A 72,089-nucleotide genomic window follows, 5' to 3' on the forward strand; every position below is an offset into this window, starting at 1 on the left:
TGACCTAACAATCGTTTGTGGTGCTTTCGCTGTAAAGCCTTTTTGAAATCAGACACTGTGGCTGGATTAATGAGAATTTGATCTTTAAAATGGTGTAAAATACTTGTATGCTTGAGGAATTTTAATTATGAGATTTTGTTGTTTTGAATTTGGCGCCCTGCACTTTCACTGGCTGTTGGCGGGGTGGACGCTACCGTCCCACATTTCCCAGAGAGGTTAAACTGATTAATCATGTAACTGTAATTAACTAGGAAGTAGGGGCACCAAGGAAAATATTCAGATTACAAAGTTATAATTTTCCAAATATAACTTTTAGATATTTTATATCTGATCAATCAGTCTTGATTAATGAATCATTATTTACCTCATGTTAGTCTCATTCCAAACGTCGTAAATGGTTGGTTATCTACACGAACCCAGTCTTCACTATGAGTCATCCATACATCAATTGTCTTAAAATATTTATTTACTAACTAAGTAATTCACAGAAATGCATAAACAAACAGTAGATCGTTACAAGGAAATAACGGAGGTTCCCTAGTGGGATAAACCGGTATCGCAGCTTGGTGGACAAAAAGGGAAGTTGGGGTCAACTGAGACGAGACACTGCAAAGTTAAATATTATAACAATTGAAATGCTAATCCTTTGCACATGAACGCTCACTCATTCGGGAACAATTGCAATCAATATATAGATTTACGCTCAGTGTGTCGTCTTGATCTCTGTTAAAAAGTTTGTTTCTGTTCTATCTCTCTCTGTCGTGGTTAGAATGGATAGTTCAGAGTGACATTCATTCATGTCGTTATAGAATAGATGTTTCGGCGGTTGTCGGTCTTCGTGTTTAATGATACTGAATTCCTAGCTGCAGACCAATAATTAATATCAAAGACGTGTTCTTATTCTGTCGGTATCGATAGTCTAAGAGTTTAATGACGTGGGATGGTTAAAAGATTCAGCAGTCTGGTCTCAAACCTTGGCCCTCTCGTTATCGAGGTAAACTGGTCTGCAACCTTCGTCCTCTCGTAGTTGAGAGAAATAGAGTCTGTTGAGAATTCTCAAGGTGGAGGTTTTATTCGGAAGAGCAGAAAAAGGCTGTCTCATGATGCCAGGTCCCAACTGTGTTCATGGGGGCGTGCCAGTGACTTAAGTGAAACTTTACACAGAAATACAATTCTTTCACATTACATAGCATCCCACAAATAGTTTAATCTTTCCTCATTCATCCTGTACAGCAATTAGATGCAAGCCTCATAACTGAGGCTATTATATAAACAGCGTTATGGTAATGTGGCCGTATTGTCTCCCATGAGTTTCACAAAATTGTACCAAACGGACCAATTCATAGTTGGATTCTTCACCGATCTTTTATACCTTCTCCAGAACATAAATGTTGTTCGGACCTCAAGTTCTGTGAGGTGGAAGAAATTCCTTTGTTCTCTCTATGAAAACTCACTCTGTCTTTATACTGTGGCCATGAGGAGATAATCTCCTCCAGGAATTTACAACTCTCTCTGACCACAGCAGCCTGGGTGTAGGAGACAGGGGGTAGGGGGATGGTGCATAGAAAAGGGCTGGTGCAGAGGGAGGGGTGCTCACTGTACCCAAAGACTGCAACGTCATGACAAACTGTAACTCAGTAAAATCGTTGAAATTGTTGCATGTTGCGTTTATATTTTTGTTCAGTATACATTGAAGCTTGAAAGCGGTGACAGGCAGCCTAGATACAATAAATATATATTAACAAAAGGCAAATTAGACAGTTATACTACCATACTAGTATAAAACACACCTCGGATGGTCTTGAATACATATCAGTCTCAGTTACTTCACATTTTGATGGTCTAGAATACATATCAGTCTCAGTTACTTCACATTCTGATAGTCTTGAATAGATATCAACCTCAGTTACTTTACATTCCGATAGTCTTGAACACATATCAGTCATAGTTACATTCTACAAGAAATGTCTCAATGTCCTTCACCACACACACACACACATCACTCCACTTTGAGTTCACTTTGACTGGTTGATAGCAGCCAAATATCCTTGATGTGATGGGAGTCCAAAATTTAACATGCAGCATCCAATGAATACTCTGGAATAATTTAATCTTCCACTAAAACATATTAAACCTGAAATGACATAAGGGAAACCAATGTAATATTTGACAGAAATGACCTGAATCTGTTTCGACTAACACATCAACCTGAATCTGTGTTTGCAGGACAAGACAGATCTGTCAGAAGACAACACCATGGTTTTGGTACAGACTAATCACAGCAGCAGCTCTTGGAGGTCATACAACAGGGTCATGTTCATTAGGTACCAAACAGAAGAAAGCACACAAACAGGGAGGGCCTACCTGGACTTCCTTTTCTGTTGCTGAACATTTTCCTGTTGCGTACGCTAATGAACACGGCGCAGTCAGGGTCACTCACCTCACTGCCCTGTGGCTGAGGCCTGGAGGAAGGGGACAGTGGATACTGCCTCTTCTCATGGATGGCCTGCAGACTAGTAATTAAGAACTTCTTGTCCTTCCCCTCCTGGTGATGAAAAATAACAGATGAGTAACCATCAACACACAGATCGATCTTAGTAAGAATATTAAATGAAACAGAAGTGTTTTGTCTATACATATACACACACACACACACACACACACACATTTTCTATTTGCTCCTGTAGCAGACTGATTGTTTTCCTTTGGCCGTCTAAAACTTGGGTGTGAATGTAAATGACCATTCTGAAAAAAAGAGAGGAAAAATGAACTGCCAGGTAGGTGAACATAACATACTTAAAACATACACTGTACTGTTAGTGGCTTAATAGCATAATAGTGTCAGCCAAACGGCACACAAAAAGAAATATCCAGAGCAGTCCAAAGAATATCCTTGTTGGATGCTGACTCACAGAAAGACACCTGCCAACAGGAACAGGAAGAGGGGGTTCTCCACCAAGCAGCGGTGTACCCAGTTGAGCCAGGCCAGCTTGTGGTTGGTACTCTTCAGCTCCTGGGCCCACTGTTTGGCTGAGTGGAACATGAAGGGGAGGTTCCTGAAAGGACCACAGCCAGAGGAGGGCTTAATCCTATGGGGGGAGGCGAAGGGAAGAGTGGAAGAAACATTTGGACCACAACATCCTTTTCATACTGCAGTGTCAACCTGAAGTGTACTGTTCTGGCTGAAATATATTTTCTGTTCATGTTGTCCTTCCCAGCATAATTCCAGAGATGCGTACTTTTCAAGGGATGTTACATAGCAACATAGACTCAAAAGTGAAAAGGTGCATGTACTGTATGCATGCATACTTGCGCCTACATTGGTATAGGTTGATATATTTGTGTGTGTGTGTGTGTGTGTCAGTCACCGCTCATGTGTGTGTTGGACAGACTCACGTCAATATGGTGTAGGTCACAGACACGATGGCCCGAGGAAAGAGGGGAAACACAGCAGAGAGATGAAGAGGGTGCTCATCTGACTGGCTCTCCACAGCTTCCTGGATGCCTGGCAGTTCACCAGTAGGCTGCTCTGAGGAGGGAGAAAAGCAACAAGAGAGTTCACCAGTAGGCTGCTCTGAGGAGGGAGAAAAGCAACAAGAGAGTTCACCAGTAGACTGCAAGAGAGTTCTGAGGAGGGAGAAAAGCAACAAGAGAGTTCACCAGTAGACTGCTCTGAGGAGGGAGAAAAGCAACAAGAGAGTTCACCAGTAGACTGCTCTGAGGAGGGAGAAAAGCAACAAGAGAGTTCACCAGTAGACTGCTCTGAGGAGGGAGAAAAGCAACAAGAGAGTTCACCAGTAGACCGCTCTGAGGAGGGAGAAAAGCAACAAGAGAGTTCACCAGTAGACCGCTCTGAGGAGGGAGAAAAGCAACAAGAGAGTTCACCAGTAGACTGCTCTGAGGAGGGAGAAAAGCAACAAGAGAGTTCACCAGTAGACTGCTCTGAGGAGGGAGAAAAGCAACAAGAGAGTTCACCAGTAGACTGCTCTGAGGAGGGAGAAAAGCAACAAGAGAGTTCACCAGTAGACCGCTCTGAGGAGGGAGAAAAGCAACAAGAGAGTTCACCAGTAGACTGCTCTGAGGAGGGAGAAAAGCAACAAGAGAGTTCACCAGTAGACCGCTCTGAGGAGGGAGAAAAGCAACAAGAGAGTTCACCAGTAGACTGCTCTGAGGAGGGAGAAAAGCAACAAGAGAGTTCACCAGTAGACTGCTCTGAGGAGGGAGAAAAGCAACAAGAGAGTTCACCAGTAGACTGCTCTGAGGAGGGCAAACAGCAACAAAAGAAGAAAGACTAATGAGTCTAACACCGCTGGGGTTTCCACTGAGTGCGATAGCTGGCAACAAAATGGCGGATCCTATTCATTTTCAATTGAAGGAAGTGCCTCGGGTCAAAGTGAACAAGGTCAGAGAAGGCAGGCGAACAGAGCATGAGCGGGTGAGAATTAAGTTGGGGACCTTAAGTTTCTGGACGGGACCTTTACTTACCTAATCGTTTGTCAACACTTTTTGGGCCTCTGGTTATGACAAGTGCAGAGTTTGGACATGATAGTTTGACCTCTTTTAAGGAGTGTACCACTGTCACTGAAATAGTCACACTGGTTGAGCTCTGAGCTGGGACCTACCTACCTTTTTCATATGGAACAACAACAACAGCTTGAGGATCTGCACAGCTGGCAGTAAAGGAGTGAAGAGCAAGCCTAGCCTGTGGGAAAAGATGACAGAGAAGGAGACATAAATACCACAGAAACCTCAATGACATTATCATCAAAAGAAAGAGAGACGACCCAGGGCTGACGGCACCTGCAGCATCTAACGAAGCATGACAAAACAATGTCACAGAGATACGAGGTGAGACGACCCAGGGCTGACGGCACCTGCAGCATCTAACGAAGCATGACAAAACAATTATGTCACAGAGATACGAGGTGAGACGACCCAGGGCTGACGGCACCTGCAGCATCTAACGAAGCATGACAAAACAATTATGTCACAGAGATACGAGGTGAGGGCTGACGGCACCTGCAGGAAGCATGACAAAACAATTATGTCACAGAGATACGAGGTGAGACGACCCAGGGCTGACGGCACCTGCAGCATCTAACGAAGCATGACAAAACAATTATGTCACAGAGATACGAGGTGAGACGACCCAGGGCTGACGGCACCTGCAGCATCTAACGAAGCATGACAAAACAATTATGTCACAGAGATACGAGGTGAGACGACTCATGGCTGACGGCACCTGCAGCATCTAACGAAGCATGACAAAACAATTATGTCACAGAGATACGAGGTGAGACGACTCATGGCATGCGAACAGGCATTTTACCAGGTGAGGGTTTGCCCATAGATGAGCTCGAGTACGTTACGGGCGATATCAAACACTGGCTTCCTCCTCCTCCTCAGCACTCCTTGAGAAAACCGCCTATGGGGGGGAAACAGAGTGGAGTATCAGTACATTTTACAGGAATTCTAAACAACATGTTCAGCAGGTCTGCCACGTACAACTTTATTTAAAAAAAGGTATACTTATTCACAAATACACTTTGGAAGTTACAACTTGAACATACTATACAGAATGACTGCTAATATGACAAGAACAGAAATACAATCACATATAAATATTACAAAAAACTGTATTGGTTACTGTTTAGCTGTCTGGCTAATGAAGGTAATGGACTCTTGAACCATCCTTCAAAAGACTGTAGAACACAGTCAACATTAAAATAGTAGTGTCAGTACATCTCACAGTGAAACAAACAAATGCTCAAGCAGTTCTGGCACTCACAACTTCACTACCGACTTCCTCACAAATTACCCAGAGAGCATGTCAAGCACAGTGAAAATAGAAAACCAGTTACATTGCACATGAATTATCTACACAAACATCTTCAAAATATGCTCAGCTGGTTAGTCACTCAAATATTTCCAGATAGAATCTCCAAAGAGCAAGTAGAGCGAATATGAAAATAGTAGAATACACAGTACCAGTCAAAAGTTTAGACACACTCATTCTAAACTTACTCATTCAAGGTTCTTTATTTTTACAAATTTTCTACATTGCATAATAATAGTGAAGCCATAACTATGAAATAACACATATGGAATCATACAGTAATCAAAAAAGTGTTTCAGATTCTTCAAAGCAGCCACTCTTTTTCTTGACAGCTTTGCACACTCTTGGTATTCTCTCAACCAGCTTCACCTGGAATGCTTTTCCAACAATCCTGAAGGTGTTCCCACATATGCTGAGCACTTGTTGGCTGCTTTTCCTTCACTCCACGGTCCAACTCATCCCAAACCATCTCAATTGGGTTGAGGTTGGGTGATTGTGGAGTCCAGATCATCTGATGCAGCACTCCATCACTCTCCTCCTTGGCCAAATAGCCCTTACACAGCCTAGTGGTGTGTTGGGTCATTGTCCCACTAAGCGTAAACCAGATGGGATAGTATATCGCTGCAGAATGCTGTGGTAGCAATGCTGTTTAAGTTTATTTGGGCTGCAATTTCTGAGGCTGGTAACTCTAATGAACTTATTCTCTGCAGCAGAGGTAACTCTGGGTCTTCCATTCCTGTGGCGGTCCTCATGAGAGCCAGTTTCATCATAGCGCTTGATTGTTTTTGCGACTGCACTTGAAGAAACTTTCAAAGTTCTTGAAATGTTCCGGATTGACTGACCTTAATGTCTTAAAAGTAATGATGGACTGTCGTTTCTCTTTGCTTATTTGAGCTGTTTTTGCAATAATATGGACTTGGTATTTTACCAAATAGGGCTGTCTTCTGTATACGTCCCCCTACCTTGTCACAACACAACTGATTGGCTCAAACACACTAAGAAAATAAATTACAGAAATTAACTTTTTAATTGAAATGCATTCCAGATGACGACATATAGAATGCCAAGAGTGTGCAAAGCTGTCATCAAGGCAAAGGGTGGCTACTTTGAAGAATCTAAAATATATTTAGATTTGTTTAACATTTTTGGGTTACTACATGATTCCATATGTGTTATTGCATTGTTTTGATGTCTTCACTCTCATTCTACAATGTTTTCTAATAGTCAAAATAAAGAAAAACGTGTCCAAAGTAGTAGGCGTATCCAAACTTTTGACTGGTATTGTAGGTTAACACATACAAATCTCCACAACATGGGGTTACAGAGGGGAGTGTCAGTACACCTTACAGGAATTATTACCATAAAACACTTCTTACTTCCATAAAAATTCTCCGAAGACTGTGTAGAGAACCGTGAATATGAAATCCACGAGCAGGAAACGATACAGCTCCTGACCAACAAAGCTCTCCCAGCACTGTAGAGACAGACCAAGATACCAAAGTCAAAATATACATTACAACAACTGTGGTGGGAACTCATTAACAGACTAATTGACATCTGAAAAGAGTCTATACTATCCCAAATATGGGAACTCATTTTGTGGAGAGCAAAATTGCTCCACTTGCAAGGCCTGGGGGGTCCAAAATAAGGGAGGGTTTTCCAACAAAAATAAAAAAGTGCTTTGGGGAGGGTTATGCATTTTTTTTTTTTTATTGGGCACAGAGGAGGGTAGTGTGTTTTTTTAAACATATATTTTTGTATTAGGCACAGGGCGGGGTAGTGTGTTTTTAAATATATTTTTGTATTGGGCACAGGGCATGGCACGGAGCCCCCAGCGACGGCCTCCATGGCACGGAGCCCCCAGCGACGGCCTCCAGTCCGGGGCCCGCAACGAGGTTGCCCAGTCCGGGGGCCCGCAGAGAGGGTCCCCAGTCCGGGGCCCGCAGAGAGGGTCCCCAGTCCGGGGCCCGCAGAGAGGGTCCCCAGTCCGGGGCCCGCAGAGAGGGTCCTCACACCAGAGGCGCCACCAAAGCGGGGTGAGCCAGAGGTGGAGCGGGGTCTACGTCCCGCACCAGAGCCGCCACCGCAAATAGATGCCCACCCAGACCCTCCCCTATAGGTTCAGGTTTTGCAGCCGGAGTCCGCACCTTTGGAGGGGAGGTAAGGTCACGCCCTGACCTTAGAGAGCCTTTTTATGTCTCTTTTTGGTTTGGTCAGGGTGTGATTTGGGTGGGCATTCTATGTCCTTTATTTCTATGATTTGTGTTTCTATGTGTTGGCCGGGTATGGTTCTCAATCAGGGACAGCTGTCTAACGTTGTGTCTGATTGAGTATCATACTTAGGTAGCCTTTTTCCCTCCTTTTAGTGTGGGTAGTTGACTTTGTTAGTGGCACTATAGCCCTCTTAAGCTTCACGATCGTTTTGTATTGTTTATTTTGTTGGCGACATTAGAAATAAAGTAATGTACACTCACCACGCTGCACTTTGGTCCACTTATTCCTTCCAGGAAGACGGCCGTGACAATAGGCGTACGGAGGCCCATTATCAGCAGCTATCACTCCTGTGTTCCAATGGCATGCCGCGTTAGCTAATCCAAGTTTATCATTTTAAAAGGCTAATTGATCATTAGAAACCCTTTTGCAATTATGTTAGCACAGCTGAAAACTGTTGTCCTGATTAAAGAAGCAATAAAACGGGCCTTCTTTAGACTAGTTGAGTATTTGGAACATCAGCATTTGTGGGTTCGATTACAGGCTCAAAATGGCCAGAAACAAAGAACTTTCTTCTGAAACTAATCAGTCTATTCTTGTTCTGAGAAATGACGGCTATTCCATGTGAGATATTGCCAAGAAACTGGAGATCTCGTACAACGCTGTGTACTACTCCCTTCACAGAACAGTGCAAACTGGCACTAACCAGAATAGAAAGAGTGGGAGGCCCCGGTGCACAACTGAGCAAGAGGACAAGTACATTAGAGTGCCTAGTTTGAGAAACAGATACCTCACAAGTCCTCAACTGGCAGTTTCATTAAATAGTACCAGCAAAACACCCGTCTCAACATCAACAGTGAAGAGACAACTCCGGGATGCTGGCATTCTAGGCAGTGTTGCAAAGAAAAAGCCATCTCAGACTGGCCAATAAAAAGAAAATATTAAGATGGGCAAAAGAACAGACACTGGACAGAGGAACTCTGCCTAGAAGGCCAGCATCCCAGAGTCGCCTCTTCACTGTTGACGTTGAGACTGGTGTTTTGCGGGTACTATTCAATGAAGCTGCCAGTTGAGGACTTGTTACAAATAAAAAAAAATATCTATCAATCCAAACAGTGCAGTGGCCATTTGACAAATGGAAAGAGACAGCTGTTACAAAACACCAAAATGACAGTTTAATAACAGTCAGAGATTGTCAACACAAGCCTTCAATACTGGTTAGGCCTACAAGGTAGGGAGGGATGTATTTCCAGTTGTCAGTCTATTTGTTGTGGTGCTGAAAACGCAAATCATGATATTGAGGTGCATGGAATTGGTATGTTTTGTTTATTGGTTGTGTGGTGCATTGGGACAGAAACCTGTTGGTGGAAAATGTGTCACATATTTGACATAGTTATACATATGGCATTAAAATGTATATCTGATTTCCCCCCAGCTGATCATTGTCTGCATCTGGCTCTGATTGTAGAGTAATGAAACAGGCAGGGAGAGTGAGCTCCTCTGTAGTGGTCGGCCAACCCTCAACCTGCACAGCATCAATCGTGCCACAAAAGCATGCTGAAGTGGCAAAGTTGATATCCATGTTTATAAACACAGTGTTGCTACAGTTGTTATTTGTAGTCATAAACATTATTTTGAGTTAATTCTATGAGGGGGAGGGTGTGCAATTTATTTTACAGTGAAAAGGGGGGTCATGTGTAAATAGTTAAGCTGAGGAGGGAGGTACATGTTTTGTATGACACCTTGAGTTGGACCAGCCTCCCCAGTAAATATAGAACTGTCCCCTACTACTACTACTACTTTGGGCCATAAATTCTTAGCTACTAATGTTTCAATGAAAGGGGACCTTAATTTGAAGGTGACATCTTGTTTTATGACAGACAGCATGGTGACAAGTATCAGGTGTCTTACCTGCAGACCATGTTGCTCTGGTTCAGCTGCAATTTTCCCCAGCCAATGGTAGCACAGTACACCAAGAATGCTCACCTTCAGCAGTAGGTTCCTGTATAAAAACAGGATGTACAGTATCAAGTGTCTCAGAGTAAGAGTGCTGATTTAAGGTCAGTTTAGCCCAGCCATACTGAAATGGAGGACCGTGGTCCGGACCCAGAACGGGGTCAATACACACAGCAGGTCGTGAACTTTTTTGGGGGGGAACTTAGTCAGGCTTTCAACTTGCTGCTGTTGAGTTATAATAGAATGCACAAGGTGCAATTTGGAAATGTCTAAGTGCATGGACAGTTTTCTTCTTATGTCATTCACTGACTGACCTACAGCTATTTACAACTGACAAATGTTCAGTTGTTAAACTACTAGCCCATGTAAGCTAGACACAGTGCATTCAGAAAGTATTCAGACCCCTTGACTTTTTACACATTTTGTTACGGCTTTATTCTAAAAATGGATTAAATAAATAAATCTCGTCAATTTACACACAATACCCCATAATGACAAAGTGAAAACAAGTTTTTACATAAATAATTTGAATTCGAAATTGAGCTCAGGTGCTTCCTGTTTCCATTGATCATCCTTGAGATGTTTCTAAAACTTGATTGGAGTCCACCTGTGTTAAAGAGTCTCTATAAGGTCCCACAGTTGGCAGTGCATGTCAGAGCAAAAACCAAGCCATGAGGTTATAAGAATTATCTGTAGAGCCGTGAGACAGGATTGTGTTGATGAACAGATCTGGGGAAGGGTACCAAAAAATGTCTGCAGCATTGAAGGTCCGCAAGAACACAGTGGCTTCCCTCATTCTTAAAAGGAAGAAGTTTGGAGTTCTTCTGTGGAGATGGGAAAACCTTCCAGAAGGACAACCATCGCTCCAGCACTCCACCAATCCGGCCTTTATGGTAGAGAGGCCAGACGGAGGCCATTCCTCTGTAAAAAGGCACATGACAGTCCGCTTGGAGTTGCCAAAAGGCTCTCAGACCATGAGAAACAACATTCTCTGGTCTGATGAAACCAAGAGTGAACTCTTTGGCCTGAATGAGAAGTTTCACGTCGGGAGGAAACCAGGCACCATCCCCACGGTGAAGTATGGTGGTGGCAGCATCATGCTATGGGGATGTTTTTCAGCGGCAGGAACTAGTCAGGATCAAGGGAAAGATGAACGGTGCAAAGAACAGAGAGATCCTTGATGAAAACCTCTTCCAGACCGCTCAGGACTTCAGACTGGGGTGAAGGTTCACTTTCCAACAGGACAACAAACCTAAGCACACAGCCAAGACAATGCAGGAGTGGATTCAGGACATCTTGAACCTGATCGAACATCTCTGGAGAGACCTGAAAATAACTGTGCAGAAACGCTCCCCATCCAACCTGACAGAGCTTGAGAGGATCTGCAGAGAAGAATGGTATAAACGCCACAAATACAGGTGTGCCAAGCTTGTAATGTCATACCCAAGAAGACTCGAGGCTGTAATTACTGCCAAAGCTGCTTCAACAAAGTACTGAGTAAAGGGTCTGAATACTTCTGGAAATCTGATATTTATGTTTACATTTTTTATACATTTCAAACAAATTCTAGAAACTTGTTTTTGCTTTGTCATTATGGGGTATTGTGATGTCATTATGGGGTATTGTGTGTAGATTGAGGAGGGAAAAACAATTGAATCAATTTTAGAATAAGGCTGTAACATAACAAATGTGTAAAAAGTCAAGGGGTCTGAATACTTTCCGAATGCACTGTAGGTAAGTTAGGCTAACCAGCTACATGTCAGCTAGATAACTGGTTAGCCTAATTTACCTATCTAAATCTTGCAGTTATCGTGGCTGGATTACGTGCCCAGGGCCCCCCATTGATTTTGTTGAGTCACTCAGGTATCATATGAACACACATTAGACATGTAGAATTGCAGGAAATTGGCTTTACAAACAGCAACATTTTCTCTCTGCCAACAAGAGAGGTGTGAACAGTTTGGGGTCGCACTGTGAGGGGGTTTGTTACTACGGCAACAACTGACAATATCCATCCACTGGTTTAGCCTTTCAGATCACAAATAATAAGATTATATTTACAGGGAGGAGCTGAACCTAGATCAACACTTCTACTTTGAGAAGCTTGATACATGGCTCCAGATATTGTTAGAGGAAGGAACATTTGGTGAGTTTGTTAGGGCACGCGTTTTATAAACGTTTTGCAACGTACAGCAAATATGAGCATTTCTTATTGGACAAGACCAAGTAGTCCCTCTGTTTCAGTTCATATCCTTCCGTTTGATGCCTAATGAACATGACCCTGCTGTACTACTGTGGCCATTGGATGGAGAGCTTTATTACACACACACACCCTCCTATTGGGCCTCTGTTAAACACTTTGATAGGAGCATCTAAAAATGTTTACTCTGAAGTTATGGTATCTGTAGTATAGTATACTTTTGTGAAGGGCTCCATCCCTTTGTTGGTCCATTGACAACACCCTCCCATTTGTACTTCTTGTTTACACATGGAGGGAGCATACTAGCTCACTAACTGTTGTCCAAACAAGTTGTTAGACCTCTTTGCCTAAGCTGTTGATGGTTTCTTTGTTGCTATCCCTAGTTTTGCCAATACCCAACATGTATTTGATCAATTTCACCTACTGTGGTTGAAAAAAAAAAAACTTTCACAGTTTTCCAATAGATTTTTACGTCTTCCACTTCTGTATTTCATCACTATTGACCATAGTAACCCACACCTTGAGTATCACCCTGTATGGTCCACCACGGTCTCTTATTAGCACCATAAGCTGAAGCGGGTCCTCCCTAATTGTCTTCCCCATGCCCTATATGAAAATTGTTCAGTCCCTTTGTGATTATTTTAAAGGCCGAAATGTCAATATTTTAAACTTGCCTAATAAAACTAAGAATTTTGAGTGGTGAGCCAATGGTGTTTACTCATTTTTAGGTTGCACCTTGACTCACGTTGGTTGAGCACCCTCTACTCCTTTCCAAATTCTCTTTTATTTTATATGGTGAAAAGTAAACAAGACTCAATGGTAGTGTCTGAGTGAAACATCTTGTGATTGTGTTATGGGCTCATGTACAGAGGGCGGCAGGGTAGCATAGTGGTTAGAGCGTTGGACTAGTAACCAGAAGGTTGCAAGTTCAAATCCCAGAGCTGACAAGGTACAAATCTGTCGTTCTGCCCCTGAACAGGTAGTTAACCCACTGTTCTAGGCCGGTAATTGAAAATAAGAATTATTTTAAATAAATAGTTAAATAAAGGTAAAAAACAAACAAACAGGCGAGTTAACTTGACCACCGAAATAACCCCCACTTAACTCAAGACGAAACTTCACAAGACATTCAGAATACCTCCCATTGGTTTCCGCTGTGCACCATGTGCAGGCACACTTGTTGGATTGTCTTTCTGTCCACGTAGGAGCCAACAAAATGTTCCCTGTGCTACTTGATTACTGGGGAAAGATGCATGCTTTGAATTAAAAAGGGAAATTACACTCGTCAGTAGTTTTTCTGTAGTCTAATGTCAAGATTTGTCCACATTCCACACTACCGGTTGTATAGAGCTATCAGTATGCTTCAACCCCAAAATTGTTTTAAAATGTAACCTTTATTTAACTAGGTAAGTCAGTTAAGAACAAATTCTTATTTTCAATGACGGCCTACACCGGCCAAACCCGGACGATGCTGGGCCAATTGTGCGCCGCCCTATGGGACTCCCAATCATACCCGGTTGTGATACAGCCTGGAATCGAACCAGGGTGTCTGTAGTGACGCCTCAAGCACTGAGATGCCGTGCCTTAGACCGCTCTGCCACTGGGAGCCCGTTAATGTCACAATCCAAAATGAAATATAGGCTAAGCAACATGTAATTTACATATTTCCATTCATATTGGATTGTGACATTAGCTTTGGTAAGATAATTCACCAACTTAATTTGTTGGACAACCAGGGTTGTCATTTTCACCAAAATTAGCTGTTTTTCCAGGAATCCCAGTTGGAAGATTCCCAGAATCAGGAGGGAATAAGCAGGAAATCCAGAATCCTTCAACCAGGATTTCTGGGAAAAATGTTGGAACTCTGGAACTTACCACAATGCTAATGTACTAATATGTGTCAAACACTGAACATCTCTGAACGCAGTTCTGGTCGTATTTACCTGAATATGGAAACATAGAGACGTACAATGGGCGAGTTGAAATTCTCCATCCAAGACACGAGGTTGAAGAGACCAGGGAGGAGGAGGTTCCCACAGGACACAACCCCAGGCAAAGCCAGCAGACGAGCCTCATGCACCACACTGACCTCCCCCTCTGCATCCTCATGTCTCCTCTGGTCACAGTGAAGGAAAAACATTAAACAAAGGACTGTGTTGTCAAGAAGAGAGAGTGTAACAAAATAGCAGGAGTGTTGCAAAGGCCTACAGTAGAGACCAGGGGTGTTGCAAAGCCTACAGTAGTGTTGCATAGGCCTACAGTAGAGACCAGGGGTGTTGCAAGGCCTACAGTAGTGTTGCATAGGCCTACAGTAGAGACCAGGAGTATTGCATAGGCCTACAGTAGAGACCAGGAGTGTTGCAAAGGCCTACAGTAGTGTTGCATAGGCCTACAGTAGTGTTGCATAGGCCTACAGTAGAGACCAGGGGTGTTGCAAAGCCTACAGTAGAGACCAGGGGTGTTGCATAGGCCTACAGTAGAGACCAGGGGTGTTGCATAGGCCTACAGTAGTGTTGCATAGGCCTACAGTAGAGACCAGGAGTATTGCATAGGCCTACAGTAGAGACCAGGAGTGTTGCATAGGCCTACAGTAGAGACCAGGAGTGTTGCATAGGCCTACAGTAGAGACCAGGAGTGTTGCATAGGCCTATAGTAGTGTTGCATAGGCCTACAGTAGAGACCAGGAGTATTGCATAGGCCTACAGTAGAGACCAGGAGTATTGCATAGGCCTACAGTAGAGACCAGGGGTATTGCATAGGCCTACAGTAGAGACCAGGGGTGCTGGAGGCGTTATCCGTTGGGACAATGTTCAGTTCTTTGTTGCTATGAATATTAGTTGGGTGGGCAGTGGATGCAGATCAGTCTTCTCAAAGGCCACTCCCAGTCCTATGGTCATTGTCAAATGTACAACCATAGGAGTTGGCTATACAGAACAAACAGATCTGTGACCTGGCTATAGAAACACTGCAGTGCAGACAGACATTAAGGTAAGAACAAGCAAGGCTCTACATCGCTGACTATAGTCTGGTCCTCCCAGATCTGTTTGTGTTATTTGGCATGACAAAGTCCATAGGAGTGGGCTATACACCACAGATCTGGGACCAGGCTTCTGACCTACTCCAACATTGAGAATGTTGCATTCCCTTCGAGTAGGCCCCGAGACATCTCCCCATCTTGTTTTGCAGGCAACAACATGTCTTAAGCTGCTTTCTGATGTCACAATGTGATTTCCTCTGTTGACTCACCAAAGTAGAATTCTGCAACAAACAAAAAACGTTCCTGTCTGATTCTCAGAGAAACTCTGAAAAAACCTTATCCCCAAAAACTGTGGCAATAGTCCTCTTCCAATATCCACCCACTAACTTACTTAGAAGGAAGTTATGTATTGCCAATATCCACCCACTAATTTTCTACTTAAAAAGGAAGTTATGTACAGTGTATTCTATGTGGTATGCTAGAAAATGGGAAGGTAGCTAATGGGCTGGTGTGCCAGCAGCAGTGGGTTAGTGACAGAGTAAGCTCTCTCTCCTTCCTTGGTAAAGGCTCATCTATCTACCTTTGAGAGAGCAGCCACAAGAAACTCTGGCAGTAATACCCCTATTGTGCAAACCTGAACCGTACTGGTCCGTATAGCCCATTTTCTTTCCACATTGTCCTCTCCAGCACAGTTCCAGCAGCTATAGAGGATGCCTAACCAGGCCAGTGCAGTACAGCTCATGCTTGGCTCAGCAGTATGAAAAAGGTGCAACAGTTTAGCTGGGGTTGGATTTGCATAGCGTTCTATGGTGTGATACACCACCCACACACACACTAACCAGGTGCATGTACTTGGCAAAGCAGTGGATGCCGAGTGCACAGAAGAAGGTGCTCCCCAGAGAAATGCTCCATGCTAGCAGGTGCACCGCCATCCCAGACAGCCTGCCCTTCTCCTCCTCTCCGCCTTTCACCTCTGACAACAGCTCCTGGAAAGAACGAAGAGACAGTTTATTTATTTATTCAACAAGGACAGTACACAATAACCAAAAATACAGCTCATTTTCATCAGTAGCCAAACAGTGTTTGTGAATGTAGAGTCAGTGAAACTAGAACACTGAAAAATAACTTCCCCAGTCAGTATTTTAATCTGCATCATAATGTAGTTCCTTGTAGCTAACTTAGTCTTATTTGTACATCTTAAAATGGTTGCATATTCTTGTTCATTTTCTGTTGACACTGGGCAAGAATGTAGCTTTCTATAGGCATGCTACACCACAAACACCTAGACCCACATCCTGTGTGTGTTTCAATACCAGCCAGAACAGTTGTCCTTCAGATACTGTAGATATGCAGATCTATCCGAAGCAAATTGACGGACTGGGAGTGGCCTTCAGCCTCTGACTGGCTGGCTGACAGTGGCCTTCAGCCTCTGGCTGGCTGACAGTGGCCTTCAGCCTCTGACTGGCTGGCTGACTGGGAGTGGCCTTCAGCCTCTGACTGGGAGTGGCCTTCAGCCTCTGACTGGGAGTGGCCTTCAGCCTCTGACTGGGAGTGGCCTTCAGCCTCTGACTGGGAGTGGCCTTCAGCCTCTGACTGGGAGTGGCCTTCAGCCTCTGACTGGGAGTGGCCTTCAGCCTCTGACGGACGGACGGACTGACGGGCCTTCAGCCTCTGACTGACGGACGGACGGACTGACGGGCCTTCAGCCTCTGACTGACGGACGGACTGACGGGCCTTCAGCCTCTGACGGAGGGGCCTTCAGCCTCTGACGGAGGGGCCTTCAGCCTCTGACGGAGGGGCCTTCAGCCTCTGACGGAGGGGCCTTCAGCCTCTGACGGAGGGGCCTTCAGCCTCTGACGGAGGGGCCTTCAGCCTCTGACGGAGGGGCCTTCAGCCTCTGACGGACGGGCCTTCAGCCTCTGACGGACGGGCCTTCAGCCTCTGACGGACGGGCCTTCAGCCTCTGACTGGGAGTGGCCTTCAGCCTCTGACTGGGAGTGGCCTTCAGCCTCTGACTGGGAGTGGCCTTCAGCCTCTGACTGGGAGTGGCCTTCAGCCTCTGACTGGGAGTGGCCTTCAGCCTCTGACTGGGAGTGGCCTTCAGCCTCTGACGGACGGACGGACTGACGGGCCTTCAGCCTCTGACTGACGGACGGACGGACTGACAGGCCTTCAGCCTCTGACTGACGGACGGACGGACTGACGGGCCTTCAGCCTCTGACGGAGGGGCCTTCAGCCTCTGACGGAGGGGCCTTCAGCCTCTGACGGAGGGGCCTTCAGCCTCTGACGGAGGGGCCTTCAGCCTCTGACGGAGGGGCCTTCAGCCTCTGACGGACGGGCCTTCAGCCTCTGACGGACGGGCCTTCAGCCTCTGACGGACGGGCCTTCAGCCTCTGACGGACGGGCCTTCAGCCTCTGACGGAGGGGCCTTCAGCCTCTGACGGAGGGGCCTTCAGCCTCTGACGGAGGGGCCTTCAGCCTCTGACGGAGGGGCCTTCAGCCTCTGACGGAGGGGCCTTCAGCCTCTGACGGAGGGGCCTTCAGCCTCTGACGGAGGGGCCTTCAGCCTCTGACGGAGGGGCCTTCAGCCTCTGACGGAGGGGCCTTCAGCCTCTGACGGAGTGGCCTTCAGCCTCTGACGGACGGACTGGGAGTGGCCTTCAGCCTCTGACGGACGGACTGGGAGTGGCCTTCAGCCTCTGACGGACGGACTGGGAGTGGCCTTCAGCCTCTGACGGACGGACTGGGAGTGGCCTTCAGCCTCTGACGGACGGACTGGGAGTGGCCTTCAGCCTCTGACGGACGGACTGGGAGTGGCCTTCAGCCTCTGACGGACGGACTGGGAGTGGCCTTCAGCCTCTGACGGACGGGCCTTCAGCCTCTGACGGACGGGCCTTCAGCCTCTGACGGACGGACTGGGAGTGGCCTTCAGCCTCTGACGGAGTGGCCTTCAGCCTCTGACTGACGGACGGGCCTTCAGCCTCTGGCGGACGGGCCTTCAGCCTCTGGCGGACGGGCCTTCAGCCTCTGGCGGACGGGCCTTCAGCCTCTGGCGGACGGGCCTTCAGCCTCTTGACGGACGGACGGGAGTGGCCTTCAGCCTCTTGACGGACGGACCGGGAGTGGCCTTCAGCCTCTTGACGGACGGACCGGGAGTGGCCTTCAGCCTCTTGACGGACGGACCGGGAGTGGCCTTCAGCCTCTTGACGGACGGACCGGGAGTGGCCTTCAGCCTCTTGACGGACGGGCCTTCAGCCTCTGACGGACGGGCCTTCAGCCTCTGACGGACGGGCCGGACGGGCCTTCAGCCTCAGACGGATTGACGGACGGGCCTTCAGCCTCTGACGGACGGGCCTTCAGCCTCTGACGGACGGGCCTTCAGCCTCTGACGGACGGGCCTTCAGCCTCTGACGGACGGGCCTTCAGCCTCTGACGGACGGGCCTTCAGCCTCTGACGGACGGGCCTTCAGCCTCTGACGGACGGGCGGACGGGCCTTCAGCCTCTGACGGACGGACGGGCCTTCAGCCTCTGACGGACGGACGGGCCTTCAGCCTCTGACGGACGGCTGGGAGTGGTCTTCAGCCTCTGACGGACGGACTGGCCTTCAGCCTCTGACGGACGGACTGGGAGGGCCTTCAGCCTCTGACGGACGGACGGGAGGGCCTTCAGCCTCTGACGGACGGACGGGCCTTCAGCCTCTGACGGACGGACTGGGAGGGCCTTCAGCCTCTGACGGACGGACGGGCCTTCAGCCTCTGACGGACGGACTGGGAGGGCCTTCAGCCTCTGACGGACGGGCCTTCAGCCTCTGACGGACGGACTGGTAGTGGCCTTCAGCCTCTGACGGACGGACTGGAGTGGCCTTCAGCCTCTGACGGACGGGCCTTCAGCCTCTGACGGACGGACTGGTAGTGGCCTTCAGCCTCTGACGGACGGGGCCTTCAGCCTCTGACGGACGGACGGGAGGGCCTTCAGCCTCTGACGGACGGACTGGGAGGGCCTTCAGCCTCTGACGGACGGACTGGGAGGGCCTTCAGCCTCTGACGGACGGGCCTTCAGCCTCTGACGGACGGACTGGTAGTGGCCTTCAGCCTCTGACGGACGGACTGGTAGTGGCCTTCAGCCTCTGACGGACGGGCCTTCAGCCTCTGACGGACGGACTGGTAGTGGCCTTCAGCCTCTGACGGACGGGCCGTCAGCCTCTGACGGACGGGCCTTCAGCCTCTGACGGACGGGCCTTCAGCCCTCTGACGGACGGGCCTTCAGCCTCTGACGGACGGGCCTTCAGCCTCTGACGGACGGGCCGTCAGCCTCTGACGGACGGGCCTTCAGCCTCTGACGGACGGGCCTTCAGCCTCTGACAGACGGACGGACGGGCCTTCAGCCTCTTGACGGACGGACTGGGAGTGGCCTTCAGCCTCTTGACGGACGGACTGGGAGTGGCCTTCGGCCTCTTGACGGACGGACTGGGAGTGGCCTTCGGCCTCTTGACGGACGGACTGGGAGTGGCCTTCGGCCTCTTGACGGACGGACTGGGAGTGGACTTCGGCCTCTTGACGGACGGACTGGGAGTGGCCTTCGGCCTCGGGCGGGCGGACGGGCCTTCGGCCTCGGGCGGGCGGGCGGACGGGCCTTCGGCCTCTGACGGCGGGCGGCGGGCCTTCGGCCTCTGGGCGGGCGGGCGGGCCTTCGGCCTCTGACGGCGGGCGGGCGGGCCTTCGGCCTCGGCGGACGGCGGGCGGGCGGACGGGCCTTCGGCCTCTGACGGACGGGCGGGCGGGCGGGCCTTCGGCCTCTGACGGACGGCGGGCGGGCGGGCCTTCGGCCTCGGGACGGGCGGGCGGGCCTTCGGCCTCTGACGGACGGGCGGGCGGGCCTTCGGCCTCTGACGGACGGGCGGGCGGGCGGGCCTTCGGCCTCTGACGGACGGGCGGGCGGGCCTTCGGCCTCTGACGGACGGGCGGGCGGGCCTTCGGCCTCTGACGGACGGGCGGGCGGGCCTTCGGCCTCTGACGGACGGGCTGGGGGCGGGCCTTCGGCCTCTGACGGACGGGCGGGCGGGCCTTCGGCCTCTGACGGACGGGCGGGCGGGCCTTCGGCCTCTGACGGACGGGCGGGCGGCGGCCTTCGGCCTCTGACGGACGGGCGGGCGGGCCTTCGGCCTCTGACGGACGGGGGCCTCTGACGGACGGGCCTTCGGCCTTCAGCCTCTGGCGGGCGGGCGGGCGGGCCTTCGGCCTCTGACGGACGGACTGGGAGGGCCTTCAGCCTCGGGCGGGCGGGCGGGCGGGCGGGCCTTAGCCTCTGACGGACGGACGGGCGGGCCTTCAGCCTCTGACGGACGGACGGCCGGGCCTTCAGCCTCTGACGGACGGACGGGCCTTCGGCCTCTGACTGACGGACGGCCGGGCGGGCCTTCGGCCTCTTGACGGACGGCCGGGCGGGCCTTCGGCCTCTTGACGGACGGCCGGGCGGGCCTTCGGCCTCTTGACGGACGGCCGGGCGGGCCTTCGGCCTCTTGACGGACGGCCGGGCGGGCCTTCGGCCTCTTGACGGACGGGCGGGCGGGCCTTCGGCCTCTGACGGACGGGCGGGCGGGCCTTCGGCCTCTGACGGACGGGCGGGCGGGCCTTCGGCCTCTGACGGACGGGCGGGCGGGCCTTCGGCCTCTTGACGGACGGGCGGGCGGGCCTTCGGCCTCTGACGGACGGCGGGCGGGCCTTCGGCCTCTGACGGACGGGCGGGCGGGCCTTCGGCCTCTTGACGGACGGGCGGGCGGGCCTTCGGCCTCTGACGGACGGGCCGGGCGGGCCTTCGGCCTCTGACGGACGGGCGGGCGGGCCTTCGGCCTCTGACGGACGGGCGGGCGGGCCTTCGGCCTCTGACGGACGGGCGGGCGGGCCTTCGGCCTCTGACGGACGGGCGGGGCGGGCCTTCGGCCTCTGACGGACGGGCGGGCGGGCCTTCGGCCTCTGACGGACGGGCGGGCGGGCCTTCGGCCTCTGACGGACGGGCGGGCGGGCCTTCGGCCTCTGACGGACGGGCGGGCGGGCCTTCGGCCTCTGACGGACGGGCGGGCGGGCCTTCAGCCTCTGACGGACGGGCGGGCGGGCCTTCAGCCTCTGACGGACGGGCGGGCGGGCCTTCAGCCTCTGACGGACGGGCGGGCGGGCCTTCGGCCTCTGACGGACGGGCGGGCGGGCCTTCAGCCTCTGACGGACGGCGGGCGGGCCTTCGGCCTCTGACGGACGGGCGGGCGGGCCTTCGGCCTCTGACGGACGGGGCGGGCGGGCCTTCGGCCTCTGACGGACGGGCCTTCAGCCTCTGACGGACGGGCGGGCGGGCCTTCAGCCTCTGACGGACGGGCGGGCGGGCCTTCAGCCTCTGACGGACGGGGAGCGGGCCTTCAGCCTCTGACGGACGGGCGGGCGGGCCTTCAGCCTCTGACGGACGGGCGGGCGGGCGGGCCTTCAGCCTCTGACGGACGGGCGGGCGGGCCTTCAGCCTCTGACGGACGGGCGGGCGGGCCTTCAGCCTCTGACGGACGGGCGGGCGGGCCTTCAGCCTCTGACGGACGGGCGGGCGGGCCTTCAGCCTCTGACGGACGGGCGGGCGGGCCTTCAGCCTCTGACGGACGGGCGGGCGGGCCTTCAGCCTCTGACGGACGGGCGGGCGGGCCTTCAGCCTCTGACGGACGGGCGGGCGGGCCTTCAGCCTCTGACGGACGGGCCTTCAGCCTCTGACGGACGGGCGGGCGGGCGGGCCTTCAGCCTCTGACGGACGGGCGGGCGGGCCTTCAGCCTCTGACGGACGGGCGGGCGGGCCTTCAGCCTCTGACGGACGGGCGGGCGGGCCTTCAGCCTCTGACGGACGGGCGGGGCGGGCCTTCAGCCTCTGACGGACGGGCGGGCGGGCCTTCAGCCTCTGACGGACGGACGGACGGGCCTTCAGCCTCTGACGGACGGACGGACGGGCCTTCAGCCTCTGACGGACGGACGGACGGGCCTTCAGCCTGACGGACGGACGGACGGACGGGCCTTCAGCCTCTGACGGACGGACGGACGGGCCTTCAGCCTCTGACGGACGGGCGGACGGGCCTTCGGCCTCTGACGGACGGGACGGACGGGCCTTCGGCCTCTGACGGACGGACGGACGGGCCTTCGGCCTCTGACGGACGGACGGACGGGCCTTCGGCCTCTGACGGACGGACGGGCCTTCGGCCTCTGACGGACGGGGCCTTCGGCCTCTGACGGACGGACGGGCCTTCGGCCTCTGACGGACGGACGGGCCTTCGGCCTCTGACGGACGGGACGGACGGGCCTTCGGCCTCTGACGGACGGACTGGGAGTGGCCTTCGGCCTCTTGACGGACGGACTGGGAGTGGCCTTCGGCCTCTTGTCGGACGGACTGGGAGTGGCCTTCGGCCTCTTGACGGACGGACTGGGAGTGGCCTTCGGCCTCTTGTCGGACGGAGGACTGGGAGTGGCCTTCGGCCTCTTGTCGGACGGACTGGGAGTGGCCTTCGGCCTCTTGACGGACGGACTGGGACGGGCCTTCGGCCTCTTGACGGACGGACTGGGACGGGTCTTCAGCCTCGGGCGGACGGACGGGCCTTCAGCCTCGGGCGGGCGGACGGGCCTTCAGCCTCGGGCGGGCGGGACGGGCCTTCGGCCTCTTGACGGACGGGCGGACGGGCCTTCGGCCTCTTGACGGACGGGCGGACGGGCCTTCGGCCTCTTGACGGACGGGCGGACGGGGGCCTTCGGCCTCTTGACGGACGGGGGGACGGGCCTTCGGCCTCTTGACGGACGGGGGGGCGGGCCTTCGGCCTCTTGACGGACGGGCGGGACGGGCCTTCGGCCTCTTGACGGACGGGCCTTCGGCCTCTGACGGACGGGCGGGCGGGCCTTCGGCCTCTGACGGACGGGCGGGGACGGGCCTTCGGCCTCTGACGGACGGGCGGGCCTTCGGCCTCTGACGGACGGACGGGACGGGCCTTCGGCCTCTGACGGACGGACGGGGGACGGGCCTTCAGCCTCTGACGGACGGACGGGACGGGCCTTCAGCCTCTGACGGACGGACGGACGGGCCTTCAGCCTCTGACGGACGGACGGGCGGGCCTTCAGCCTCTGACGGACGGACGGACGGGCCTTCAGCCTCTGACGGACGGACGGACGGGCCTTCGGCCTCTGACGGACGGACGGGACGGGCCTTCAGCCTCTGACGGACGGACGGACGGGCCTTCAGCCTCTGACGGACGGCGGGCGGCTTCGGCCTCTGACGGACGGGCGGGCCTTCGGCCTCTGACGGACGGGCGGGCCTTCGGCCTCTGACGGACGGACGGACGGGCCTTCGGCCTCTGACGGACGGACGGGAGTGGCCTTCGGCCTCTGACGGACGGGCCTTCGGCCTCTGACGGACGGGCCTTCGGCCTCTGACGGACGGGCCTTCGGCCTCTGACGGACGGGCCTTCGGCCTCTGACGGACGGGCCTTCGGCCTCTGACGGACGGACTGGGAGGGCCTTCAGCCTCTGACGGACGGACTGGGGGCCTTCAGCCTCTTGTCGGACGGACGGAAGTGGCCTTCAGCCTCTGACGGACGGACTGGGAGTGGCCTTCAGCCTCTTGTCGGACGGACGGGGGCCTTCAGCCTCTGACGGACGGACTGGGAGTGGCCTTCAGCCTCTTGACGGACGGACTGGGACGGGCCTTCAGCCTCTGACGGACGGACTGGGACGGGCCTTCGGCCTCTGGCGGGCGGGACTGGCCTTCGGCCTCTGACGGACGGGGGCTGGGACGGGCCTTCGGCCTCTGACGGACGGGCGGACGGGCCTTCGGCCTCTGACGGACGGGCGGACGGGCCTTCGGCCTCTGACGGACGGGACGGGACTGGCCTTCAGCCTCTGACGGACGGGGGACGGGCCTTCGGCCTCTGACGGACGGACTGGCCTTCGGCCTCTGACGGACGGGACGGGCCTTCAGCCTCTTGACGGACGGACTGGGACTGGCCTTCAGCCTCTGACGGACGGGGGCGGGACGGGCCTTCGGCCTCTGACGGACGGACGGGGCCTTCAGCCTCTGACGGACGGACGGGCCTTCGGCCTCTGACGGACGGGCCTTCGGCCTCTGACGGACGGGGCCTCTGACGGACGGGGCCTTAGGCCTCTGACGGACGGGCCTTAGGCTCTCGGGCCTTAGGCCTCTGACGGACGGGCCTTAGGCCTCTGACGGACGGGCCTTCAGGCCTCTGACGGGGACGGACTGACGGGGCCTTCAGCCTCTTGACGGACGGACTGGGGTGGCCTTCGGCCTCTTGACGGACGGACTGGGACTGGCCTTCAGCCTCTTGACGGACGGACTGGGAGCGGGCCTTCAGCCTCTTGACGGACGGCTGGGACGGGCCTTCAGCCTCTTGACGGACGGGGGGACGGGCCTTCAGCCTCGGGCGGGCGGGACGGGCCTTCAGCCTCGGGCGGGCGGGCCTTCAGCCTCGGGCGGGCGGGCGGGCCTTCAGCCTCGGGCGGGCGGGCGGGCCTTCAGCCTCGGGCGGGCGGGCGGGCCTTCAGCCTCGGGCGGGCGGGCGGGCCTTCAGCCCCGGGCGGGCGGGCAGCCTCAGGGCGGGCGGGCGGGCCTTCAGCCCGGGCGGGCGGGCGGGCCTTCAGCCTCGGGCGGGCGGGCGGGCCTTCAGCCTCGGGCGGGCGGGCGGGCCTTCAGCCTCGGGCGGGCGGGCCTTCAGCCTCGGGCGGGCGGGCGGGCCTTCAGCCTCGGGCGGGCCTTCAGCCTCGGGCGGGCGGGCGGGCCTTCAGCCTCTGACGGACGGACTGGGAGTGGCCTTCAGCCTCTGACGGACGGACGGGCCTTCAGCCTCTGACGGACGGACGGGCCTTCAGCCTCTGACTGACGGACTGGGAGTGGCCTTCAGCCTCTGACTGGCGGACTGGCCTTCAGCCTCTGACTGGCGGACTGGCCTTCAGCCTCTGACTGACGGACTGGCCTTCAGCCTCTGACTGACGGACTGGCCTTCAGCCTCTGACTGACGGACTGGCCTTCAGCCTCTGACTGACGGACTGGCCTTCAGCCTCTGACGGACTGGGAGTGGCCTTCAGCCTCTGACTGACGGACTGTCCTTCAGCCTCTGACTGACGGACTGTCCTTCAGCCTCTGACTGACGGACTGTCCTTCAGCCTCTGACTGACGGACTGTCCTTCAGCCTCTGACTGACGGACTGTCCTTCAGCCTCTGACTGACGGACTGTCCTTCAGCCTCTGACTGACGGACTGTCCTTCAGCCTCTGACTGACGGACTGGCCTTCAGCCTCTGACTGACGGACTGGCCTTCAGCCTCTGACTGACGGACTGGGAGTGGCCTTCAGCCTCTGACTGACTGGGAGTGGCCTTCAGCCTCTGACTGACGGACTGGGAGTGGCCTTCAGCCTCTGACTGACGGACTGGGAGTGGCCTTCAGCCTCTGACTGACGGACTGGGAGTGGCCTTCGGCCTCTGACTGACGGCCTGGCCTTCGGCCTCTGACTGACGGCCTGGCCTTCGGCCTCTGACTGACGGCCTGGGAGTGGCCTTCGGCCTCTGACTGACGGCCTGGGAGTGGCCTTCGGCCTCTGACTGACGGACTGGGAGTGGCCTTCGGCCTCTGACTGACGGACTGGGAGTGGCCTTCGGCCTCTGACTGACGGACTGGGAGTGGCCTTCGGCCTCTGACTGACGGACTGGGAGTGGCCTTCGGCCTCTGACTTAGCATAGAATATGAGCTTGATCAGGCCTCTATCCTATCTGTTCTATTTTGTTTGTTATAGTCTACGCAGGATTTTGCTCCTGCCCATCACTAACATGCCTGATTCAAACAATCAGCAAATAATCATGGCTCATCACACCTAAAACAAATGATCATGGCTCATCACACCTAAAACAAATGGTCAGTGAATCATGGACCACATTTGGCTGAATAAGGTGTATTAGTGATGGACTTGTGCAAAAACTTGAACACCTGTTGACGTTAGTTCTACAGCACTAGAGTTGGAAACCCCTGGGTCGTGTTCATTAGGCACAAAATGGAATAAACAGACTGAAACAGGGAGGGACTACCTGGATTTGTCCAATAACAAATGCATATTTGAGTTTTTGGGCTGGAATTGTATTATTTTTTTTTCATTGTGAGCTCTAATGAGCATGATCCTGTCCCGTACCTTGAGCTGGGTGGTGATGTTCTCCGACTGCATCCTGACAGACATCTTCTTGCTGACTTTGAAATCCCAGGAGCAGAAGACCTTTATGGCCATGTTTCCCTGAGACTTGAACACACGGAAACTCCTCCCAAAGGACTTGGACATGCTAAGACAAGTACAATGAAAACATTTTATTATTCTAAAGAAAGACCAACAAGGAGAAAAACGTCAAAGATCTGTCCTGCCAACTCTTATGGGCATTTTCACACCAACACGGACCATAGCAGTTGGCTGTAGAGCACAAACAGATCTTGGACCAGGCTAACAAAGAGATTCCAAATGAATAGATCAGGGTCATATTCACGTTATGATCAATGGTTGCATTTACACAGGTAGCCCAATTCTGATATTTTGCTGGTAATTGGTCTTTTGACCAATCAGATCAGATCTTTTGCCAATAATTGGGCAAAATATCAGAATTGGACTGCCTGTGAGAACGCAGCTTTAAAAATGATAATCTGATCCTATATCAGCACTTCAAAAGGTTTGAGAGGGTTGTTCAACCTGTAAACGAGGACGATGCCGGTGATAAAGAATGTTATGCCGATGGTGAAGCAGTAGGCTAAGGGAATGTTGTAGGCCATCATGTGAGGGTCACTGGTGGTGCCGCAGCCAGTCCCGGCGGTGATTTCATCAGGTCTACAACTGGTGTTGATGGTGGAGTTGGTGTAGTAGCCATAAAACATTAGAGAGTTTGAGAGATAACCCTGAGAAGGAAGAGAGGTGATGTGGTTTCAGAAACAGACTGACAAAACTGATGTAGTGTTTTGATATAGAAGTGCTCTTGCAGGTGCTTTACATTTGTATGGGTGGGCATTGCATTGTGACTTAGCTAGACATGTCAGCAGCAGTTGTTTTATTGGCGTAGGCTGGATTTACACTCCACTAGGTGTACTCTGTAGAGGCTCAACAACCACGTCGTGCTTTCACCGCACACAGCAGAGATTTTGGTACATGCCAGAAATTGTAACTTAACCAATCGGTGACATTTCGCTGGACGATCAGTGGAGTTTAAACTTTAGAGTGAATCACATTAAGGTCAAAACCTTGTGGATGCACATAATCAACCAATCAATCATAAACCTCATCTTACCGTGCCGGTGAACAGCTCCAGGCCTGTCACTCTGTGGGAGCTGGGGGTGTGAAGGGGCGGGTGGATGGCCTGGGGGAGGACCAGGAACAGGCCGTTGATGAGGAAGAGAAAGACGTTGAAGAGCAGAAGAGTCCTGATGAAGAGAAAGTAGGAGAGCACACCAGTGCCAAAGCGGCCACCCAGCCTCTTCAAAGCCACCTGCCACAACTGCAGGGAACTGAGGATGAAGAGACATCCGAACCAGATGTGATACAAAGCCTGTGGACACAGGACGTAGAGTAACCTTCATGCCTAACATCTCTGTGCAGAGATTAACGTCAGGATTGGAGCACTTTCCTCAGATTTGACATCTGAATGATAGTCGTGAAATTGCCAACAGCATGTTTTATGCTAGTGATAGCTTGGTTATACTCACTCGCTTAAGGAGGCTACAGCAGGGAACCTGGCTGCTCAAGAGGGACTGTCCAACTTTGTCACTGAATACAAGTTTCCTAAGGAGAGATGTTGACTGTAAAAGGGGTCTTTGAAGATTCAGCAATGATGAGAGAGAAGGGTATAAGTAGCTTTCATGTCATTTGTTTGTCAAATTTTACATTGGCATCATGAAAAGCAAATGGTGTCCTGGAACAATTAAGATAATCAATTACAAACAATGAAGAGAATATGGCACACACCTCAGTTTAGTCTTCTCAGCCAGACTAAGGGGCGTGGCACGCAGCATACGCACACGGTCACCGGCCGACAGACTCTGAAGATTGTTGACCAGCTCCTGTCTCTTGGTCTCTGTAATCCACACAAAGTTACAAGGATACCATAAAACTTCAATTTAATAGCCCAGGCATTTATTTGCTTCAATCACTGAACACAACCACAAATATAAGAGACAGGCTTGTATTTGCCTGGCTATTAAGAGAGCATGCAACTGGCAAGCAGAAATGTCCAACAGAGCGGTTGCCAGATAATTTAATGTTAATTTCTCTACCATAAGCCACCTCAAACATTGTTTTAGAGAATTTGTCAGTAGGTCCAACCGGCCTCAACCACAGATCACATGTAACCACAAAAGCCCAGGACCTCCACATCCGGCTTCTTCATCTGCGGAATCTCATCTGAGACCAGCCACACCGACAGCTGATGAAACTGTGGGTTTGCACAACCGAAAAATTTCTGCACAAACTGTCAGAAAACATCTCAGGGAAGCTCATCTGTGTGCTCGTTGTCCTCACCAGGGTCTTGACCAGACTGCAGTTTGGCATCGTAACAGACTTCAGTGGACTAATGCTCACCTTCGATGGCCACTCGCATGCTGGAGAAGTGTGCTCTTTACGGATGTATCCCGGTTTCAACAGTACCAGGCAGATGGCAGATGTGAGGGAAAGCGTTTTGTTGATTTCAACATTGTGAACGGAGTGCCCCATGGTCGCAGTGGGGCTATGGTATGGGCAGACATAAGCTATGGACAACAAAACACAATTGCATTTTATCAATAGATATGAGATATTGTGACGGGATTCTGAGGCCCATTGTCGTGCCATTCATCCATCACCTCACGTTTCAGCATGATAATGCACAGACCCATATCGCATGGATCTGTACACAATTCCTGGAAGCTGTACATGTCCCAATTGTTCCATGGCCTGCATACTCAGACATTTCAACCGTTGAGCATGTTTGGGATGCTCTGGATTGACATGTACGACAGTGTGTTCCAGCTCCCGCCAATATCCAGCAACTTCGCAGTCATTGAAGAGTGGGACAACATTCCACAGGCCACAGTCAACAGCCTGATCAACTCTATGTGAAGGAGATGTGTCACGCTGCATGATGCAAATGGTGGTCACACCAGATACTGACTGGTTTTCTGAGCCACGCCACTACCTTTTTAAGGTATAGGTGACCAACAAATCTGTAATTAACAAAAAAATGTGTTTGATTCCATTCCACTGATTCCACTCCGCCAATACCACAAGCCCGTCCTCCCCAATTAAGGTGCCACAAACCTACCGTGGTTCCCAGTCATGAAATCCATAGATTTGGGCCGAATTAAATGTATTTCAATTGACTGATTTCTTTATATGAACTGTTACTCAGTGAAATCTTTGAAATTGCTGCATGTTGATTTATATTTTTGTTCAGTATAACATTTTCTAACCAAACCTTGATATCTTTAACTTTTAACAACAGAGTCATTCTTGTTGGTACAGCCCATATCATCAGAGCACACAAAACAGACACTGACTCCCAGCAGAGGGACAGTCAGGGAATGTTCACTCTGTTCAAAGGTTGATCTAAAATATCTAAAACTGTCTGGTTTCAAATGCCATACACATTGTCCTGTGTCTGTAGTGAGGGTGGTAGAAGGCCCCTCAAAGCTGGTGAAAGACTATTGCCTTCAGGGGTGGATGGTGAAGTGGGTTTGGGGATTCACCTTCCTCACAGACATCCTCAGAGTCTGCCTCGATCCCATAGCCACGGATACTAGGTCTGGAGGAGAGGGAAACGTCTTGGGTCTGGCGGTGGTACCTGCGCAGCTGAGTAGAACGGATGTTGCACTGGGAGATGATTTCAAGACGACTCTGCTGCCCTGAGTGAGGAGAGACCATTTCCTGAGGTTTAAAAGGAGGAAGATTACATTTACTACCTGGGTGTATTCACTAGGAACCAAACGGAAACAAATGGCCGAAACATTTGTCTAACCTGAACTTGTCCAATAAGTATTCTGTTACACAGCATACATGGTTCGCTACGGTGTGCACTAATGAATACACCCCAGCAGTTTATTCAAATGTCAACCACTTGTGAGGTCAGTGGCTTTTGCATAGGCCATATTCTCCTCCAGTAGTTTTCTGAAACTTCTGACACAGTAAGACAAGAGACAGGAAACTCATCTAATGACTTATTCATGTTCTTAGACCCCCCATTTTGACCATCCACATAGATGTAGATTTCCAAACCATTGTACATATTTAAAATGTGTGTGGTGCATTTACACTTATCCAGAGCGACTTACAGTAGTGAGTGAATACGTTTTCATACTGATTCCCGGTAGGAATTGAACACACAACCCTGTGTGCTATGCTCTACCAACTGAGCCACATGGGTAACAGGGCAGATACAAGAGGAACTGCAACATTTTTGTATGCTCTCAAAATATCACCCATAGTCTCTTTATGAGTCACACAAAAGCCTTTGACCTGGGTCTTGTTCATTAGGGCACAACGTGGCAAAACCGTTTGCAACGTCAAACGAAAACAAGCATTTATTTGAACAAATTCAGGAAGTACCTCACGGTTTCAAGCCGTTTTCTTCCCTTCTGTGTCTATTAAACACAACCCTGAGGTTTCCCCTTAAATCGGCTTGTGACTGAAAGGATGGTCTCACCGATGCTGCGACTGGGCATGGAGGACAGGACCCTCAGGGTGGTGGTAGACCAGCGCTTCCTGACCAGAAGGTTGGTCTGTATGGATTCCTCACTCCTCTCATCTGCCCGCTCTCTGACATCACTCATCTGGCTGGCCAGCCTATCTGTGGGGAACATATGATTGAATATGTTACAGTTTTCTTCCGTCGAAGGAGAGTCGGACCAAAATGCAGCGTGGTTAATAATATACATCTTTAATAGACGAATAAACACGATCAATACAAAAACAATAACCGTACCGTGAAAACCAAAACAGCCTAAACTGGTGCAAACTAACACAGAGACAGGAACCATCACCCACGAAACACTCAAAGAATATGGCTGCCTAAATATGGTTCCCAATCAGAGACAACGAGAATCACCTGCCTCTGATTGAGAACCGCCTCAGGCAACCATAGACTTTGCTAGAACACCCCACTAAGCCACAATCCCAAAACCTACGAAAAACCTAAAATAAACCCATGTCACACCCTGGCCTGACCAAATAAATAAAGAAAACACAAAATACTAAGACAGGGCGTGACAGAATATGATTAATCAGATGATAAAATATATTCAGTAAGACACACTGTAGTGGCCTTGGTCGTGTTCATTAGGGCATGCAATGGAAAATTATTATTATATTATTATGTTTCAACTGCAAACATTTCTTATTGAACAAGTCCAAGTAGCCTCTCCTTGTTTCATTCAGTTTTGTTGCATTTGGTGCCTAATGAACACGACCCTGGTGGTAGTCTGCTTGTGCTTTATCCAACTCCTCTGTGTATTATGTTCTTTGTCATACATGTAGGCATGGCAATGATAAAGACAAGTTGGCTACAGCACAGTATGGGACCAGGCTAACACTGTTATGGATGTAGTGGTTATCAGAGGGAGTTCGAAGTTATCAGTCCTCACATCAATGAGCATATCAGTTCACTGGAAAACATTCACTTGTAACAAACTGGCTACGTCCTAAAAGGCAACCGATTGCCCATATAGTGCACTACTTTTGACCAGGGCCCATAGGGAATAGGGTGCCACTTGGGATACAACCACATATAGAAGTACCTCTGCTTTCTGTTGTAAGGACCTCCATTTCCAGGGTTTCACGACTGCCACTCTCCAGACCTGTTCCCGTCATAGAGTCCTGGGCCGTATCATCACCCCTAAGACTCCTGGTGAACGTTGAGCAATGGAATAGAAGAGGTTTATACCAGACAGAGGGCTATGGTACACATGCATGCATCAACAGACGGCTGTACAGATGAATGGACAGATACTTGTAAATGCGTAAACAAATGCACACACACACACACACAGCAGTGTTATTCTAGTGGTTAGAGCGTTGGGCCAGTAACCGGAAGGTTGCTGGATCGAATCCCCGAGCTGACAAGGTAAAAATCTGTCATTCTGCCCCTGAGCAAGACAGTTAACCAACTATTCCCCCGCACCTCTCTGATTCAGAGGGGTTGGGGTAAATGCGGAAGACACATTTAAGTTGGACAACTGACTAGGTATCCACCTTTCCCTTATTCTTGGTTTTATCTACATATAAAAACACATTCAATATGAATTATGCAACGATTGAGGAAAAAATAGCCAGTGCTTGTCGATGTTATGATTTCCTATTCTCAGGACAATGATTAATCGAACAAAAGGCTCCAATGTTGCCAAGGCAACCGGGGTCACTGGAACATATCCAAAAGAGAGAAACAGACCAGAGGACAAATAACTGCTTCTAAATGCTAGTAAAACTAAGCACATGCTCTTCAACCGATCGCTGCCCACACCCGCCCGCCTGACTAGCATCACTACTCTAGACGGTTCTGACTTAGAATATGTGGACAACTACAAATACCTAGGAGTCTGGTTAGACTGTAAACTGTCCTTCCACTCACATTAAACATCTTTAATCCAAAATGAAATCTAGAATCTGCTTCCTATTTTGCAAACAAACGCCTCCTTCACTCATTCTGCCAAACATACCCTCAGAAAACTGACTATACTACAGATCCTTGACTTCGGCGATGTCATTTCCAAAATAGCCCCCAACACTCTACTCAGTAAATTGGATGGAGCCTATCATAGTGCCAACCGTTTTGTCACCAAAGCCCCATATACTACCCACCACTGCGACCTGTACGCTCTCGTTGGCTGGCCCTCACTACATATCTGCCGCCAAACCCACTGGCTCCAGGTCATCTACAAGGCTCTGCTAGGTAAAGCCCCGCCTTATCTCAGCTCACTGATCACCATAGCAACACCAAAGTGTAGCACGCACTCCAGCAGGTATATCTCACTGGTCATCCCCAAAGTCAACACTTACTTTGGCCGCCTTTCCTTCCAGTTCTCTGCTACCAATGACTGGAACGAATTGCAAAAGTCTCTGAAACTGGAGTCTTATATCTCCCTCTCGAACTGTAAGAATCAGCTGTCAGAGCAGCTTACCGATCACTGTACCTGTACACAGCCAATCTGTAAATAGCACACCCAACTACCTCATCCCCATATTATTACTTACCCTCTTGCACCCCAGTATCTCTACTTGCACATCATCATCTTTACATCTATCACTCCAGTATTAATGCTAAATTGTGATTATTATGCCTCTATGGCCTATTTATTGCCTACCTCCCTAATCTTCTACATTTGCACACACTGCACATAGATTCTTCTATTTTTTATTTTCTATTGTGTTATTGACTGTACGTTTGTTTATGTGTAAGCCTGTGTTGTTGTTTTTGTCACATTGCTTTGCTTTATCTTGGCCAGGTCACAGTTGTAAAAGAGAACTTGTTTTCAACTGGCCTACCTGGTTAAATAAAAATAAAAAGGTGAAATAAAAATTTTATAAATACATCGAAAATCATTTTTCTGTTAAAAAAAATTCTGTGTACACTTTAACTACTAAAACCACATATAACGTATGTAGAACAGATAAGGGAGCTATATATTTTAAATAAGATTGTCTTTGAGAACTAACATTCACTAAACAAACACTAGACAGTCTGGGAGAAACTCAAATTCCTAAATGTCACTGCAATAAAGAAGCACTTTTTTATCAACTTCCACTGTCCTCTAAAAGCGCTTTGCTTCAGTTTGCTCCTCAAATCAACCTTGGTTAGAGAGCAGCAGTGTTCCCTTCCCTTACAACCATACAGTAGTTGGACAGCGTTAAAGGAACTTTTGAATGGGATGTTAAGACCTTGACTAATCTCTCGTGAACAGACTGCATAAACATAAATGGTACCATCATCCAGTATCTGACTAAATTACGCAATATTGTTGTTCCAGGATAACTGAGATTAAACCTTGACCTATTCCAAACTAATGATGTCCTATGCACCAACTATGTACAGCCAGACAGAGAGAGTGTTTGTGAAACTAGAACTAACAACGAGGAACAACAAAGCACACACAATAATGCAGTATCTCCTGCAGAATATGCAACTGTGGACAGACATGGGCTACAAAACACAGCTCTACTTAAACATCCCGCCATTAACAGAGAGATGAGAGTAAAGAGCAACTTACTCTAATTCAAGCTCCATTATAGGTCTCAGATTGAAGTCCACACTGTATGCCATCCTCCTGGTCTTCACTCTGCGGGGCCACACCTGTCCGTCTGTTTCATGGACTTACCCTTTTCCAATCCCAGACAGAAGCATAGGGGAGCACACCAAGAAGAAAGGATTGTTGGAACAGAGGTACTGTTGCGTTATATACTGTAGTTAGTGCATCGTCCCAGTCTTGTCTTCCAGTTCCCAGGAGAGGGAACTATTAGGAGCTCTTAGTGGGTGGGTTTAGGAGTTAGGACTTTGTCTGACCAACTTACACTCTCAACTCATTATCTACCAAACCCAAAATATGAAGAAATAAAAAGACTGACGGAAGGGTTGTTTCACAATCAAAAGAAGACTATAGAGGAAGTGGTCCCTCGCACAGACCACTAGTGTACTGCTTCCTCCGTCCTCCATCCTCCCAAAGATCCTTATCACAGGCAATGTGCCATGTTCACATGTTATCAGGAACCTCCCACAGACCACTAGTGTACTGCTTCCTCCGTCCTCCATCCTCCCAAAGATCGTTATCACAGGCAATGTGCCATGTTCACATGTTATCAGGAACCTCCCACAGACCACTAGTGTACTCCTTCCTCCGTCCTCCATCCTCCCAAAGATCCTTATCACAGGCAATGTGCCATGTTCACATGTTATCAGGAACCTCCCACAGACCACTAGTGTACTCCTTCCTCCGTCCTCCATCCTCCCAAAGATCCTTATCACAGGCAATGTGCCATGTTCACATGTTATCAGGAACCTCCCACAGACCACTAGTGTACTGCTTCCTCCGTCCTCCATCCTCCCAAAGATCCTTATCACAGGCAATGTGCCATGTTCACATGTTATCAGGAACCTCCCACAGACCACTAGTGTACTCCTTCCTCCGTCCTTCATCCTCCCAAAGATCCTTATCACAGGCAATGTGCCATGTTCACATGTTATCAGGAACCTCCCACAGACCACTAGTGTACTCCTTCCTCCGTCCTCCATCCTCCCAAAGATCCTTATCACAGGCAATGTGCCATGTTCACATGTTATCAGGAACCTCCCACAGACCACTAGTGTACTCCTTCCTCCATCCTCCATCCTCCCAAAGATCCTTATCACAGGCAATGTGCCATGTTCACATGTTATCAGGAACCTCCCACAGACCACTAGTGTACTCCTTCCTCCGTCCTCCATCCTCCCAAAGATCCTTATCACAGGCAATGTGCCATGTTCACATGTTATCAGGAACCTCCCACAGACCACTAGTGTACTCCTTCCTCCGTCCTCCATCCTCCCAAAGATCCTTATCACAGGCAATGTGCCATGTTCACATGTTATCAGGAACCTCCCACAGACCACTAGTGTACTCCTTCCTCCATCCTCCATCCTCCCAAAGATCCTTATCACAGGCAATGTGCCATGTTCACATGTTATCAGGAACCTCACACAGACCACTAGTGTACTGCTTCCTCCATCCTCCATCCTCCCAAAGATCCTTATCACAGGCAATGTGCCATGTTCACATGTTATCAGGAACCTCCCACAGACCACTAGTGTACTCCTTCCTCCATCCTCCATCCTCCCAAAGATCCTTATCACAGGCAATGTGCCATGTTCACATGTTATCCGGAACTTCTTCAACAGGAAATGAGAGGAACTTGTGGAGGTTAAAGAAAATAAAAACAATCAAGGACTAACCATCCATTATATCAACATTATTGTTGTAAGCATACATTGTTTACATTTAATTAATTTACAAACAGAGTAAAACAAGCTTTCGGGTTCTGACGGGGTAGTACAGTTGAGCTCAGCCCATGAGGCATTTAAGTTCTATTCTGCAAAAATGGATGTAGAAATTGCTTACTGCCCCTTTAAGCTCCCTCTTGGATCTAGTTGAGTTCATTTTACTAAAGAAAAACAACAACACAGTATGTATATTTCTAATAACTAGTTTCTGGAATACCTTTGGATTTTATATAAAGCTTTCCAACAAAATGTATTAAATAAATTCATCCAGAGCTTCTAAGTGATTGACAGCAGTGGAGGCTGGTGGGGGAGGGCTATATGATGACAGCTCATTGTAATGGCTGGAATGGAATCATTGAAACAGTATGAAACATATGGAAACCTCATGTTTGAGTCCGTTCCAATAACTCCATTCCAGCCATTACACAGAGCCCGTCCTCCTATAACTGTTCTCAACAGCCTCCACTAATTAACAGCTGTGAATTGATTCAATGTGTTAGTTCCATTTCCACAGGTTTCCAGATGGAAACACAATAGAAACAACACCAGTCAATACACTAAACTTCTGAATCATTATTCATAGGCAGTAGCCTATGACTTAGCAAAACTGCATATGTATTGTAACTGCAAAAAGTAACTTCAAATTGAATAGGTTGATGCATAAGACTTGCATTATCGATGTATGTTCTACCCCTCACCATTTCTGAAGACTTCATTTTTTCAAGACTGCCATGCACAGCCCCAAATCACCAATCAACTTTCAGCTCGAGCGGCTTTCTCTGGCGCAGACTCAACCAATGAAATACATTCTCCTCATTAGAGGTGTGTTCATTATGCGAAAAGTTTCGAAAACGTTAATAAAATATTTCCAAATGAATGTCAAGTTTATTCTAGACAGTCAGAATACATTTTGTAAGTCAATGTAACATTCTAATTGCAATCCTGCATTACAGTGGTGCACAACTAAAATGCATTGGCACATCACTAAAGAATAAAATGAAGTGAATATATAATTCGTAATAAACTGTCTGTCTCTCACAGCAGGAATCCCTTGTGTGCTACTGCTGCCCTCTAGTGGTAAACCTACATTATGAATGGAGTTTAGTGGAATATGATAGCAGTTGTTTGAGACGATATTAATTAGAGAATCTAAAATATTGAAGTGAATAACAGTGATATGCAGACCTCACAACAACACCAATAAATGTTTTCTATTTGGTGGTCAATATGCAATGTTTTCATGTCCAAAGCACATTACACATCCTGTGTCCCAATCAAAAGGCAGCATCCTTGCTGATTGGGAGGCCAGTCGAGGCTGCTGGGGGAAGAACGGACCATAATAATGTCTGGAACGGAGCAAATGGAATGGCATCAAACACATGGAACACCATGGCAACACCATGGAAACCATGTGTTGGATGTATTTGATACCATTCCACCAATTCTGCTCCAGCCATTACCATGAGCCTGTCCTCCACAATTAAGGTGCCACCAACCTCCTGTGGATGCCACCATCATAGCCTATGGAAGGTGGTTGTTCCTAGGGGTATCATTGCAAACACTGCCTTGATGATGAGCTATAGCCTTGACAATAACGATGAATTATATATTATACACTATAGCCAGAATTATATTTTATCTTGCTCTCTTCCACACCATAATGTCAGCCACTAGGCTACAATAAGCCTATCTATTATCCTCAAAGCTTGTGAAAATGAAGTTGATAACAAGTTAATAAAGATACAAGCCATTGTGTACACAATGGGGTGTGTGTAAGGGACACAGACACATAGAGAGAGGATAGATGCTTATTTATTTTGTACAAACCCTTTGAAAATGTGTGATAATGTGACAATACTGAACACTATGGTCAAAAGGTCACTGTGAGAGTAGCAGTACGCCCATTTGTTTGAAGCAATTATTAGTCCCATGAAGAAAAAAATCCTAGAGATGACGTGGTCATTGTCCGGGGCGGTTCTTTAACTTTTCAGGAAATGAGAGTGAAAACAAAACCACAGATCTGCAACTTCACAAATGAGACCTGCGCATAGTCATTTTCTAGCTGAAGTTGGGACATATTAATCGGCATAAAAATATATATATATAAAATGGAATCTGGTGCCTATGGTGCCTCGCTGGCCGGAGGTGACTTCGATTTTATGAGCTTTGTTAAACAACCTCAAACCATAGTCCGCATCTTGAGCTGGGTGAGTGATTTACTCCAGGTTGACAGCCAGCTAAGCGTGTTATCTTTGGAAACTTTTGAAGTAGCTAACGTTAGCTAGCTAGCAACCATAGCTAGCTGTCTGTTTAGCTACAGTACACATCACAGTTGTATTTTCTTTTTATGGAAAAGCTTTGCGCATCAAGGCAAGAAGACAACATGAAAGAGTTGTTGACCTGTTTTCTAGTTTGTGATGTTGTGGAAAAGTTGCGAATGACACTTGGCTAATGCTAGCTAACAGGTTATCCAGCTGTGTTCTAGTAGGGAACTTTTACTCGTGACCAGTTTAGCTGTGTCAGCCAAACTAAGCGTTTTGCCAACTGTTGATGATGATAGTTGTAAGCCTGCCAACGGCCAGCTTTTGAGCTACAGATGTTAGTAGCTTGCTGCTGTAACTTTAGCTCGCTGGCATGACGTGGAAGAGGTTTGTTTGTTTAGCTACTATCTGATCAACTGTCAGTCTGACAGATCCACCACACCACATGGTCATCCCATCAACTTCCGTACCCCTGTAAAAGTTCTGCAAGGATAGCTGTGATGACAATTTGTTTGCATGCAACTATCTATATTATTATAAGATGGACAATATGTTTCGTTTAATGGGGAAAAACATGTTCATTGATGTTGCATTACACTTCAATGTCAAGAAGAGATCTTGGATGCACTGAGCTAGCTAACCGAAAGCATCCGATCGAGTGAAACAGGCTACACATACAGGAGACAGAGGAGCACTATCTATCTGATGCTGTCTGGTCAAAAGGAGTATGACATTGTTGCCGCCTGTAGTATTGAATGCAAGCAAGCATTTGGCTTCCATTGATACAAATAAAATAATAGCCAATCAGCGTTGCGCTAAACTGAGTGAGCCCACACATTTCACCCACACACTGCTATAGCTGTCCAAAGGGTTTCAATGGGAATTCCAATAGAATGCACATTTTGTGGTTGATAGAGTAGCCGACTACAGGTCGGCTTCATAAGGCTGTCCACATCCACTACGGGTCGGCTTCATAAGGCTGCCCACATCCACTACGGGTCGGCTTCATAAGGCTGTCCACATCCACTACGGGTCGGCTTCATAAGGCTGGGTCGGCTTCATAAGGCTGTCCACATCCACTACGGGTCGGCTTCATAAGGCTGCCCACATCCACTAAGGCTGCTGCCCACATCCACTACGGGTCGGCTTCATAAGGCTGCCCACATCCACACGGGTCGGCTTCATAAGGCTGCCCACATCCACTACGGGTCGGCTTCATAAGGCTGTCCACATCCACTACGGGTTGGCTTCAAAAAGGCTTCATAAACGGGTCGGCTTCATAAGGCCCACATCCACTACGGGTCGGCTTCATAAGGCTGTCCACATCCACTACGGGTCGGCTTCATAAGGCTGTCCACATCCACTACGGGTCGGCTTCATAAAGCTGCCCACATCCACTATAAGGGGTCATAAGGCTGTCCACATCCACTACGGGTCGGCTTCATAAGGCTGCCCACATCCACTACGGGTCGGCTTCATAAGGCTGCCCACATCCACTACAGGTCGGCTTCATAAGGCTGTCCACATCCACTACGGGTCGGCTTCATAAGGCTGTCCACATCCACTACGGGTCGGCTTCATAAGGCTGTCCACATCCACTACGGGTCAACCCCTGAAATCATACCAAACATACACAATGGCTTGAAAGTTAAGCATTTCACTGTACTTGTGCATGTGACAATAAAACTTGAACATACTCCCCTTGAAGTTATCCTCTACCGTTACGCATCCCTCCAGACATATTACCTTTCATGTTTTTTCTTCCCAGGATGTACTGTATGTCCTCATGTGATTGGTTACAGGTTGTCTAACACTGTGCTACACCTGTCTTATATGATAACAGGCCTATGTGATAATATGATAACAGTCTTATATGATAACAGGCCTATGTGATAATATGATAACAGTCTTATATGATAACAGGCCTATGCGATAATATGATAACAGTCTTATATGATAACAGGCCTATGCGATAATATGATAACAGTCTTATATGATAACAGGCCTATGTGATAATATAACAGGCCTATGTGATAATATGATAACAGGCCTATGTGATGGACCCCAAGGTGTTCTAACCGACATGTTGTTGTCTCTTCAGATCTTTTCCATAGTGGTGTTTGCCACCATCACTGGAGAAGGCTATGTCAACCCTTTACTCCTGCCTGACACCAAATGCATGTTCAACAGGAATGACAGCGCATGCGGCTTCGGAGTGGGTATCGGAATTTTGGCCTTTCTCGCCTGCGTCGTCTTCATCATACTGGACGCCTACTTCCCTCAGATCAGCAACGCCAAAGAGAGGAAGAACATTGTCACTGTTGACTTGGTCTTCTCTGGTTAGGGGAAAACATTTGTTTGTGATACTCCAATGCTAAATCTGTAAGGCTGTAGTTTGGCACCCAGAACTGACACTTTTATGGACAGATTTTTCAACGATAATCTTGGCAACACTTCATATGAATAGCTTCCTTACAATGCATTTACAAGCAGGTTTATAAGGCCTTATGCCATGCACAATTCACTATACTTAACAAGTTAGGTACTAAAGGTGCACTGCTTATAAACATCGATAACTACACTCATAGTGTAGTTGCTCATATGGCGTTATGAATGCACTTATAATGCATTAGGAAAGAGGGAATTCGTAGGAAATGTTACCATAAACTTTACTTTCCCTCCTCTGTCAGGAGTGTGGACGTTGTTCTGGTTCATCTGCTTCTGTGTCCTGGCCAATCAGTGGTCTCACACCACCGAAGTAGCAGGCATCCCTGTCGACGCCGCCCGAGCCGTAGTGGCCTTCTCCTTCTTCTCCATTGTCACTTGGGTGAGTCAGTCTTTCTCTCTCTCTTTTTTGTCTCTCAACTGTCATGTTACTATTTGAAACTGCTAGCTGCAGCTGGTCTGAGCGGTCGACAGTGAATGCCCTAACCCGCTAGTAATTAATGCTGATTGTTAGCGTTCTGACTTGCTACAGGCTGTCAGGCAAGAACAAGGCAGATGTGTCCTTTTCCAGAGATGTTTTATCTCTTGGTCACCACCACACAGCTACACACACAAACACACATAGAAGTAATCTTTGTGGTTCTATAAGGAAAGGAGATTAAATGTACATATTAACAGTGATAATGCAGCTATATAATATGACATGTATATAGATTAAATAGTGTAGCATAGCATTTCAGACCCATATTCACATATAACTACAGATGGGGAGAGGCTAATCACTGATGAGGCTGCCAGTCAGGATTCATGGCTCTGTCTCTTGTCCAGCTAGAGGTTTTCTAAATCAAGTGTGCAAGCGCCAGCGCACCAGGCATTCTAGAATCTTCTACTTATCTTACACATAACACTCTCTGGCAGTAATTGTAACATGCACATAATGCTCTACATCTGCATTGCTTGCTGTTTTAGGCTGGGTTTCTGTATACGAGCCATTGACACGTGTTATGGGATTTTTAAAACGTATTTACCAATATTTCCTCTCACAGGCTCTATTGACTACATTTGCTTATACAAGATATCGCCAAGGAGTGGGTGACCTTGACCAGGGCTACACAGACCCAGCCTATGACAACAGCACTCCTTACCCATCTACCTCCGCCTATCCCCCGTACCCCACCAGTGGGCCAGAGGGCTACCAGCAGTCCCCTTTCACCCCCCAAAACCAAGAGCATCCAGCACCATACCAGCCCCCATCTTACTGAGGGACTGGACCATTGACCAGATTTGGGGGGGGAGTTTGAGTTTTTAAGTTGCCATTGGTGCCTGTAGCCTGGTCCCAGATCTGTTTGTGCTGTCTTGCCAACTCCTACGGTCATGCCAAACACAAAAAGATCTGGGACCAGGCTATGTTGCCTCAGCTATGTGGACTGATCTCAGCACTCCACTGGTCCTCTCCTTTCACCTAACTGTTTAAGTCTTAGCTGGTGTTGCGCTTACATAATGAAGGGTGTGTTGACATGATTTCAGTTGGTATTCATATTGTAGTTTAGGTTGTGAATGGATATTTTGCTGCATTTTTATACATACAACTAGAGTGCCTGAGCTGAGCTTCAGGTAGAATCTAAGGAAAACTGTTACTAGGGTAAAACCTAGAATGCCATGGAAAAATATGAGATTCAGAGTGCCATCACCACTTGAGGTAACTGCCATATGTTCTTTATGTTGTTCTCTGCACTGTTTGTCTTGTAACATATGTAATGCAGTCATGTGGACACTGAAGTTCAGATCAAACCACTAAAACATATGTCGCTGTCAACATTGCTTGTATTGCAAATAATGAGGCTATGCTATGCTATGCTATGCTATGCTATGCTATGCTATGCTATGCTATGCTATGCTATGGACACACTGTATTTTTCTATGCTGCCTAATCCAGTTATATGGTATAGTGCATATACAAATACCTTTTGATAATTTCAATGTATTTCAACATTCTAGCCAGCCCAGGATATCAGAACTTATTGCCATATATCTAGAAATCAAATGTATTGCTAAATTATTGACAAACGAAGACTGTTTTTGTTTTTCTCTGCAAACCCATACTTTTATTTGTCCCAATAATGGGTGCACTGTCTGAAAAATGCTACCTTTAACAACTACTGTATATCAGTGCTTTTAAAAACCACCACTGAACTCACTCAGAGCCTATTTCCTGTACCCAGTTTAAACCTACTTCTGGACTGAAACTCACGCTTAATGGAAAAGCTCCATTGCAAGTAGATTTTCATCCAGGAATAGGTTTATTAATCTTGGTCTGGGAAACCAGCCGTACATTTTTGGGGGGTAAATTGGATAACACGTTATCTTTCTGTCATTTGTAGTACATGCTCCCAAGTCATGTTAACCCTTTCATTTGTAGTACATGCTCCCAAGTCATGTTAACCCTGTCATTTGTAGTACATGCTCCCAAGTCATGTTAACCCTGTCATTTGTAGTACATGCTCCCAAGTCACCAAGTCATGTTGTCATTTGTTAACCAAGTCATGTTAACCCTTTCATTTGTAGTACATGCTCCCAAGTCATGTTAACCCTGTCATTTGTAGTACATGCTCCCAAGTCATGTTAACCCTGTCATTTGTAGTACATCCCAAGTCATGTTAACCCTTTCAAGTCATGTTAACCCTTTCATTTGATCTTTATTGTAGTTTCAAACGAGTCTGTAATATATTTGGTAAACGAGGGTGTGTGTTTAGTATCAGGAACGTTCTCTCCTCAACTTGTTTGTCTCCTACCTTCATCTATTCCGAATGTGCCTGGGAACGGTTTTATTCAGTTCTGGTGTGTTCTTGTCCATGACACACACCTTTTCAGACAAACTCATATCAGAATTCTCATAGATGAGTTTAACAAAATACCATCTAGTAGGTAATATATACAGTATATTGAATTGTAATGCTATTCCATTGAAAGAAAATGAGTAGGCTGCCAGTACTTTTCAATAAACTAGTGAACTATTAACAAAATATATTTACAAAATAATACATATGGGAGCAGTCAGCATACTACATTAGGACACACAACTGCAATGTGTTTTGACTACTAGTCTTCCTCAGGCAGCGTTGTGATATTAGATTGAAAATTGTTTTGTAAATGACCTATGCCTTTTAATCCTCCTGGGCATGACAATGACTTCCATACAGTACCAGAGTAAGAACCTTCATCAAAAACGACATATGGTCCTGCCTTTGTTCTTGGTATATCTTTGGTACAAGCTAATTTATTTACGTTCTCTCTGATGAAGTGATCTCACCAATTATTATGCCCTCTGTCTTGGGTTTCAAGATTGCACTGAGCTTTGCAGTCTGTTGCACAAAGTGCCTTATAAAAGCCTACTACACCACCAACCGAACCTTTGCCAAATAAAGGCTTTTCCTGTTTGGAGACTGGCCCTATTTTTTTTTTAAGAAGGGTGTATTCCAAAGGCAAATATTTGAGCAGCCGCTAAGGAGGGAGAGTAAAGGAGCCGGTGAAAAGTAGATAAGGTTTACAACTATAACTAGTAAGGCTATTTGTGCTCTCTCTGGGTGGGCCCTGTGTGTCACCTCTAGTTATTATGTTTCACATTGGACACGGAACTTACTGAAAACACAGACATTGTGCAACATAAACATCCCATGACTCTTGTCAATTTTTCAATGAATGCCAATGCCAGGAACCTTTCACTACTAACATAGTGTGTTGTATTTGAAGTCTAGCACCGTCACTGCTATCATGAACATGAGCTTGTTCGACATTGCATGCGATTAAGTTACCGACTGACTGATCTACAAGAAACCTTGCATCATAAATAACTACTGATCAGTCAGTCACTCTTTACCCTGATACATTACGTTTTTTTTATCCTCTCGAACACGGCAAATGATTTCAGATGTGCTGTTGCACCTGCATTGCAATAAAAGTCACATATTAGATATGTTTCAACGTTGCAGACAACAAACAGTTTACGCAAGCAGCGCATAGTAATCCAGAATACTTTTCAATTCGTAGGCTAGGTAGATTTCGTTGCCTGGGCGGGACTTATTTTATACTGTCACTGAACAAGGAAGTAGCCCATGGTTTCCCCAATGATGCAAACGATGGAGACTGAACACTGTAGCCTAGATTTAAACGAAGCGGTGTTGTCGCCAATCAAACCATTATCGGACTGTTATTTGGCGGCATATCACTTGTAGTGAGTATCGTTCTAACATTATTTGTAACAGTTGCGCATCCATGAAGCTTCGTGTCGCCTTTATTTAATATTATCCGACAATTCTAGAGCATATCCTAGTTAAACGGGAGCACTCATATGTTGTCACATGTACTTCCCCTTTTCATGTTCGAATTAGGCCTACTCACTAATCTGTCAGTAGTGTGATGATGGGGGCTCGAGTTGGCATGTTTTAAAATGCACTATATATATATATATATATATATATATACATAAATACATAAAGGTATGTGGACACCTTCAAATTAGTGGATTCGGCTATTTCAGCCACACCCGTTGCTGACAGGTGTATATAACATTGGCAGTTGATTGGCCTTACTGAGGGTTCAATGACTTTCAACTTGCACCGTCATAGGATGCAACCTTTCCAACCAGTCAGTTTTTGCAAATTTCTGCCCTGTCAGAGCTGCCCCTGTCAACTGTAAGTGCTGTTACTGTGAAGTGGAAACATCTAGGAGCATGGTGCAGCTAAAAGTAGTATTTTTAAGCACATAGCGTGTAAAAAATAGTCTGTCCTGGTTACAAAACTCCACACCAAGTTCCAAACTGCCTATGGAAGTGTAACAGTATAAGTTTAGACCATCCCCTCGCCCATACCCGGGGGCGAACCAGAGACTCTCTGCACACATCAACAACAGTCACCCTCCACAAAAGCCGCGGCCCTTGCAGAGCAAGGGGAACTACTACTTCAAGGTCTCAGAGCAAGTGACGTCACTGATTGAAACGCTATTTAGCGCGCACCGCTAACTAAGCTAGCCGTTTCACATCCGTTACAGAAGCAATGTCAGCACAATAACTGTTAGTCAGGAGCTTCATGGAATGGGTTTCCATGGCCGAGCAGACGCACACAAGCCTAAGATCACCATGTGCAATGCCAAGTGTCAGCTGGAGTGGTGTAAAGCTCACCGCCATTGGACGCTTCACCATCTGGCAGTCCGAAGGACAAATCTGGGTCAGGAGAACACGAACTCAACCCCATTGAACACCTTTGGGATGAATTGGAACTCTGACTGCGAGCCAGGCCTAAGTGCCCGACCTCACTAATGCTCTTGTGGGTGAATAGAAGCAAGACCCCGCAGCAATGTTCCAACATCTAGTGGAAAGCCTTCCCAGAAGAGTGGAGGCTGTTATAACAGCAATGTTCCAACATCTAGTGGAAAGCCTTCAGAAGAGTGGAGGCTGTTATAGCAGCAAAGGGGGGACATACAGGCGCAATGCCAGTGGAAGTCTGCCAGTCTAACACTGCTGTAAAACCCATTATAAACCAACCACATGATCACACAGCACTGTAGATAGAAGCAGTATCTAGTCTTGTCATCTATAACTGCAGGAATGTAAAAGACAAGGTCATACATCAGTAGGAAGATAGGCCTACTTTTAATAGTGACTGCTTGTATGTGAATATTGTCATTCAACACCATTTATCTACAGCAGAACATATTCAAAACAATTAAAATGCATAAACTATTGCAATCAAAAATAATTTGAAACAACTAGGCCTAGAGACCTATTATAGTGACCTTAACCTGTCACCTAGTAGTCTCTAGACAGCTGGGATGCCTCCCACAATGTTGCTACCCGAGGTTAATCACCTGGCAACATTGTCAAGAGGTTCGGATCTCTTGGCCTAACAGCTAAATTATTGAGTAGCTGGACCTGAGTTCGAGTCCCGGTCAGGGCTACCCTGAATTTGCTAGCAGCAGGTACCATCACATGGTATGCTCAGTTGAAAGACAGAAAACAGTTAGTCTATGCTCATTCTGCAACCCCTGCCCAACAGCAGTCACTGTGAACCATTTATTGTCTTGACACACGTGTCCTTTAATGACATATAAACTTTGTAGCGCCAAAGTCCATTATATGGGGCGGCAGGGTAGCCTAGTGGTCAGAGCGTTGGAGCCTAGTGGTTAGAGCGTTGGACTAGTAGCCGTTCATATCCCCGAGCTGACAAGGTAGAAATCTGTCGTTCTGCCCCTGAACAGGCAGTTAACCCACTGTTCCTAGGCCGTCATTGAAAATAAGAATTTGTTCTTAACTGACTTGCCTAGTTAAATAAAGGTAAAATAAATATATGGCTGTTGAAGACCGTTTCTGCAGATGTTGCCTTCCTTTGAAAATGTGCTAAGAGACAGTGGTTTACAATTAAAACCGATATCTGCGTGTAACTAACTTTCTCCTTTGCTTTATCCTGACATGGATGAAATTCTCAAAATCATATTTATTTAAAGTAACTGTCCACTGAAAATCACTTTTAAAAGTTCATATTCTATTACCTCATAAGTAAATAATGTTGTTGACTCATCCTATACTCGTATTTGTGGCCAAAGCATAAATTGGAGAAGAAGAAGAAACCACCTCAAACAGATTGTTTCATATATGCTGGCTATATCCTCATAGAGGATCATGTAGCTGGCCAATCAGCAGTCTACTCATGTGAATATTTTTAATGACCAGCATACGCCCACACCATTCTGTTGTTGAGGTACGCCCGCACCATTCTGTTGTTGAGGTACGCCCACACCATTCTGTTGTTGAGGTACGCCCACACCATTCTGTTGTTGAGGTACGCCCACACCATTCTGTTGTTGAGGTACACCCACACCATTCTGTTGTTGAGGTACGCCCACACCATTCTGTTGTTGAGGTACGCCCACACCATTCTGTTGTTGAGGTACGCCCACACCATTCAAAAACAGAAAAGCTGCCCACACCATTCTTTTTTTACGCCCACACCATTCTGTTGTCATCTAGACACAATGGGCAATTACTTTAAAGTGCATTGGTGTGCCCACACCATTCTAAAGTCTTTAAAATGACACAAAACCATTCAAATGGATGATCAGAGTGGGTGGATAACAAAGCTATTATAACGATATAAAACATGTTATAGTTTTAACACACTATTTTTTTTAAATACTCATATTGTAATTAATTATGAGTCAAATTTAATAGACATCTAGACACAATGGGCAATTACTTTAAAGTGCATTGTGTGCAGGGAAACATATCATAAAGTCTTTAAAATGACACAAAGACCATTCAAATGGATGATCAGAGTGGGTGGATAACAACGCAGACCTATTATAACGATATAAAACATGTTATAGTCCATGCATTGCAGACTTCCACTGTGGTTTTACCAGTCAACACTCCACAGGTAACCTATTTGAGTAATATAGCCTGCTCCCAGGTCTGTTTTTGCTGTCTTGCTAACTGCTATTGTCATTGTCTTGGTAGTCTGGCATCCCTACTGAACAGATCTAGTCTGGGGCAAGGCTTCTAGTCTGAAGACATCCCATCATGATGTGCTGTAATTGCATCTGGCCTCATCCCATACTGTCTGTTCTGTAGCCAACTCTTTAGCCTATCATTCGTTGTCATGTTGAAAAGTTAAACAACATAAACCTTTTCAGCAGAACATACAGTTTGGGACGAGGCCAGACTACAGGCTATAGAACATACAGTTTGGAACGAGTCCAGACTACAGGCTACAGAACATACAGTTTGGAACGAGGCCAGACTACAGGCTACAGAACATACAGTATGAAACGAGGCCAGACTACAGGCTATAGAACATACAGTATGGGACGAGGCCAGACTACAGGCTACAGAACATACAGTATGGAACGAGGCCAGACTACAGGCTACAGAACATACAGTATGAAACGAGGCCAGACTACAGGCTACAGAACATACAGTATGGGACGAGGCCAGACTACAGGCTACAGAACATACAGTATGGAACGAGGCCAGACTACAGGATACAGAACATACAGTATGGGACGAGGCCAGACTACAGGCTACAGAACATACAGTATGGGACGAGGCCAGACTACAAAACATACAGTATGGAACGAGGCCAGGCTACAGAAAATACAGTATGGAACGAGGCCAGACTACAGGCTACAGAACATACAGTATGGAACAAGGCCAGACTACAGGCTACAGAACATACAGTATGGAACAAGGCCAGACTACAGGCTACAGAACATACCGGTTGGAATGAGGCCAGACTACAGGCTACAGAACATACAGTATGGAACGAGGCCAGACTACAGGCTACAGAACATACAGTATGGGACGAGGCCAGACTACAGGCTATAGAACATACAGTATGGAACGAGGCCAGACTAGAGGAACAATATGTTGACTTTACCTAGGCTTGCAGTCTATACATGCACAAAGGTCAAGCAAGACAAGAGTGGTGAAGAGTAGTTGTCAATTACCTTGCTAGGTTTTCCCCTTTGGACTTGCGGTGGTTAATCAATACTAATCCCCCAAGTCTAGTTAAAGTTCACCACCGTTGTTGTTACCCTTAGTCACGGTTGCACAGCCAATCCCTTTCAGCTGATAACTAAGGAGTTCACTGCTCAGCATTCAATTAACTCTGGGCAACGGAAGAGTGTAGCTGGTCCATTGGTGCGGTTGTGGAATTGAGATGACAGTCGGCCAGCATTCAGGAAGGAGGAGGAGGAGAAGAAAGGGTAACTCCATACTACCAGAGCTCTTGTTTGTTTCAGTGACAGCAGATCCTGCATGGACTCTGTGATTTGAGGAGTTAGTTGTGAGGTACTATATGGAGAAGAGGTAACTAGGTCCCAGATCAGTTTGTGCGTGCTTGCTTATACCTCACCTACTCCTATGTATGGCATGACAATGACCATAGTATTTGCTCTAGAGCCCGAACAGATCTGGGCCCTGGCTAGAGGAGAGACATGTTGGAGATCTGTACTATAGTGTGTGATGTCTGTAGTGTCTAGTTGGGATTCCATCCATCACAGATACTTTACCCTGTAATTGATGCCGTGTGTTTGAGGACCTACATGCTCACACCTCAGGCACTTCTTAGTGTGAGTGCACAAACAACAATCTGTTTTCTGGTGATTTAGTTTCAACCAGCTGATGTGTGCGTGCCTGTGTGTTAGACTAGCATGCCGGAGAGGGAAGTCTGCCACAGAGCAGAGAGTCTCAGGGTGTCATAATGGACTTCTGTTTGGCTGGGGGCCCTGGCCACAGTCCTGGTATAAAAGAGCCTTTGAGCAGAAGAGAGGCTGCTGCTGCTGGCTTTAGAGACATTATACCCTGGTCACAGGATGTGTCGCTCCTGGAACCGACTCAAAGTGAGGTAACAAAGATTTTCTTGAGGGTGTACATGTTGGTGTATTTCTGAGAGCGCATTTCAAATGGATGCTTCATTCGATTTCGATACTGCCTTTCACCCCGATTCACATTTGAGATTTTTTCAGTTAACATTTAGGCTATGCCACATGTATTTGTTTCTTCTCCGTAATGAATCTAGATCTGAGTACCTCCATGACGATATCAAGAATAGAAAAAAATTCTAAAAGTTCTGATTGGTCTAATTAATTCTACTCAACCAATGAGTTGAGCCAGAGTCAGAATAGTTGAAAATTCGTCATTGGTTTTGCTTCCCAGATTGGTTAGAGATGATCCAATCACTGATTACTATGTTTTGTACAATACTCATCATTTTGACATTACCACAAATGACTTCAACGATGGCGGTCTCAGACTGAAGTATGTATCAAACATAGAGAAGCTGAAGAATTCAGTTTGAATCATCAGCCAACATTTAGGCTACATTGAGTGTAGAATACATGTTTTCAGATGTATGGAGACAGATACTATCAAAAAAGCCACCAATAATGCTGTGGCAAACTGTTTCTTATTTAGATGTACCAAAACGTAGGCAGGATTGCATTTCCTTATTCTGTCGCCTTTCTCTCTCACGAGTGATGTTGATTGAGTATCTGATAAGCAGAACACATGAATACATGAGATGTGCTACTGAGATGAGGTCCCTCTGGGATAATGAATCCAAATCTATTTTTATTGGTCACATACACGTGTTTAGCAGATGTTATTGCGGGTGTAGCAAAATGCTTGTGTTAATAAAGACTACTCTACCTGTACACCACTTGTTAGCTTAGCCAAATCCTAAAAGTAGGCTAGTTTTTGAACACCCTCATCTGACTGAGAGTTTTGAGTGACAAGGTTTTGGGGGTGGTTTCCGGGTGTCTACTTGCTACCTTTCCTGTTTTACCTGTTCACAACGACATATTGTCCCATTTTATGTCACTGAATGGGCCACTCCCAGGCTCCACGTCGACACACTGCCTGCACACCTGTGGCCAGCTTCTATTGGTCTCACCTGTAGCTACCGCTTCTTCCTCCTTCACAGCAGAACTGAGCTGTGGGATGCTCATTGGTTGTACATAGACATTCTCTTCAGGATCTGCAATCTAGTGTTCTTTCAGTGGTCTGCTATATGGACAGACGTGAGCCTTAAAGAAGAACGTCCTTGTGAGCAGAGATTCTATCATTATTTTCAGTTTTTTACAGGCAACCTGGATCTGAATGAAGCTGGTGTGTATTGTATACTGTTGTCTGGTGTGAAATCTCACACATTATTTATTTGAATGTTTATGTACTGATTTGGTGTTTCACTGATATTAGTCTCTTGTGAAAGACTTAATAAATGTTAAATCAAAACATCTAATCCATGTGACATCTTCAAGGAGTTCTTCAGCGGTTGTGGGGTTGTTATAGTGCCGTCAGATTCTAAAGCTGCTATATTTCTCTCAAAATTGCACTGAGATACACATGATGATTGAGAGTCATGAGACTTGTGAAATATTCTGCAACACTGATTGTCTATAGGATCGAGGCCAAAGTCATAACAACAATACTTGGTGATCTAACTACTGGTGAGGTTGAGTGAGTCGGTGAAAAGGAGGCGAGGAGAGGAATCAAGGAAATACAATTGAGATTCTACCTGTGTACTGAAGCTGAGGAGGGCAGCCTTTCCCTCAAATCAGACCTCTGACCCCTCCATTCTCCTCTCCTTAACCTTTTCAGATCCCTCCCCCATGCCTGTTTCTCCAGGCTACACCCAACTGGAGCAGAATGATCCGTCTATGAACCCCCTGCGCATCTCAGTCGGAGGACTTCCCATGTTGGCCTCCATGACCAACACCCCAGACCCCCGATTCCGCCTCAATTTGAAGGCCATCGTAGCCCTGGTCCTGGCCATTGCCCTGGTCCTCCTCTACATGCACCTGAACCCGGCCTCCTACTCCGAGGTCCCCAGCTCCCGTAACTGGAAGTCTGGCCACACGGGGATGGCGATGGACGAGGTGGCCGACCGCTACAATGACACTTACCCGCTCAGCACCCCTGAGCGGACGCCGCAGGGCACGCGCTACCGCATCGGGGTCATTGCCGACCTGGACACGGACTCGCGCAGCGACAAGAAGCTGACGTGGTTCAGCTACATGCGCCGGGGCCACCTGCTGGTGTCGGAGAGTGGCACCAAGGTGGCCGTGGAATGGGATGCGGAGAGGGTCCTGCTGGAGAGCCACCTGGCGGAGAAGGGCCGGGGCATGGAGCTGTCAGAGCTGGTGGTGTTCAACGGGAAGCTGTACAGCGTGGATGACCGAACGGGCGTGGTCTACCACATCGACGGCAGCAAGGCTGTGCCCTGGGTCATCCTGCCTGATGGGGACGGCTCCGTCTCCAAAGGTCAGTGAGGTAGATGAGCCAAATTCAAGTGCAGAATTGATTCCTAGGCTCCTGTAGATCTGAAAGGATTGAATAAGTATACATTCTATGGTAATTGCTTCATCTTGCCTTCTAATAGGGTAGATTGAATTTTCACCATATTGCTGACACCTATTTAATCCCTCTCAGATATCCATAAGTGAATATGGAGTAGGGGTTAGGGGTCGATTTGGCATTGTGTGAGTGTCTCACTATGTAGACCAGGCAGGCAGATTTGGAACTTAATCTGTTTATTTACTCTAAGGGGTCTGTTGAAGAACCTCATCTGGGGTAGACCACAACCATGGAAATGGAATTTGTTGGATCTCATTCTCATTTGTAAACACTTGAGTGTACAAAACATTAAGAACACCTTCCTAATATTGAATTGCACCCTATTTTGCCCTCAGAACAGCCTTAATTCATCGGGGCATGGATTCTACAAGTTGTTGAAAGTGTTCCACAGGGATGCTGGCCCATGTTGACTCCAATGCTTCCCACTGTTGTGTCAAGTTGGCTGGATGTCCCTTGGGTGGTGGACCATTCTTTATACACACTGGAAACTGTTGATCATGAAAAATCAAGCAGCGTTGCAGTTCTTGACACAAACCTGTGGCAACTACTACCAAACCCTGTTCAAAGGCACTTCAATATTTTGTCTTGTCCATTCACCCCTGAATGGCACACATACACAGTCCATGTCTCAAGGCTGAAAAATCCTTCTTTAACCTGTCTCCTCCCCTTCAGCTACACTGATTTGAAGTGGATTTAACACAGGACATCAATAAGGGATCATAGCTTTCACCTGGTCAGTCTATCTCATGGAACAAGCAGGTGTTCCTAATGTTTTGTTCACTCAGTGTATGTGTCCTTTATATGCCAAGTGGGAGAGTATATTTCTCTTAAATACTTTTTAACTCTTTGGTGCATTCAAAAGGTCTGTACAGTAGTTCAGTGAATCATAAAATCTTGATGTGTGTCCCAATGACCCTCTTTCCCTCTTTCAGGGTTCAAAGCGGAGTGGCTAGCAGTAAAGGACGAGCACTTGTACGTGGGTGGCCTGGGGAAAGAGTGGACAACCACCACGGGGGAGGTGGTCAACAACAACCCTGAGTGGGTAAAGGTGGTGGGCCATCGGGGGGACGTGCAGCACCAGAACTGGGTCCCCAAGTACAACCTCCTGAGGTCCGCAGCTGGGATCGAACCTCCAGGTGAGAGCTGCAGGATTGAAAATGCTAACCATGCTAACGCTAACTGCAAAGGCTATGCTGACTGTGTTAGCCTAGCATATACAGTTAGAGTTACCCCTGCAAACTATTAGCATTCTCTATGATATTCAGATTCTCATGACATTCTCTCCCCAGGTTACCTGATCCACGAGTCGGCCGCGTGGAGCGACAGCCTGCAGCGCTGGTTCTTCCTCCCACGCCGCGCTAGCAAAGAGCGCTACGACGAGACGGCCGACGAGCGTCGTGCTGCCAACCTCATCCTCAGCTGCTCGCCGGACTTCAAGGACGTCACCGTGAACCGGGTGGGCCCGCATAACCCCACACACGGCTTCTCCTCCTTCAAGTTTGTCCCCAACACGGACGATCAGATCATCGTGGCTCTCAAGTCGGAGGAGGACGCTGGGAAAATCGCCTCGTACATAATGGCATTCACACTGGACGGCCAGATCCTGTTACCTGAAACCAAGATAGGAGACGTGAAGTATGAGGGTCTGGAGTTCATTTAGGAAACAAGGACATATAGTAGCTATGTGGAACATAGTTGTTGACATTCCATGCACTCAAAAGTTAACTTGCTGCTTGTTAATTGACTGTGAAGACGACACGCAGCCCAATCGATCAATCACGGATCAGAAGCCATTTTGGTGTGACCTGAGGTAAGCATCAAACGGAAGAAAACAGACTTAAACAGGGAGGGGCTACCTGTCATTTTTTCATTTTATGTTGCAAAACATTTAAAATAATAATTTAGTCGCATTCCCTAATGAACTCAACTCAAGGTTTCAGGGGCAAGACATTCTGTTCAGTAAATGGGAGCCGAGAGTAGCCTAGGCTACCTGAACAAAGTCCTCTAGTTGAGGATGTCCTCTTGATGGCCATCCTCTTCCTAGGCCAACGGCTGTCTTCTAAAGTAATGTAGACTGTCAGAATGAATGTACAAATTATCAATTCATCTTAAACTGTGATTTAACTCATAAAATGCAGATACTGTACATCCAGGAACTAATGGATTTGTTGTATTTTCCCCCCAATGTATATCACAGTTTCGTCTTACTTTTTACTACATAAAATCATATACTTCAGGACACTATACCCTACGTCAGGGATCATCAACTAGGTCAGCGGTGGGAGGATTTTGTTCTTGAGCGGATGGTCGGTGGGCCGGAACATAATTACAAATCATTTGTAGACTGGAAATTGACCACATGAAGCCCAAACAGATATATTTGACTAAAACGTAATCATTTCAAACCGTGCTTACATTTGTATATGATCACGTGTGTCTCTATTGTGCAGGGGAATACCTGGGAACACATTTCCACAATGAAGATCACTTGGAGATGATTTGCTGTGTTTTTAGTCTTTTATGTCCAACAATGAAAATACAAAAAATATAAACCTGCTTTATGTGACTCCATTGACCTTTATGAAAATATGTTTTTTCATGGAATATAGAACAAGAGCAGAATCTCACATCATCCTGTTTTGTTTTACTGGTGTTTGTTGAGTAAAATCTATCTTGATACACCCGGAGTCTTTTATTGGGTGAGGTTGGAAAACATACAAAATCAAGAGACGTTAACCTCAAAGAAGATGACTATTTGTCTGCATTATGTAACTATCACATCATTTAGGTTGGGTACTATGAATATACCTTGTTATTAATTAGCACGTGTGTGTTATCATGTCATGTGGGTGTGCACTTACAAAGCATTTGTCATTTGTTCAATGTTGTTTATTCTGAATATTGATTGAACATAATACAAATGTATTAAATAATTTTACATTTAGGTTTAGGGTTAGGATTTAGGGTTAAGATTTAGGGTTAGGATTTAGGATTTAGTGTTAGGATTTAGGGTTAGGATTTAGGGTTAGGATTTAGTGTTAGGGTTAGGATTTAGGGTCAGCCATTGTTTTTTCTTGTCCAAGGTTGATGAGATTAGGCTTGACCTAATCCTTGATCTCTCTTGGTTTAGTCAGTCTTATCTATTGGGGATCAAACTAAAACAATATCTACAAGCTGTGCAACCAGCCCCTCTGTGAGGTCACACTAAATGTAGAGAATCCAGTTGCATGCGTGCAGTTTTGATTACGTTAGTAAATACTTTCACCCCTGTGGCTATAGCCTAGTTAAATAAAGGTTCAATAAAAATCTAATATAGATCTAAGCTGTGTCATTTTACAAGGTTTTAAAAGAACCACGACGCGCACAGCAAGACACCAAGAGGTAAGATATTTAAGAATCTGAATGTCAAATGTCTCTGAAAATTCTAGATGAACTATTGTCCTTAGTGCTGAATAAAATGTTTGCTTTTATATTGGATTATATTGGATATACTTGATTGTCTGTTGTGCACAAATTGACTTTATGTACAGAAAATGGATTTTGTTGAATATCAACTAAATGTGCTATGGTTTCTTATCAGTACACTGTCTGGAGTGGGAAAAGCACATTCACTAGATACAGTGATCCAGCATGGTCATTTTGGTGTAGAATTCAATTTTGCTACTTTTTTATGAATAAAACACATTTGAGTTGTAATTCATTTATTGCATCAGCTAAACCTATTCATGGTGGTTGTTATTGTTGGGGAAGATGGTATAATATTGTAATGACCTGACTAGATCATAAAGGAACAATTGTCCAGACAGAGGTTTGAGTTTACGAATTGACGGTTTATTACCAACTTTACACAGGCTACTGTTTGGCCGTAGCCCACGCCAAATAAATGAAAGATAACCCACAAGCCAATCGTGACCTTCTCTTGTGAAGCCCAGACGTAAGAGGGAGAACAAAGGCTAAACCTGGTCTTAACTTCCAATGCTCCATCCCCCTGCCCAACCCCCTCCACGCCACTCGGCAAACCACCAGGATACCCGGCATCAGAACATTCCAGGCATTCCTGTGATTGGCAGATAGCAGGTTGATTGGCATGTCGGACCCCGCGAACACTGGGTACTGGTAAGTACATCACAACCACCTACTAGCCTAACAAATAACACACTGTCTGTGCGGGTCTGTGCGGGTCGCTACAATATATAGACATTAAAGCTTTAGGCCAATGGTTTTGCTCCTGGATGTGGGGATATGGGCCTATATAGAAGACCCCTTTTGGCTCAAGAGCACCCCTAGAGGCAAAAGTTAATATGGTTAATACCATGAGGCAAAAACACGTGGGCTAGACTGTGAGAACCCTCACTCTATTGCTTGTCTTTTTGTCAGTTTCCCAAGCTGGTTGGTGAAAATGCTGAGGCCTTGAATCACTCCTCTGTGGCTGCTGTTGCTTCTCCATGTCCCTGGACTCTACAACATGGAATCTATTCAGTGAGTTCCCTGTAGCCTGGATTGTACTGTCCAGTCAACTCCTATGGTTATTGTCATGCCACATGCCATGGCCATACAACACAAACAGATCTGGGACCAGGATAAGTTCAGTTGGCCAACGACACAATGAAATCTGATATTTCCATTTCTCTATTCATCACACATCACACAAGTCATGTTCATTTGTGAATTACGTTGTTAGTAGGACAATGACATGATTTATATTTTTGGAGTAGACTTTCCTATGATCAGGCATCAGCCAATCATGTGGTGTACTCCTCAAGCTCAAGTTCCACTCCAGCCCCAGACTATGTCAACTCATTCACAACACCAAACCACAATAGTGTGATTTACCAAACCAAGGAAACCAACCCCATCAGTTGGTCAGCAAGATTCTTTAAGAACCAACGAGAATGTTCCAGGTGTATTTCCTTCCCCACTGCCAGTCTCTCTCTCCAAAGCAGCCTCAGACAAAACCAGACCAACAGTGTTCACTTCAGCTCCTAACATGTGAGGGCAGGTTTGTCTTTCACGTCCAGGACTTCAAGAACGACATGGCCCAGAGCCCTACTAACAGCAGTCTGGCCCTGTCCTACCCCTGTCCTGAAGGCCAGTATGACCTTCGCTTTGTGGTGAGACCAGAATACATCTGATAGCACTGCCTGGCACAGATGCAACAATGCTCCTAACACACATCCACAAATCTAATAATTCTGCCCTGCTGCCAATCGGTTTTTAATAAGAGTTTGAAATGACAGTACTGTAGTTTTGGAAATACAATATCTGATTGATTTGGTTACATATGCTGAAAGCATATCCAAATGTATCACTGTTCGTAGATTAAAAGTATGCAAAAACTATGTTAACATGAAATGTGTGCATGCACTTGAATAAAACGCGTTTGAATATACAGGGATGAGGATTATGCTTTTTCATGTCGATTATTCCTCCACTAGATGGGGTCCTTCCTTCAATCATATTCAGTTGTAAATATTCCATATGGAGGCTGAAAGAGGAGTTGGGTTAAAAAGTATGAGTTCCTCTTTGACCAAACTACTCTCTGACACTCTCTGAGACCTTCAGTTTCTAGAAGCACATAATTAGCACAGTACTGGATGCCTGGATACTCTAAAGGATTAGAACCATACAATTACTGGAACAGACATTTACATTTACGGCAACGACCCATGATGGGTGGCCCGGCGGCCATATTAAGTGTACCAGTCAAATTGCTGTGGTCTAAGGGGATTTATCCTATTTAGTAATTACATCTATTTTATTGTAACCTTATCCACTCCAGCAGCTGTGATTCGTCCAGACTGACTGTGATCGCTGCAGGTCAAGCAAACATCTGTCAATATGATGTCAGTCATAGATGCTGTTCAGTGCTCCAGCAGGGTTGGTTAGCTCAGCATCACAGAGCAACTCTGATGTATATTTAACTGTCGTGGGAACAAAGTAGTACATCTGTTTATTACAGAACCAATGAATAAGGGTGGAGGCTTGACCACTTGACAGCATTGGCATTATGTGGCATTATGGGGCATTATGTGGCATTATGTGGCATTATGTGTGATCTGTGGAAAGAGAGAGACAGTAGCTCTGCTGTACAATATTTTTATAATGGGGAATTTGTTTTTGGTTTTATAGACATTCATAAAAACACGTTTGGCTCTTTGAATACTTGGTAGTCATGAAGTCAAAAACGGACCCAAGAGACGGACACGTTAAGGCATGTGTGCATGTAAACAACTATCTTCACATTGTCGGGTAAGTGACCATATTCTTAGGGCAACAGAAAAATACTGCTGACCAGGGCAAAGTGAAAGTGCTTTTCAGACCTTAAAGAATCTCTGAGTAGGGTATGACATAGTGATCGATCAGCATTTTTGCCCCAGGTGATTTTAAAAAATTTAAAAATTAAAAACGGTAAGGAATTCCAGTAGGCGGAGCCTAAAACGGATCTTCTGGTTCATCCCTATTGGGGCTCCCGAGTGGTGCAGCGGTCTAAGGCACTGCATCTCAGTGCTAGAGGTGTCACTACAGACCCTGGCTCAATTCCAGGCTGTATCACACCCGGCCGTGAATGGGAGTTCCATTGGGCAGCGCACAATTGGCCCAGAGTCGTCCAGGGTAGGGTTTGGCCGGGGTAGGGTTTGGCCGGGGTAGGCCATCATTGTAAATAAGAATTTGTTCTTAACTGACTTGCCTAGTTAAATAAAGGTTAAATAAAAATAAAACGTTTTTTTTTAAAAGTTGAGCCTGGTCTGTGGTTGTTGCAATAGGCAGGGGATTTTAAAAAGTTGAGCCTGGTCTGTGGTTGTTGCAATAGGCAGGGGGTTTTAAAAAGTTGAGCCTGGTCTGTGGTTGTTGCAATAGGCAGGGGATTTTAAAAAGTTGAGCCTGGTCTGTGGTTGTTGCAATAGGCAGGGGATTTAAAAAGTTGAGCCTGGTCTGTGGTTGTTGCAATAGGCAGGGGATTTTAAAAAGTTGAGCCTGGTCTGTGGTTGTTGCAATAGGCAGGGGATTTTAAAAAGTTGAGCCTGGTCTGTGGTTGTTGCAATAGGCAGGGGATTTTAAAAAGTTGAGCCTGGTCTGTGGGGCAATTTTAAAAAGTTGAGCCCTGGTCTGAGCCTGGTTGTTGCAATAGGCAGGGGATTTTAAAAAGTTGAGCCTGGTCTGTGGTTGTTGCAATAGGCAGGGGATTTTAAAAAGTTGAGCCTGGTCTGTGGTTGTTGCAATAGGCAGTTGGGATTTTAAAAAGTTGAGCCTGGTCTGTGGTTGTTGCAATAGGCAGGGGATTTTAAAAAGTTGAGCCTGGTCTGTGGTTTTGCAATAGGCAGGGGATTTTAAAAGTTGAGCCTGGTCTGTGGTTGTTGCAATAGGCAGGGGATTTTAAAAAGTTGAGCCTGGTCTGTGGTTGTTGCAATAGGCAGGGGATTTTAAAAAGTTGAGCCTGGTCTGTGGTTGTTGCAATAGGCAGGGGATTTTAAAAAGTTGAGCCTGGTCTGTGGTTGTTGCAATAGGCAGGGGATTTTAAAAAGTTGAGCCTGGTCTGTGGTTGTTGCAATAGGCAGGGGATTTTAAAAAGTTGAGCCTGGTCTGTGGTTGTTGCAATAGGCAGGGGATTTTAAAAAGTTGAGCCTGGTCTGTGGTTTTTAGGCAGGGGAAAAAGTTGAGCCTGGTCTGTGGTTGTTGCAATAGGCAGGCAGGGGGGAATTTTATTTTTATTTTTATTGAAAACAACCAAATTGCTAAGAATTCCAGTAGCCTGGTCTGTGGTTGTCCAGGGCAAAATATGGTCTAGGTTGTTTTTTTAACCTGCGCAAAATATGTAGGTTTTTAACCTATACTGGAAGTGTAACTTTTAGTCAGGGCGAGCAGAGCTGAGCCACTTTATCCTATTGCTCTGGCTGAGATACACTATATAGGGGTAACTTGCTTAGCCATGCTAGCTTCGCCCTTATGTGGGTGCTAACAAGCATGCTGAGTAGTGATTACGTATCAGCAGCCTTTGTCAGCCAATCCAGCAGGGGTTGGAAGCTCTGGTGAGCTTCAATTGGCTACTCACGTGTCATATAACCAAAGATTTGCATAAAGTTCAGCTGTGCCCAACTTTAGCCCAGCTATGTTCAGCTCCCGCAGCCATGCTTGCATTGCCCAATGGTCCCCTCGCGGCTCTAGCTTTTGGGGGCCCCAAGCGAGATTTGGTTGAGGGCCCCCCATCTCGCAGCAAAACAATTTAGTCCTTTTTTTGCAGTTCTACACGTTTTGTCATGAGAACACGTTGCAGTTATATTACAAATGTAATTGCAATTCCACAAATTTTGCCATGGGGCAGTTTTTTTTTCTCAGTTTTACAGCAAATCAATGGCAATTCAACCCTAACCCTTACTCTAAACCAAATCCTTACACCTAACCCTAACCCTAACCCTTACTCTAAACCAAATCCTTACACCTAACCCTAACCCTAACCCTTACAAATCTAAACCACTCTAAACCAAATACACTAATACACCTAACCCTAACCCTAACCCTTACTCTAAACCAAATCCTTACACCTAACCCTAACCCTAACCCTTACTCTAAACCAAATCCTTACACCTAACCCTAACCCTAACCCTTACTCTAAACCAAATCCTTACACCTAACCCTAACCCTAACCCTTACTCTAAACCAAATCCTTACACCTAACCCTAACCCTAACCCTTACTCTAAACCAAATCCTTCAACCCTAACACCTAACCCTACACCTAACCCTAACCCTAACCCTTACTCTAAACCAAATCCTTACACCTTAACCCTTACTCTAAACCTAACCCTAACCTAACCCTTACTCTAAACCAAATCCTTACACCTAACCCTAACCCTAACCCTTACTCTAAACCAAATCCTTACACCTAACCCTAACCCTAACCCTTACTCTAAACCAAATCCTTACACCTAACCCTAACCCTAACCCTTACTCTAAACCAAATCCTTACACCTAACCCTAACCCTAACCCTTACTCTAAACCAAATCCTTACACCTAACCCTAACCCTAACCCTTACTCTAAACCAAATCCTTACACCTAACCCTAACCCTAACCCTTACTCTAAACCAAATCCTTACACCTAACCCTAACCCTAACCCTTACTCTAAACCAAATCCTTACACCTAACCCTAACCCTAACCCTTACTCTAAACCAAATCCTTACACCTAACCCTAACCCTAACCCTTACTCTAAACCAAATCCTTACACCTAACCCTAACCCTAACCCTTACTCTAAAACCAAATCCTTACACCTAACCCTAACCCTAACCCTTACTCTAAACCAAATCCTTACACCTAACCCTAACCCTAACCCTTACTCTAAACCAAATCCTTACACCTAACCCTAACCCTAACCCTTACTCTAAACCAAATCCTTACACCTAACCCTAACCCTAACCCTTACTCTAAAACAAATCCTTACACCTAACCCTAACCCTAACCCTTACTCTAAACCAAATCCTTACACCTAACCCTAAACCTAACCCTGATTCCAACCCTAAGGGTGCTATCTACAACCTAAATAGGAGAACCCTTTGAAGAACCATTTTTGCTTCCAGGTTGAACCCTTTTGGGTTCATTCAGGGCACCCAAAAGGGTTATCCTGAAACCAAAAAGGGTTCTGCTATAGGGACAGCCAAATAACCCTTTTTACTAAGTGTAACTTAAAATATAATTGTACTTTTTTAACTATCTTTGTAGGGACTTTTGGGGATTTCAGGTCCCTACGAGGATAGAAGAACAATTCCACACACACGCACGCACACACACACACACACGCACACACACACACACGCGCACACACACACACATACACGCACACACACACATACACGCACACACACACGCACACACACACACACACGCACATGCATGCGCACACACACGCACGCACACGCACACACACATGCACACACACACACGCACACGCACGCACAGGAAAGGGACTGATTAAGGGTACGAGTAACTCTCATTACATTACATCATACTACGCATACTACACAGATAATCATCTCCTACATAGACACATTTCAATCTGAGAATAGCTGACTCTAATGAGAGTAATAGGACTATTTAGAGAAAAGGAGAAGCAGAGAGGCCTGTTAGAGAGGCCTGGAACCGGATGTGGGTTGAGAGTCAGGAAGTGAGGAGGATGGCCTTCATACACTAGCTGATTTCCCTGAGTACAGTCACACGTTCAGAAATACCATTAGCAGTCAACACTCAGGGGGAGAAGTGTGTCAAATTCAGTCCCTTAAAGGCCCAGTGCAGTCAAAAATGTAATATACCTGTGTTTTATACTTCCACACTATGAGGTTGGAATAATATTGTAGAATTGTGAAAATGATGATAATGCCCTTTTAGTGTAATAGCTATTTAAAAGGCTGCCTGAAATGTCAGTCTGTTTTGGTGGGTTGGCGTTTTGGCCTGCCTGGTCACCAGGCAGTAAATTAGTTAATAGACCAATGAGAAATAGAGTTCCCAACCTCTCTGCCTTTAACACCTATTTTTCAGTGTTTCCCTCACAACTCAGACCACTCCCAGACAGTCCTTGCAAATTCAAGCAAGAATTTTGCTTGAGAAATTGCTCTTTGCTAAGAAGCTATTTGTGTCTTTTTGACCATTTTAATTGAAAACAATTTCAGTAAAAACATGATTTTTGCTTGATCCAGCAATGTGATGCGGAGGCTCCGTATGGAGGGTGTGACGTAATTGCGGAGCCTCCGGAGGCTTGCAGAGGCCAAATCAAGTTCTGTACCGCATCGTCATGCACCTCCCAAATTGTGTAACACTGCAGAAGGCTCTGCACATTGACATGATTGGTTGACAGTAGGGGGGGGTACATCCAGTAAAAACATAAACTCAGGTCCTTCACAACTTCCTTCACAACAGCTCTGCTCCGTGAAGCAAGAAGTATGAATACCCTGACTTCTGTGGAGGCTGCATCGCTGTAAATGCTGTGTGGCCACTTCAGACGCCAGATTTGTACTTTAATTGTTACCCAGAAATGATTTGATAAAAACAGCTGCATTGAACGTTTTCGCATAATAAACACTGAACAAACAGTCTCTATCTTGGTTTACATCATATCGCTCAACATCAGTGGACAGTCACCATGTGGATCTCTGTGTGTCTGATCAGCTCTTTCCTTCATATCACTGCAGGTGAGTCCTACAATATCCTAACCTGTAGATAATGTCATATGTATAGCAAAGATAACCTCCTACCTACCCTGCATAAGTAAAAGTGTCAGATAAATGTATTCAAACAACATCTGGCATGTGTTGAAAATAGAAAGTTAGCAGAATATCTTGCAGCTTAAAAATGCATACTGTACACTTCAGTAAACACAGAAACTGTTGCTGGTTGATTTTTTTCAATACAGATTTAAATGCGTTTCTTGGTTGTATGGTTTAATAACAATGTTTTATAGCATCGATTTAAAACTATTAAAATGCTGATGAAATATCAGATCTGTCGACGTTCCAAAGTCAACATAAGTGGATCGCTGTTTAAAGTACGAGCAAAATGAAAAATGACACAAAATAATGTGTTGGTACAGTTACATACAGATCTCATATTTGATGGTGTTTTGTTAATGGAGCTCTGTAATCCTGCAATGACATTAAAACACTATGGTTTATGTTGCTTTGTGTTTCAACAGGCTGCACTATAATAGTCATTAACTATGGTAAGATCACTGTCTACTCAGGCCAGTCTGTTCTCCTGCCCTGCTCCTGTAGTAAAACCCAGGCTAAACCTCCCAGCTTCACATGGACTAAACTCAGAGGTCAACAGACAACTGAGATAATATCAACCCAGAGTGATCTGTACAGAGGCAGAGTGGAGATGTTTAATAGCAACTCTCCTGGGAACCTCTCTGTCCTCCTCTCACACGTCACCGAGGACGATCAGGGGTGGTACAGGTGCCAAATCAGCCGTGAAAAATACAGCGACGTCGAACTCACTGTTGAAGGTAAGAGATGCAGCTAATATCAAGCTTACATCGCTGTGTATATAGAAAGTAAAACAGGAAACACACTTAAATAAAACTATCTATACACAATTAATGATATGGCCCATCTTAAAATATATCAGCCATTTCAAGGTATAAGACAGGGAGCAGTAGTATTTTTGTAATGTTTGTTATGTATTGTTGGTAATGTTTGTTGTAATTGATTGTTAAGTGTTTATGGTAGTAGTTGTAGAGATCTATGATTTTCTGTAATCAGAAAAAGAAGTATCCAATAACACATTGCTTTGTGTTTCAACAGGCTGCACTCTGTCAGAACCTCGATCAAGGGTGGTCAATGCATCCCCAGGCCAGTCTGTTCTCCTGCCCTGCTCCTGTAGTAAAACCCAGGCTAAACCTCCCAGCTTCAGATGGACTAAACTCAGAGGTCAACAGACAACTGAGATAATATCAACCCAGAGTGATCTGTACAGAGGCAGAGTGGAGATGTTTAATAGCAACTCTCCTGGGAACCTCTCTGTCCTCCTCTCACACGTCACCGAGGACGATCAGGGGTGGTACAGGTGCCAAATCAGCCATGAAAAATACAGCGACGTCGAACTCACTGTTGAAGGTAAGAGATGCAGCTAATATCAAGCTTACATCGCTGTGTATATAGAAAGTAAAACAGGAAACTTAAAATGCAAAACTGGATACAAAATGGATGATATGGTTAGGTGTGTATGGTAGTAGTTGTAGAGATCTACCATTTTCTGTAATTAGAAGAATATGTGTCCAATAACGCTGTTGTTGGCTGGCCATCGCTTCATACTTGTCCCAAACCCACTGACTCCAGGTCATCTACAAGTCTCTGCTAGGTAAAGCCCCACCTTATCTCAGCTCACTGATTACCATAGCAGCACCCCCGTAGGTATATCTCACTGGTCGCCCAGGCTAAACCTCCCAGCTTCACATGGACTAAACTCAGAGGTCAACAGACACCTGAGATAATATCAACCCAGAGTGATCTGTACAGAGGCAGAGTGGAGATGTTTAATAGCACCTCTCCTGGGAACCTCTCTGTCCTCTCAAACGTCACCGAGGACGATTAGGGGTGGTACAGGTGTGGAATCAGTGAGACTCAAATGACAGACGTCAAAATTGATATTCAAAGTAAGACAGAATATTCTTATTAATCACAACAATCTTTTTGAACATCATTATTGATATTATCTACTCACTTTGGAAATCATCTGTAGATATTGTAACAGCATACTGTAGATATTGTAACAGCATACCGTAGATATTGTAACAGCATACTGTGATATTGTAACAGCGTACTGTAGATATTGTAACAACATATCATAGATATTGTAACAGCATACTGTGATACTGTAACAGCATACTGTGATATTGTAACAGCATACTGTAGAAATTGTAACCGCATACTGTAAATATTGTAACATCATACTGTAGATATTGTAACAGCATACTGTAAATATTGTAACATCATACTGTAGATATTGTAACAGCATACTGTAGATATTGTAACAGCATACTGCAAATATTGTAACAGCATACTGTGATATTGTAACAGCATACTGTGATATTGTAACAGCATACTGTGATATTGTAACAGCATACTGTGATATTGTAACAGCGTACTGTAGATATTGTAACAGCATACCGTAGATATTGTAAAAGCATACTGTGATATTGTAACAGCGTACTGTGATATTGTAACAGCATACTGTGATATTGTAACAGCATACTGTGATATTGTAACAGCATACCGTAGATATTGTGACAGCGTACTGTAGATATTGTAACAGCATACTGTGATATTGTAACAGCATACCGTAGATATTGTTACAGCATACCGTAGATAATGTAACAGCATACTGTAAATATTGTAACAGCATACTGTAAATATTGTAACAGCATACTGTAAAAATTGTAACCGCATACTGTAAATATTGTAACATCATACTGTAGATATTGTAACAGCATACTGTAAATACTGTAACAGCATACTGTAAAAATTGTAACCACATACTGTAAATATTGTAACATCATACTGTTGATATTGTAATAGCATACTGTGATATTGTAACAGCATACTGTGATATTGTAACAGCATACCGTAGATATTGTAACAGCATACTGTGATATTGTAACAGCATACCGTAGATATTGTAACAGCGTACTGTAGATATTGTAACAGCATACTGTGATATTGTAACAGCATACTGTAAATATTGTAACAGCATACCGTGATATTGTAACAGCATACCATAGATATCATCCTAACCAACTTCCCCTCTAAATACACCTCTGCTGTCTTCAACCAAGATCTCAGCGATCACTGCCTCATTGCCTGCATCCGTAATGGGTCAGCGGTCAAACGACCTCCACTCATCACTGTAAAACGCTCCCTGAAACACTTCAGCGAGCAGGCCTTTCTAATCGACCTGGCCGGGGTATCCTGGAAGGATATTGATCTCATCCCGTCAGTAGAGGATGCCTGGATATTTTTTTTAAATGCCTTCCTAACCATCTTAAATAAACATGCCCCATTCAAGAAATTTAGAACCAGGAACAGATATAGCCCTTGGTTCTCCCCAGACCTGACTGCCCTTAACCAACACAAAAACATCCTATGGCGTTCTGCATTAGCATCGAACAGCCCCCGTGATATGCAGCTGTTCAGAGAAGCCAGAAACCATTATACACAGGCAGTTAGAAAAGCCAAGGCTAGCTTTTTCAAGCAGAAATTTGCTTCCTGCAACACTAACTCAAAAAAGTTCTGGGACACTGTAAAGTCCATGGAGAATAAGAACACCTCTTCCCAGCTGCCCACTGCACTGAAGATAGGAAACACTGTCACCACTGATAAATCCACCATAATTGAGAATTTCAATAAGCATTTTTCTACGGCTGGCCATGCTTTCCACCTGGCTACTCCTACCCCGGTCAACAGCACTGCACCCCCAACAGCAACTCGCCCAAGCCTTCCCCATTTCTCCTTCTCCCAAATCCATTCAGCTGATGTTCTGAAAGAGCTGCAAAATCTGGACCCCTACAAATCAGCCGGGCTAGACAATCTGGACCCTTTCTTTCTAAAATTATCTGCCAAAATTGTTGCCACCCCTATTACTAGCCTGTTCAACCTCTCTTTCGTGTCGTCTGAGATTCCCAAAGATTGGAAAGCAGCTGCGGTCATCCCCCTCTTCAAAGGGGGGGACACTCTTGACCCAAACTGCTACAGACCTATATCTATCCTACCATGCCTTTCTAAGATCTTCGAAAGCCAAGTCAACAAACAGATTACCGACCATTTCGAATCTCACCATACCTTCTCTGCTATGCAATCTGGTTTCAGAGCTGGTCATGGGTGCACCTCAGCCACGCTCAAGGTCCTAAACGATATCTTAACCGCCATCGATAAGAAACATTACTGTGCAGCTGTATTCATTGATCTGGCCAAGGCTTTCGACTCTGTCAATCACCACATCCTCATCGGCAGACTCGACAGCCTTGGTTTCTCAAATGATTGCCTCGCCTGGTTCACCAACTACTTCTCTGATAGAGTTCAGTGTGTCAAATCGGAGGGTCTGCTGTCCGGACCTCTGGCAGTCTCTATGGGGGTGCCACAGGGTTCAATTCTTGGACCGACTCTCTTCTCTGTATACATCAATGAGGTCGCTCTTGCTGCTGGTGAGTCTCTGATCCACCTCTACGCAGACGACACCATTCTGTATACTTCTGGCCCTTCTTTGGACACTGTGTTAACAACCCTCCAGGCAAGCTTCAATGCCATACAACTCTCCTTCCGTGGCCTCCAATTGCTCTTAAATACAAGTAAAACTAAATGCATGCTCTTCAACCGATCGCTACCTGCACCTACCCGCCTGTCCAACATCACTACTCTGGACGGCTCTGACTTAGAATACGTGGACAACTACAAATACTTAGGTGTCTGGTTAGACTGTAAACGCTCCTTCCAGACCCATATCAAACATCTCCAATCCAAAGTTAAATCTAGAATTGGCTTCCTATTTCGCAACAAAGCATCCTTCACTCATGCTGCCAAACATACCCTTGTAAAACTGACCATCCTACCAATCCTCGACTTTGGCGATGTCATTTACAAAACAGCCTCCAATACCCTACTCAACAAATTGGATGCAGTCTATCACAGTGCATTCCGTTTTGTCACCAAAGCCCCATATACTACCCACCATTGCGACCTGTACGCTCTCGTTGGCTGGCCCTCGCTTCATTCTCGTCGCCAAACCCACTGGCTCCATGTCATCTACAAGACCCTGCTAGATAAAGTCCCCCCTTATCTCAGGTCGCTGGTCACCATAGCATCTCCCACCTGTAGCTCACGCTCCAGCAGGTATATCTTTCTAGTCACCCCCAAAACCAATTCTTTCTTTGGCTGCCTCTCCTTCCAGTTCTCTGCTGCCAATGACTGGAACGAACTACAAAAATCTCTGAAACTGGAAACACTTATCTCCCTCACTAGCTTTAAGCACCAACTGTCAGAGCAGCTCACAGATTACTGCACCTGTACATAGCCCACCTATAATTTAGCCCAAACAACTACCTCTTTCCCAACTGTATTTAATTTATTTATTTTATTTTGCTCCTTTGCACCCCATTATTTTTATTTCTACTTTGCACATTCTTCCATTGCAAAACTACCATTCCAGTGTTTTACTTGCTATATTGTATTTAGTTTGCCACCATGGCCTTTTTACCTTTACCTCCCTTCTCACCTCATTTGCTCACATTGTATATAGACTTGTTTATACTGTATTATTGACTGTATGTTTGTTTTACTCCATGTGTAACTCTGTGTCGTTGTATCTGTCGAACTGCTTTGCTTTATCTTGGCCAGGTCGCAATTGTAAATGAGAACTTGTTCTCAACTTGCCTACCTGGTTAAATAAAGGTAAAATAAATAAATAAAAATATTGTTACAGCATACCGTAGATATTTTAACAGCATGCTGTAAATATTGTAATAGCATACTGTAAATATTGTAACAGCATACTGTAGATATTGTAACATCATACTGTAGATATAGTAACAGCATACTGTAGATATTGTAACATCATACTGTAAATATTGTAACAGCATACTGTGATATTGTAACAGCATACGGTAGATATTGTAACAGCGTACTGTAGATATTGTAACAGCATGCTGTGATATTGTAACAGCATACTGTAAATATTGAAATAGCATACTGTGATATTGTAACAGCATACCGTAGATATTGTAACAGCGTACTGTAGATATTGTAACAGCATACTGTGATATTGTAACAGCATACCATAGATATTGTTACAGCATACCGTAGATATTGCAACAGCATACTGTAAATATTGTAACAGCATACTGTAAATATTGTAACAGCATACTGTGATATTGTAACAGCATACTGTAGATATTGTAACAGCATACGGTAGATATTGTAACAGCATACGGTAGATATTGTAACAGCATACTCTGATATTGTAACAGCATACTGTGATATTGTAACAGCATACTGTAAATATTGTAACAGCATACTGTAGCTACTGTAACAGCATACTGTAGATATTGTAACAGCATACTGTAGAAATTGTGACAGCATACTGTAAATATTGTAACAGCATACTGTAAATATTGTAACAACATACTGTGATATTGTAACAGCATACTGTAGATATTGAACAGCATACTGTAAATATTGTAACAGCATACGGTAGATATTGTAACAGCATACTGTAAATATTGTAACAACATACTGTGATATTGTAACAGCATACTGTAGATATTGTGACAGCATACTGTAAATATTGTAACAGCATACGGTAGATATTGTAACAGCATACTGTAAATATTGTAACAACATACTGTGATATTGTAACAGCATACTGTAGATATTGTGACAGCATACTGTAAATATTGGACCAGCATACTGTGATATTGTAACATCATACTGTAGATATTGTAACAGCATACTGTAGATATTGTAACAGCATACTGTAGATATTGTAACAGCATACGGTAGATATTGTAACAGCATACTGTAAATATTGTAACAACATACTGTGATATTGTAACAGCATACTGTAAATATTGCAACAGCATACTGTGATATTGTAACATCATACTATAAATATTGTAACAGCATACTGTAAATATTGCAACAGCATACTGTGATATTTTAACAGCATACTGTAGATGTTGTAACAGCATACTGTATATACTGTAACAGCATACTGTAGATATTGTAACAGCATACTGTAGATATTGTAACAGCATACTGTAAAATCATACTGTAGATATTGTAATGGCATACTGTAAATATTGTAACATCATACTGTAGATATTGTAAAAGCATACTGTAGATATTGTAACAGCATACTGTAAATATTGTAACAGCATACTGTAAATATTGTAACAGCATACTGTAAATATTGTAACAGCATACTGTCAATATTGTAACAGCATACTGTAGATATTGTAACAGCATACTGTAGATATTGTAACAGCATACTGTCAATATTGTAACAGCATACGGTAGATATTGTAACAGCATACTGTCAATATTGTAACAGCATACTGTAGATATTGTAACAGCATACTGTCAATATTGTAACAGCATACTGTAAATATTGTAACATCATACTGTAGATATTGTAACAGCATACTGTAGATATTGTAACAGCATACTGTCAATATTGTAACAGCATACGGTAGATATTGTAACAGCAAAAAAAAAACTGTAATATTGTAATCCTCTAGATATTGTAACAACATACTGTAAAACGAGGGCCCTTCCAGGCCAACAGCACTGCAGTATGTAGATTACCCGACCTGACAGACTGAGTTGAGTGAAATTGATAACACATTTCACCAAATGTTCTACTCATTAGACTTAGGTACATAATATGGTTTTGTAATGTGCCTTTGCTCTGGCTAATGTTCCTCTTGTCTGTTTGGGAAATACCATCCCCTCACAACCACTACCACCAAACATCCACCATTAACTCAACCAAATGGACGAGACATTACAACATTCCTCATACCAACAACGTCACCTAAAGGTCAGTGAATGTTTGTCATGAAATTCTTCTCCATAAAAATAATATTAAAATGAAATCATTTAAATGTATGTTTCTGTTTATATAACCCATATTCCCATCAAAGGGCCAGTACATTTACAGAACTTTGAACAAAAATCAGTAGTCAAGCTGACCCCATAATCTCTTGTATTGGACTGTACTGGAAGAGTTCTCT

General features: G+C 46.4%; 3 protein-coding genes and 1 pseudogene across 7 annotated transcripts in view; 3 read left to right on the forward strand and 1 right to left on the reverse strand.

Annotated features, from left to right (window-relative positions):
- Positions 1-1,549: 1,549 nt before the first annotated feature.
- On the reverse strand, positions 1,550-36,978 carry LOC121844923 (annotated as a pseudogene).
- A 1,222-nt stretch (positions 36,979-38,200) lies between these two features.
- LOC112243967 (synaptogyrin-2) lies at positions 38,201-43,518 on the forward strand. The gene is made up of 4 exons (XM_042315437.1): positions 38,201-38,420; positions 40,576-40,813; positions 41,165-41,301; positions 41,966-43,518. Exons 1-4 carry the CDS (start codon positions 38,322-38,324, stop codon positions 42,179-42,181), a joined length of 690 nt encoding a protein of 229 aa, XP_042171371.1. The 5' UTR covers positions 38,201-38,321; the 3' UTR covers positions 42,182-43,518.
- Positions 43,519-45,011: 1,493 nt separating this feature from the next.
- cant1a (calcium activated nucleotidase 1a) lies at positions 45,012-55,505 on the forward strand. Of its 3 annotated transcripts, none has more exons than XM_024408203.2 (4): positions 45,012-45,150; positions 52,069-52,731; positions 53,757-53,960; positions 54,114-55,505. In XM_024408203.2, the coding sequence occupies exons 2-4, from the start codon at positions 52,080-52,082 to the stop codon at positions 54,482-54,484; spliced, it is 1,227 nt and encodes a 408-aa protein (XP_024263971.2). In that variant the 5' UTR covers positions 45,012-45,150; positions 52,069-52,079; the 3' UTR covers positions 54,485-55,505. The 3 variants fall into 3 exon arrangements, with proteins under 3 accessions (XP_024263971.2, XP_024263970.2, XP_024263972.2); XM_024408202.2 differs by lacking the exon at positions 45,012-45,150 and adding an exon at positions 49,407-49,673; XM_024408204.2 differs by lacking the exon at positions 45,012-45,150 and adding an exon at positions 50,578-51,576.
- Positions 55,506-63,730: 8,225 nt separating this feature from the next.
- Positions 63,731-72,089, forward strand: part of LOC112238058 (cell surface A33 antigen-like) — a 14,690-nt gene continuing 6,331 nt past the window's right edge. The window contains exons 1-4 of one of the 3 annotated variants that reach the window (XM_042315439.1): positions 63,731-64,002; positions 64,503-64,814; positions 65,113-65,424; positions 71,858-71,896. In XM_042315439.1, the coding sequence (XP_042171373.1) occupies positions 63,954-64,002; positions 64,503-64,814; positions 65,113-65,424; positions 71,858-71,896 (712 nt within the window). In that variant the 5' untranslated portion in view covers positions 63,731-63,953. The remainder of the gene's footprint in view (positions 64,003-64,502; positions 64,815-65,112; positions 65,425-71,857; positions 71,897-72,089) is intronic. The other 2 variants (XM_042315440.1, XM_042315441.1) reach the window with 2 other exon arrangements.

The sequence above is a fragment of the Oncorhynchus tshawytscha genome, unplaced genomic scaffold (assembly GCF_018296145.1).
Source record: "Oncorhynchus tshawytscha isolate Ot180627B unplaced genomic scaffold, Otsh_v2.0 Un_contig_3169_pilon_pilon, whole genome shotgun sequence".
NCBI lineage: Eukaryota > Metazoa > Chordata > Actinopteri > Salmoniformes > Salmonidae > Oncorhynchus > Oncorhynchus tshawytscha.

Excerpts from the sequence above, each read along its gene's own strand:
- LOC112243967 (XM_042315437.1), top strand. The coding sequence starts at position 38,322 with ATGGAATCTGGTGCCTATGGTGCCTCGCTGGCCGGAGGTGACTTCGAT. Across the intron at positions 40,814-41,164 it reads TGTTGACTTGGTCTTCTCTG|GAGTGTGGACGTTGTTCTGG; the intron begins GTTAGGGGAAAA and ends CTCCTCTGTCAG. Across the intron at positions 41,302-41,965 it reads TCTTCTCCATTGTCACTTGG|GCTCTATTGACTACATTTGC; the intron begins GTGAGTCAGTCT and ends TTCCTCTCACAG.
- cant1a (XM_024408202.2), top strand. The coding sequence starts at position 49,628 with ATGACAGTCGGCCAGCATTCAGGAAGGAGGAGGAGGAGAAGAAAGG. Across the intron at positions 49,674-52,068 it reads GAGGAGGAGGAGAAGAAAGG|ATCCCTCCCCCATGCCTGTT; the intron begins GTAACTCCATAC and ends TAACCTTTTCAG. Across the intron at positions 52,732-53,756 it reads GGACGGCTCCGTCTCCAAAG|GGTTCAAAGCGGAGTGGCTA; the intron begins GTCAGTGAGGTA and ends TCCCTCTTTCAG.